The following is a 72,089-nucleotide window of genomic DNA, read 5'->3' as shown; positions in this document are numbered from 1 at the left end:
TTCCTGTCAACTATGTAGAGCAGGGGTTTATTCATGGCAAAATTGTGTTTATGTCACCCACCAATTGAACAGACGATTTTACAAAAATTAGGTTCCTGTCACCTATGCAGAGCAGGGGTTTGTATATGGCAAAATTGGTAAAATGTTATCTGACAATGTAATAGACGATTTTTTTAAATTTAGGTCACTGTCACCTATGCAGGGCAGGGGTTTATTCACGGCAAAATTTTTAAAATGTCACCCAAGAATGTAACAGAAAAATTAGTGAAATTTATGAACCTGTCTACTAGATAGCGCAGGGGTATATCACAGCCAAACATTTTATACAATTACTTAACGGTCACAATTTTTTTTAATTTGTCAACCAACAATGTAACTGCAGTATTGACTGGTTGTATTTGACTGTGACAAATGCAGCAAAGGCCCCAGATGAAGGGTCTTGCACAAAATGGGTGTTTTTTTTTAAACCAGAATATAATTGCAGTATTTAAAGCTTGTATTTGACTGTCACAAATGCATCAAAGACCCAAAATGTATTATCTTGCACAAAATGGGTGTTTTTTAATACCAGAATATAACAGCAGTATCTAACGCTTGTATTGGTTTGTCAGAAATGCAGCAAAGGCCGCAAATGTATTATATTGCCCAAAATGGGTATTTTTTTAATACCAGAATATAACAGCAGTATCTAACGCTTGTATTTGACTATCACAAATGCAGCAAAGGCCCAAAATGTATTATCTTGCACAAAATAGATGCTTTTTTAAAACCTGAATATAACAGCAGTATCTAACGCTTGTATTTGACTGTGACAAATGCAGCAAAAGCCCCAGATGTAGGGTCTTGCAAAAAATTGGTGTTTTTTTTTAAACCCAGAATATAACTGCAGTATTTAAAGCTTGTATTTGACTGTCACAAATTCAGCAAAGGACCCAAAATGTAATATCTTGCAAAAAAAATGGGTGTTTTTTTAAGCCCTTAATATAACTGCAGTATTTAAAGCTTGTATTTGACTGTGACAAATGCAAATATGCTGTGCTGGTGCACTGAACTTGCACAAAATGGCCGCCGACGCCCACCTAAATAACAGACGGATAAAAGTTATTTTTATGTGCCACTGGGCTCAGGGCAGGGTAAAAAGATTGTGCACTGCACCCACAAAACAAAATCGCTGTAGATCGCACAGTTAACAAGCACTTCCAATAACAGATTCTTTCCTATTCTCTCCCTCACAGCAGCAGCATCCTAGCATCCTAGCATCCTATCCCTACACTAGTAAGAGCAGAGTGACGTGCAGCGCTATGTGACTCCAGCTTATATAGAGGCTGGGTCACATGCTGCACTGGCCAATCACAGCCATGCCATTAGTAGGCATGGCTGTTATGGCTTCTAAGGGCACAAGAGTTAAACGCTTGTTGATTGGCTGCTCTGCAGCCTTTCAAAAAGCGTTATTAAATCGCCGAATGCCGAACTCGAACCCAAAATTTTACTGAAAAGTTCGGGTTTGGGTCTGGGGTCCAAAAATCCTAAAGTTCGGTACGAACCCAAACTTTACAGTTCGGGTTCGCTCAACCCTAATTATGAGGCATATATACAGTGGAGGAAATAATTATTTGACCCCTCACTGATTTTGTAAGTTTGTCCAATGACAAAGAAATGAAAAGTCTCAGAACAGTATCATTTCAATGGTAGGTTTATTGTAACAGTGGCAGATAGCACATCAAAAGGAAAATCGAAAAAATAACTTTAAATAAAAGATAGCAACTGATTTGCATTTCATTGAGTGAAATAAGTATTTGAACCCTCTAACAAAAAAAGACTTAATACTTGGTGGAAAAACCCTTGTTTGCAAGCACAGAGGTCAAACGTTTCTTGTAATTGATGACCAAGTTTGCGCACATTTTAGGAGGAATGTTGGTCCACTCCTCTTTGCAGATCATCTCTAAATCCCTAAGGTTTCGAGGCTGTCTCTGTGCAACTCTGAGCTTGAGCTCCCTCCATAGGTTTTCGATTGGATTAAGGTCCGGAGACTGACTAGGCCACTCCATGACCTTAATGTGCTTCTTCTTGAGCCACTCCTTTGTTGCCTTTGCTGTATGTTTTGGGTCATTGTCGTGCTGGAACACCCATCCACGACCCATTTTCAGTTTCCTGGCAGAGGGAAGGAGGTTGTCGCTCAGGATTTCACGATACATGGCTCCGTCCATTTTCCCGTTTATGCGAATAAGTTGTCCTGTGCCCTTAGCAGAAAAACACCCCCAAAGCAAAATGTTTCCACCCCCATGCTTGACGGTGGGGACGGTGTTTTGGGGGTCATAGGCAGCATTTTTCTTCCTCCAAACACAGCGAGTTGAGTTAATGCCAAAGAGCTCTATTTTGGTCTCATCAGACCACAGCACCTTCTCCCAGTCACTCTCTGAATCATTCAGGTGTTCATTGGCAAACTTCAGACGGGCCTGCACATGTGCCTTCCTGAGCAGGGGGACCTTGCGAGCCCTGCAGGATTTTAATCCATTGCGGTGTAATGTGTTTCCAATGGTTTTCTTGGTGACTGTGGTCCCTGCTAATTTGAGGTCATTAACTAACTCCTCCCGTGTAGTTCTAGGATGCTTTTTCACCTTTCTCAGAACCATTGACACCCCACGAGGTGAGATCTTGCGTGGAGCCCCAGAGCGAGGTCGATTGATGGTCATTTTGTGCTCCTTCCATTTTCGAACAATCGCACCAACAGTTGTCACCTTCTCTCCCAGCTTCTTGCTAATGGTTTTGTAGCCCATTCCAGCCTTGTGCAGGTCTACAATTTTGTCTCTGACATCCTTGGACAGCTCTTTGGTCTTTCCCATGTTGGAGAGTTTGGAGTCTGCTTGATTGATTGATTCTGTGGACAGGTGTCTTTTATACAGGTGACTAGTTAAGACAGGTGTCCTTAATGAGGGTGACTAATTGAGTAGAAGTGTCTAACCACTCTGTGGGAGCCAGAACTCTTAATGGTTGGTAGGGGTTCAAATACTTATTTCACTCAATGAAATGCAAATCAGTTGCTATCTTTTATTTAAAGTTATTTTTTCGATTTTCCTTTTGATGTGCTATCTGCCACTGTTACAATAAACCTACCATTGAAATGATACTGTTCTGAGACTTTTCATTTCTTTGTCATTGGACAAACTTACAAAATCAGTGAGGGGTCAAATAATTATTTCCGCCACTGTATGAAAAGTCACAAGTTTGATACATAGATTTTTAAATGGTTCTAGAAAAATTGCAAGTATGAGTGGAATGAAACTAGCATAGTATTGCGTTGTTTACAGCATAATGCATGGACTAAAACTGCAAAGGTATCTTGACATAATACAATGTGTTTAACCACTTCAGCCCCGCTAGGTGAAACCCCCTTCATGACCAGAGCACTTTTTACACTTCGGCACTACACTCCTTTCACCGTTTATCGCTCGGTCATGCAACTTACCACCCAAATGAATTTTACCTCCTTTTCTTCTCACTAATGGAGCTTTCACTTGGTGGTATTTTATTGCTGCTGACATTTTAACTTTTTTTGTTATTAATCAAAATGTAACGATTTTTTTGCAAAAAAAATGACATTTTTCACTTTCAGCTGTAAAATTTTGCAAAAAAAACGACATCCATATATAAATTTTTCGCCAAATTTATTGTTCTACATGTCTTTGATTAAAAAAAAATGTTTGGGCAAAAAAAAAATGGTTTGGGTAAAAGTTATAGCATTTACAAACTATGGTACAAAAATGTGAATTTCCGCTTTTTGAAGCAGCTCTGACTTTCTGAGCACCTGTCATGATTCCTGAGGTTCTACAATGCCCAAACAGTAGAAAACCCCCACAAATGACCCCATTTCGGAAAGTAGACACCCTAAGGTATTCGCTGATGGGCATAGTGAGTTCATAGAACTTTTTATTTTTTGTCACAAGTTAGCGGAAAATGATGATGATTTTATTTTTTTTATTTTTTCTTACAAAGTCTCATATTCCACTAACTTGCGACAAAAAATAAAAAATTCTAGGAACTCGCCATGCCCCTCACGGAATACCTTGGGGTGTCTTCTTTCCAAAATGGGGTCACTTGTGGGGTAGTTATACTGCCCTGGCAATTTAGGGGCCCAAATGTGTGAGAAGAACTTTGCAATCAAAATGTGTAAAAAATGACCGGTGAAATCCAAAAGGTGCACTTTGGAATATGTGCCCCTTTGCCCACCTTGGCAGCAAAAAAGTGTCACACATCTGGTATCGCCGTACTCAGGAGAAGTTGGGGAATGTGTTTTGGGGTGTCATTTTACATATACCCATGCTGGGTGAGAGAAATATCTTGGTCAAATGCCAACTTTGTATAAAAAAATGGGAAAAGTTGTCTTTTGCCAAGATATTTCTCTCATCCAGCATGGGTATATGTAAAATGACACACCAAGACACATTCCCCAACTTCTCCTGAGTACGGCGATACCAGATGTGTCACACTTTTTTGCTGCCAAGGTGGGCAAAGGGGCACATATTCCAAAGTGCACCTTTCAGATTTTGCAGGCCATTTTTTACACATTTTGATTGCAAGGTACTTCTCACACATTTGGGCCCCTAAATTGCCAGGGCAGTATAACTACGCCACAAGTGACCCCATTTTGGAAAGAAGACACCCCAAGGTATTCCGTGAGGGGCATGGCGAGTTCCTAGAATTTTTTATTTTTTGTCACAAGTTAGCGGAAAATGATGATTTTTTTTTTCTCTTTTTTCCTTACAAAGTCTCATATTCCACTAACTTGCGACAAAAAATAAAAAATTCTAGGAACTCGCCATGCCCCTCACGGAATACCTTGGGGTGTCTTCTTTCCAAAATGGGGTCACTTGTGGCGTAGTTATACTGCCCTGGCAATTTAGGGGCCCATATGTGTGAGAAGTACTTTGCAATCAAAATCTGTAAAAAATGACCGGTGAAATCCGAAAGGTGCACTTTGGAATATGTGCCCCTTTGCCCACGTTGGCATCAAAAAAGTGTCACACATCTGGTATCGTCGTACTCAGGAGAAGTTGGGGAATGTGTTTTGGGGTGTCATTTTACATATACCCATGCTGGGTGAGAGAAATATCTTGGCAAAAGACAACTTTTCCCATTTTTTTATACAAAGTTGGCATTTGACCAAGATATTTTTCTCACCCAGCATGGGTATATGTAAAATGACACCCCAAAACACATTGCCCAACTTCTCCTGAGTACAGCGATACCAGATGTGTCACACTTTTTTGCTGCCAAGGTGGGCAAAGGGGCACATATTCCAAAGTGCACCTTTCGGATTTTGCAGGGCATTTTTTACACATTTTGATTGCAAAGTTCTTCTCACACATTTGGGCCCCTAAATTGCCAGGGCAGTATAACTACCCCACAAGTGACCCCATTTTGGAAAGAAGACACCCCAAGGTATTCCGTGAGGGGCATGGCGAGTTCCTAGAATTTTTTATTTTTTGTCGCAAGTTAGTGGAATATGAGACTTTGTAAGGAAAAAAGAAAAAAAAAGAAAAATCATCATTTTCCGCTAACTTGTGACAAAAAATAAAAAATTCTAGGAACTCGCCGTGCCCCTCACGGAATACCTTGGGGTGTCTTCTTTCCAAAATGGGGTCACTTGTGGCGTAGTTATACTGCCCTGGCAATTTAGGGGCCCAAATGTGTAAGAAGTACCTTGCAATCAAAATGTGTAAAAAATGGCCTGCGAAATCCGAAAGGTGCCCCTTTGCCCACCTTGGCTGCAAAAAAGTGTCACACATGTGGTATCGCCGTACTCAGGAGAAGTTGGGTAATGTGTTTTGGGGGGTCATTTTACATATACCCATGCTGGGTGAGAGAAATATCTTGGCAAAAGACAACTTTTCCCATTTTTTTATACAAAGTTGGCATTTGACCAAGATATTTTTCTCACCCAGCATGGGTATATGTAAGATGACACCCCAAAACACATTCCCCAGCTTCTCCTGAGTACGGCGATACCACATGTGTGACACTTTTTTGCAGCCTAGATGCGCAAAGGGGCCCAAATTCCTTTTAGGAGGGCATTTTTAGACATTTGGATCCCAGACTTCTTCTCACACTTTCGGGCCCCTAAAAAGCCAGGGCAGTATAAATACCCCACATGTGACCCCACTTTGGAAAGAAGACACCCCAAGGTATTCAATGAGGGGCATGGCGAGTTCCTAGAATTTTTATTTTTTTTGCATAAGTTAGCGGATATTGATATTTTTTTTTTTTTTTTCTCACAAAGTCTCACTTTCCGCTAACTTAGGACAAAAATTTCAATCTTTCATGGACTCAATATGCCCCTCACGGAATACCTTGGGGTGTCTTCTTTCCGAAATGGGGTCACATGTGGGGTATTTATACTGCCCTGGCTTTTTAGGGGCCCTAAAGCGTGAGAAGAAGTCTGGAATATAAATGTCTAAAAATGTTTACGCATTTGGATTCCGTGAGGGGTATGGTGCGTCCATGTGAGATTTTATTTTTTGACACAAGTTAGTGGAATATGAGACTTAGTAAGAAAAAACAAAAACAAACAAAAAATTTCCGCTAACTTGTGCCAAAAAAAATGTCTAAATGGAGCCTTACCAGGGGGGGGGGGGGTGATCAATGACAGGGGGGTTATCAATGACAGGGGGGTGATCACCCATATAGACTCCCTGATCACCCCCCTGTCATTGATCACCCCCCCTGTAAGGCTCCATTCAGACATCCGCATGATTTTTTACGGATCCATGGATCGGATCCACAAAACGCATGCGGACGTCTGAATGGAGCCTTACAGGGGGGTTATCAATGACAAGGGGTGATCAGGGTAATCAGGGTGATCACCCCCCTGTCACTGATCACCCCCCCTGTAAGGCTCCATTCAGACATCCGCATGATTTTTTACGGATCCATGGATACATGGATCGGATCCACAAAACGCATGCGGACGTCTGAATGGAGCCTTACAGGGGGGTTATCAATGACAGGGGGTGATCAGGGTAATCAGGGTGATCACCCCCCTGTCACTGATCACCCCCCCTGTAAGGCTCCATTCAGACATCCGCATGATTTTTTACGGATCCATGGATACATGGATCGGATCCACAGAACGCATGCGGACGTCTGAATGGAGCCTTACAGGGGGGTTATCAATGACAGGGGGTGATCAGGGTAATCACCCCCCTGTCACTGATCACCCCCCCTGTAAGGCTCCATTCAGACAGCCGCATGATTTTTTACGGATCCATGGATACATGGATCGGATCCACAAAACGCATGCGGACGTCTGAATGGAGCCTTACAGGGGGGTTATCAATGACAGGGGGTGATCAGGGTAATCAGGGTGATCACCCCCCTGTCACTGATCACCCCCCCCTGTAAGGCTCCATTCAGACATCCGCATGATTTTTTACGGATACATGGATCGGATCCACAAAACGCATGCGGACGTCTGAATGGAGCCTTACAGGGGGGTTATCAATGACAGGGGGGTGATCAGGGAGTGTATATGGGTGATCACCCGCCTGTCATTGATCACCCCCTGTAAGGCTCCATTCAGACGTCCGCATGTGTTTTGCGGATCCGATCCATGTATCCATGGATCCGTAAAAATCATGCGGACGTCTGAATGGAGCCTTACAGGGGAGTGATCAATGACAGGGGGTGATCAGGGAGTGTATATGGGTGATCACCCGCCTGTCATTGATCACCCCCCTGTAAGGCTCCATTCAGACGTCCGTATGCTTTTTGCGGATCCGATCCATGTATCCGTGGATCCGTAAAAATCATACGGACGTCTGAACGGAGCCTGACAGGGGGGTGATCAATGACAGGGCGGTGATCAATGACAGGGGGGTGATCAGGGAGTTTATATGGGGTGATCATGGGTGATCAGGGGTTTATAAGGGGTTAATAAGTGACGGGGGGGGGGGTGTAGTGTAGTGTGGTGTTTGGTGCTACTGTACTTACCTACCTGAGTCCTCTGGTGGTCGATCCTAACAAAAGGGACCACCAGAGGACCAGGTAGGAGGTATATTAGACGCTGTTATGAAAACAGCGTCTAATATACCTGTTAGGGGTTAAAAAATTCGGATCTCCAGCCTGCCAGCGAGCGATCGCCGCTGGCAGGCTGGAGATCCACTCGCTTACCTTCCGTTCCTGTGAGCGCGCGCGCCTGTGAGCGCGCGCGCCTGTGCGCGCGCGTTCACAGGAAATCTCGGCTCTCGCGGGAGGACGCGTATATGCGTCCACCCAGAAGAGCAGGACCGCCGGCAGGACGCAATCCTGCGTACGGCGGTCCTAAGGTGGTTAAACAGGTACTATATATAAAAGCAGTTATTGCAGCACAACGTATTCAGTAAAACTGCACGGTTTCTTGATGCAATACAATGCGTTAACTGAAGCTGCATATTAATGCAGTTATTGCAGTACAATATGTTCATTATAACTGCACAGTATCTTGATGCAATTAAACCGCTATATTAACCCTTTGAGGACTGGACAATGTTTTTAGTCCATACCTTCCTGGAGCCATATTTATTTTTTTTTTTCCATCGTGAAACAAAGTTCGACTCTAGGTTCCCTTGGAAGGGAACTTTTTATCCATATTTGCTACACTATTACTAAAACGTAATCTTTCTTAATATCACTTAATAGTTGGGGCATTTATATTAAAAACCTGAGCACCAACACTCAACCTGATAATTATACTTTATGTGGATTGTTACTGAAGATTAGACTTCAGAGGGAGAAAGATGCTGTATAAATGTTGTGCTTATTACTGGGTAGTTTGCTTTATCCTCATGTAACAACTGTTAACTGTTTTGAGTGTCTATCCATTGTAAATACTCTAGACAGCCACTTCAAGGGGTGATCAGTTGCCTTAGTATACAGTGTTCATTTTAGGACATGGTCAGATATCATAGTCAAACAGCAAAATAATGTCAGTTTGAGGCAAAATACTCACCTTGATACCTGACTCTGACACCTAAATTTGATATTTTACTTTGACTTTGATGTCTGACTTCCTTCACAGGTTAAGGTCAAAGTCAAAATGAGTTATAGATATACTGTGTATTCGTATGCTTAATCACACAGCCAAAGAAAGTCTATAGCTGAGCCGATAGCTCTATGGTATATGCAATTGCAATAATAGGCATTTTACGTTTCTGAAATACTGATGAGAAAATGGTCATTTTACTTATTTGCAAGAAAAAGCACAGCAGTAGCTCAGCCCATAGCTCAAGGGTAAGGTTTCTGCCTAGCAAACAGCAGATTTTTGGGTTCAAGTCATTTATCAAACTGGTGTAAAGTAGAATGGGCTTAGTTGCCTATAGCAACCAATCAGACTCCACCTTTCATTTTGGTCAGCTCCTTTGAAAAATGAAAGGTGGAATCTGATTGTTTATCTGGAAATCGACAGGCACTCTCACATTCGGAAACTTATGGATGCAAATGTATTTATTAAATACTAAAACAATATAATGCAATGACTTAAAAAACCTAAAAAGTAAGATGAGATAAAATATACCCAAATAAATAAATGATAATTCTCTGATGGCATTTTGGGGTAGCAAATAGTGTAGTATAGCGAATGATAAGTTCCAATTACTCTCTCCGCTCTGATATATAGTAATAATGAATAAATTAAACAACGTTGTATTAAACACTCATATTAGTGAACATGATATCAAGTCTGTCCGGATCAGATAGATACAGTGGAAATAAAAAGTCTACACACCCTTGTTAAAATGTCAGGTTTCTGTGCTGTAAAAAAATGAGACAAAGATAAATAATTTCAGAACTTTTTCCACCTTTAATGTGACCTATAAACTGTACCAAACTGAAATAATGTGACCTACAAACTGAAATATTTTAGGTGGAGGGAAGAAAACCCCCAAAAATGAAATTATGTGATTGCATAAGTGTGCACACCCTCTTACAACTGGGGATGTAGCTGTGTTCCGAATTAAGCAATCACATTCAAAATCATGTTAAATAGGAGTCAGCATACACCTGCCATCATTTAAAGTGCCTCTGATTAACCCCAAATAAAGTTCAGCTGCTCTAGTTGTTCTTTCCTGAAATTTTCTTAGTCGCATCCCACAGCAAAAGCCATGGTCCACAGAGAGCTTCCAAAGCATGAGAGGGATATCATTGTTAAAATATATCAGAGGTCTAGACAGTTAGAGTGGTACACATCAGTATTCAAGCCGCAAGTTGTCAGATTTGGTACACACAGGCACCAATATCTGATACATCAAGGTGGACATATAACAAATATTAAACAACAAAAAACTATATGCACAACGACAAACACAACATAAATAATGACATGGATGTATGTATATATCAGTGTTACATATTGCACACTCATACATCCACAGCATATAGGTGCACGGCGGCACCGCTTGAAAAGAAGAAGACACACCACCAGGTGTCCTACCGTACAGGTTTGATGTACTCCAGGCACCTGTGTTCTTTATGTCTTAATCAGGCAGGGTGGTCCTTTTCGGCAGTTGGAGGGTATGTAGAGGGAATAAAAACGATGATTTTTCCTTTTTTCCTATCCCTAATTGGCCCTCACAGCCCTACAATGAGCCTCCAAAACTAGCCACGGGGTGTCCCACTAGTTGGGCCCCCGTCCGGAACCTAGCCCTGGAATTGTGGTCCCTAAAAAGGCCCTACAAGGATCCCTACATGCACGTTTCTGGGGTAGGGGAATAAACCCCTCCCCTCATCAGGGGATATAATTTCTAAGGGCCGGAAAATACAAAAAGAGGGTCACCAGAAATGGTGGCTCTCCTATAGAGTAAGGCGCACAGGTGGGTGTGCAACCGGCAACGGGAATGAAGGAGAGGGGACCGGTAAAATAAAGTTTCCTCCCTTCTGTCACTAAGGTGGAGCGCACGGATAGGTGCACAGCCGCAGTGTAAAGTGGAGCGCACAGATAGGTGCACAGCCGCAATGAAGATAGAGAAGGGGGACAGATGAAAGCGCCCCTTGTCCTCTTGTGGTGCACAGGTTGGTGCCGCAGGCATATGTCTTACCTGGTCTGGAGGTGTACGCGTCCGCTCTTTTGAAGGTTCGCGCCGGGATATCGGCACGTCGCACGCCATGATGACGTCAGCCCTTCCCTTAGTGCGGCGGCGGGCGGTGATGATGTTTTGCCCTTACTTTGCGTCTCATGCCCACACGCCGAATGGACGCTGGGCATGCGCAATAGTACGCGTACATTACATTTTCAATATCATCGCATTAGTGCCTGAAATGATATATCCAGGCCATAATGCACAAAGATAATTATTGAATTCCAGTATGCAGCCTCCATAGGTCAATATTTATATTTATTGTACCAGCAAACCATCGTACTGATGACTTCACTCCCATAATGGGGCTGCATTCAAAAAGGTGCTGTTGTTTTATTTGTATGTCGTTAATCAGATACTGCTACTAGCGACATGCAGAAGAATAAGAAAGATAGAGTATACATCGGGCGCCGGACAAATTAGTATATGTTGTGCAGGCGCACAATATGAACCTACAAATATAGGAATATGGACAAAGCATGGAAATATGTGTTTCCTTGTCCGTATATACGGGCGTATTGATATACAGGTCCTTCTCAAAAAATTAGCATATTGTGATAAAGTTCATTATTTTCTGTAATGTACTGATAAACATTAGACTTTCATATATTTTAGATTCATTACACACCAACTGAAGTAGTTTAAGCCTTTTATTGTTTTAATATTGATGATTTTGGCATACAGCTCATGAAAACCCAAATTTCCTATCTCAAAAAATTAGCATATCATGAAAAGGTTCTCTAAACAAGCTATTAACCTAATCATTTGAATCAACTAATTAACTCTAAACACCTACAAAAGATTCCTGAGGCTTTTAAAAACTCCCAGCCTGGTTCATTACTCAAAATCGCAATCATGGGTAAGACTGCCAACCTGACTGCTGTCCAGAAGGCCATCATTGACACCCTCAAGCAAGAGGGTAAGACACAAAGAAATTTCTGAACGAATAGGCTGTTCCCAGAGTGCTGTATCAAGGCACCTCAGTGGGAAGTCTGTGGGAAGGAAAAAGTGTGGCAGAAAATGCTGCACAACGAGAAGAGGTGACCGGACCCTGAGGAAGATTGTGGAGAAGGACCGATTCCAGACCTTGGGGGACCTGCGGAAGCAGTGGACTGAGTCTGGAGTAGAAACATCCAGAGCCACCGTGTACAGGCGTGTGCAGGAAATGGGCTACAGGTGCCGCATTCCCCAGGTCAAGCCACTTTTGAACCAGAAACAGCGGCAGAAGCGCCTGACCTGGGCTACAGAGAAGCAGCACTGGACTGTTGCATGTCATTCGGAAATCAAGGTGCCAGAGTCTGGAGGAAGACTGGGGAGAGGGAAATGCCAAAATGCCTGAAGTCCAGTGTCAAGTACCCACAGTCAGTGATGGTCTGGGGTGCCATGTCAGCTGCTGGTGTTGGTCCACCGTGTTTTATCAAGGGCAGGGTCAATGCAGCTAGCTATCAGGAGATTTTGGAGCACTTCATGCTTCCATCTGCTGAAAAGCTTTATGGAGATGAAGATTTCATTTTTCAGCACGACCTGGCACCTGCTCACAGTGCCAAAACCACTGGTAAATGGTTTACTGACCATGGTATTACTGTGCTCAATTGGCCTGCCAACTCTCCTGACCTGAACCCCATAGAGAATCTGTGGGATATTGGGAAGAGAAAGTTGAGAGACGCAAGACCCAACACTCTGGATGAGCTTAAGGCCGCTATCGAAGCATCCTGGGCCTCCATAACACCTCAGCAGTGCCACAGGCTGATTGTCTCCATGCCACGCCGCATTGAAGCAGTCATTTCTGCAAAAGGATTCCTGACCAAGTATTGAGTGCATAACTGAACATAATTATTTGAAGGTTGACTTTTTTTGTATTAAAAACACTTTTCTTTTATTGGTGGGATGAAATATGCTAATTTTTTGAGATAGGAAATTTGGGTTTTCATGAGCTGCATGCCAAAATCATCAATATTAAAACAATAAAAGGCTTGAACTACTTCAGTTGGTGTGTAATGAATCTAAAATATATGAAAGTCTAATGTTTATCAGTACATTACAGAAAATAATGAACTTTATCACAATATGCTAATTTTTTGAGAAGGACCTGTATAAGCTCCGCATAGGAGTGGATCTGTGGGCAGACCTTCATCTTTTTATCCGCAAGTTGCGGTGGCATAAATTCCACCTCAATGCGGATAAACGAAGCTGTCGGGATTTGGGCATCCCCCCGGACATGCTTCAAGACGTGAGATTACTTTTTGGCCTATCCGAGACCCCCTGTGAAAACAGGGGGGAAGGCCCCTTCACCTCCCTGAGGAATAGCAGCAAAAGGATGCCACCGGCGGCCGAAGTGTGTTGCCTGGACGTCTTTCTGCAGCTAGTCTGCAGGGACCTTTCTAAGATTCGACCATTCCCCACAGATCGCAATTATTCTAAAGAGGAATGGAATGTCATACAGTCCCTCAAGCGAGACTCCAGTGTTACCCTAAAACCCTCAGATAAGGGTGGGAACACCGTGATCCTCAACACTCCCGACTATATCAGTATGTGTCAACAACTTCTTAATGACAAAAATAACTACACTGTGCTTACGCAAAACCCCACAGTGATGTTCTTGGGGGAGCTAAAGAGAATCCTGCTAGCGGCAAAGGAAGAAAAAATTATCTCAGATGAGGAATTTGAATTTATGTGCCCACGGAACCCAACTATGGCTACATTTTATAGCCTTCCAAAGATCCACAAGGGGACTAGCCCTATCAAAGGCCGCCCTATTGTGTCAGGAATTAATAGTTTGTGTCAGAATATTGGTGTTTATATAGATCAAATCCTAATGCCGTTTGTTGTGTGTCTCCCGTCCTATACTCGTGACAGTATGGATCTTCTGCGGAGGATCGACGGTGTGACTATCAAGGATGAGAGTATTCTGGGTAGCATAGACGTTGAGGCCCTGTATTCCTCGATCCCGCACGAGGAAGGACTTAAGGCTGTTGAGTACTACCTGAACACAAGAGGTATACAGTACAGGGCCCACAGTCGTTTTGTGCTCAGAATACTGGAATTCCTGTTGACACACAACTTTTTCCTCTTCAACGGCAGGATCTACCACCAGCTCAGGGGCACGGCGATGGGATGTTCCTGTGCGCCGTCCTACGCCAATCTGCTCCTGGGCTGGTGGGAAGAGACCACAGTTTTCGGGGACGCGATGTCGTCATGTACCGGGCCCATACTTATGTGGGCACGGTACATAGACGACATCTTCGTCATTTGGAATGACACGAAAGATTCCTTTTTTGAATTTGTCCTCGGACTTAACACCAACACGGTGGGGTTACGATTTACCTCTGAGGCTAACTGCGACAGTTTGGCATTCCTGGACATTAAGATATCCAGGGGGGGCTCTAATGAACTCGACACCACTATATATAGGAAGCCGACGTCGACGAACTCTGTCCTGCACTGGAACAGTGGCCATCCCTTTTCCCAAAAAAGAGGGATTCCAAAGAGTCAGTATTTGCGCCTCAGACGCAACTGTTCAAGCAGGTCAGAGTTCGTCGACCAGGCTAAGGCCTTACAGAACCGGTTCTTAGACAGGGGATATCCCAATAAGGTCCTTAAACAAGCCTATCAAACTGCATTAACAGCAAGTCGCCCCGACCTCCTAGTACCTAAAATCAGAAAGGAGGAGACGGAAAAGAAGATCCGCCTTATTGCGACTTACGATGACGCGTCAGGACAAATCAGGGATGTCCTCCGAAAACACTGGCCTGTCCTATTGATGGACCCTGAGATCAACAAAGTAATTTTTAATTACCCACAAATCACCTTTAGGAGAGGGAGCAGCCTAAAAGATATGCTGGTGCACAGCCACTACACCCCGGCGACCCAAGCAGCGACGTGGCTGGATCGCAAGATCAATGGCTGCTATAGGTGTAGTGGCTGTGTAGCTTGCAAGATTCTACAGAGCAGTAAGACCTTCCATAGCTCGAATTTAGATAAGTCCTTCATTATCAAGGATTTTATCAATTGCCGCACACGCGGTGTCATATACAAGATCACATGCGTGTTCGGACTCGAATACATCGGCAAAACCAAGAGGGAGTTGCGTAGACGCCTAGGAGAACACCTGGGCGATATCACGAACGAACGCGACACCCCAGTGGCCCGACATGTCAATGAACACCATGGTGGAGATTTGAACTGCATCCAAGCCATTGGAATCGATAAAATCCCACCACCAATACGTGGCGGTGATTGGGACCGTCTCCTACTTCAAAGAGAAGCACGTTGGACTTTCCAACTGGACACGGTATCCCCCAAAGGATTGAATGAGTCCCTCCACTTTGGCTGCTTCCTTTAAAGAATACCCCTTCAATCTGTTGTTTTTTATACAGATTTAATTATAAATATATATCTAAAACTGCCTCACCCTGCCCCATTAAATTCCGGCTGCATGGGAGACATGGGATGTAATACCCATTAATTGCTTGGTGTCATTGTATGCCGACTACTGTTAAAAAATGAAATCAACAAGACCGCAATAAATACCACTAAATAATTCATGTTGTATACCCACATCAGGGTTTTTGAGTGAATCTGTTGGACACGTGTTCCGCTGCCCACAGATCCACTCCTATGCGGAGCTTATATATCAATACGCCCGTATATACGGACAAGGAAACACATATTTCCATGCTTTGTCCATATTCCTATATTTGTAGGTTCATATTGTGCGCCTGCACAACATATACTAATTTGTCCGGCGCCCGATGTATACTCTATCTTTCTTATTCTTCTGCATGTCGCTAGTAGCAGTATCTGATTAACGACATACAAATAAAACAACAGCACCTTTTTGAATGCAGCCCCATTATGGGAGTGAAGTCATCAGTACGATGGTTTGCTGGTACAATAAATATAAATATTGACCTATGGAGGCTGCATACTGGAATTCAATAATTATCTTTGTGCATTATGGCCTGGATATATCATTTCAGGCACTAATGCGATGATATTGAAAATGTAATGTACGCGTACTATTGCGCATGCCCAGCGTCTATTCGGCGTGTGGGCATGAGACGCAAAGTAAGGGCAAAACGTCATCACCGCCCGCCGCCGCACTAAGGGAAGGGCTGACGTCATCATGGCGTGCGACGTGCCGATATCCCGGCGCGAACCTTCAAAAGAGCGGACGCGTACACCTCCAGACCAGGTAAGACATATGCCTGCGGCACCAACCTGTGCACCACAAGAGGACAAGGGGCGCTTTCATCTGTCCCCCTTCTCTATCTTCATTGCGGCTGTGCACCTATCTGTGCGCTCCACTTTACACTGCGGCTGTGCACCTATCCGTGCGCTCCACCTTAGTGACAGAAGGGAGGAAACTTTATTTTACCGGTCCCCTCTCCTTCATTCCCGTTGCCGGTTGCACACCCACCTGTGCGCCTTACTCTATAGGAGAGCCACCATCTCTGGTGACCCTCTTTTTGTATTTTCCGGCCCTTAGAAATTATATCCCCTGATGAGGGGAGGGGTTTATTCCCCTACCCCAGAAACGTGCATGTAGGGATCCTTGTAGGGCCTTTTTAGGGACCACAATTCCAGGGCTAGGTTCCGGACGGGGGCCCAACTAGTGGGACACCCCGTGGCTAGTTTTGGAGGCTCATTGTAGGGCTGTGAGGGCCAATTAGGGATAGGAAAAAAGGAAAAATCATCGTTTTTATTCCCTCTACATACCCTCCAACTGCCGAAAAGGACCACCCTGCCTGATTAAGACATAAAGAACACAGGTGCCTGGAGTACATCAAACCTGTACGGTAGGACACCTGGTGGTGTGTCTTCTTCTTTTCAAGCGGTGCCGCCGTGCACCTATATGCTGTGGATGTATGAGTGTGCAATATGTAACACTGATATATACATACATCCATGTCATTATTTATGTTGTGTTTGTCGTTGTGCATATAGTTTTTTGTTGTTTAATATTTGTTATATGTCCACCTTGATGTATCAGATATTGGTGCCTGTGTGTACCAAATCCGACAACTTGCGGCTTGAATACTGATGTGTACCACTCTAACTGTCTAGACCTTTAATATCACGTGTGGAATACATCAGTCATTTCACATTTTTGCCTTTGTGGACATTTTAGTATTGCCCTCAGTACAAATCCCGTTATCGTGGGATACTGCGAGCAATCTATGATTACCTACCCCTTTATTTTCACCTTGAGGAACAAAATCTCATTTATCTTATAGGAGCTATAATAAAAGCTAAGTTTTCATTTATCCAGATCACTAAAATACGATTTCAAAGATTTATGTGAGTGATTATATACAAATAATCCATATTTAAGTTTACTTTGATTAAAATATATCAGTCAGGAGAAGGGCACAAAAGAATTTCCAAGGCATTAGATATACCATGGAACACAGTGAAGACAGTCATCATCAAGTGGAGAAAATATGGCACAACAGTGACATTACCAAGAACTGGACGTCCCTCCAAAATCGATGAAAAGACGAGAAGAAATCTGGTCTGGGAGGCTACCAAGAGGCCTACAGCAACATTAAAGGAGATGCAGGAATATCTGGCAAGTACTGGCTGTGTGGTACATGTGACAACAATCTTCCGTATTCTTCATATATCTGGGCTATGGGGTAGAGTGGTAAGACGAAAGCCTTTTCTTACGAACAAAAAACATCCAAGCCAGGCTCCATTTTGCAAAAACACATATGAAGTCTCCCAAAAGCATGTGGGAAAAGGTGTTATGGTCTGATGAAACCAAGGTTGAACTTTTTGTCCATAATTCCAAAAGATATGTTTGGCGCAAAAACAACACTGCATATCACAAAAGAACACCTTACCCACAGTGAAGCATGTGCAGCGTCCTACTACGTGTGTGTTGGCACTGATTAAAGTACTTTTTCATCTTAACAATTACATTGTACAGAATGGTATAACTTTGCATTTATGTATCTGCAAAATCCCTAACAGGCCTATTAGGTGTAATTTATACATCCCACCACTAGATGGTGATAAAGTTCAGGTCCTATATATACTCAGGTCAGGCCTAGTTAGTGAGTTGTTGTTGAGGAGTGGCGGCAGAGGAGTTGAAACCAAAATGTAGTCAAAGAGAGCAGATCTGCGGTAGTCAGATCAAATTAGTGGTAGGAAAGATAGAGTGAAGACTTTGCAACACAGATTAGTGAGTGGAGCCAACTTCGCTAGGAGGTGTTTACTCAGATGTTAGGCGCAGAAGAGCGTTTTCCTTCTGTAGCTGGACTATAGACTTGCATCCCTGACGGTAGGAGAAGAGTTTGACTCCCTGGAAAAGAAACAAACATTCCTAGGAATTCATCGGTGATAAGAGCCATTATTAAGGGCCACAGACACCTTTGCATGGTGGAGGTTTTATAGCTTCAGGCAGCCACACCAACCTTCTAAGAGACAGTCGAGTTTTCCTGTCTAAAAATATTTAGCTTGTAGAAAAAGTCAAGGAATAGGATCCAAGGCATCTAAAGGAACCAGGTACACCTAACCCACTGCTCCAAAACCCACCAAAAACCTGACAAGCCTTAAACAGTGGATTTGCAGAATTACCTCTGTATCATCTAAAGACTGCATTATTGCACTACTGCAACTGAAAGACATCCAAAGTAAAAGTTGTGAGTTGCATCTTACCACTGTCTACCTCATTATTACTACCTATGGTTGTACCACCATTATTGGTACTGGCGTCACAACAAAAAAACATCAAAGGACTCAGCCGCAACAAGCACCCTAAGCACCCTTAACATCAAGGGCACCTCAACCACCATTTTGGCTGATGCTTCCTACCACAGAGCGTGCCCCAGAGGATTTCGTGCTGTCCACCTCAACACTGTGCTGCCAGCCCAGGGAGGCTATCTGCTAACCGTGAGTAAACTGATGAACTGTGTGTTATACCATTTGACCCCTCATCGGTCCACCGTGAACCTCACGTGTTCCCCCTGTGACTGTCTGGCTGCACATGGTGGTGGCAGCATCATGCTTTGGGACAGTTTTTCTTCAGCTGGAACTGGGGCCTTAGTTAAGCTAGAGGGAACTATGAACAGTTCCAAATGCCAGTCAATATTGGGACAAAACCTTCAGGCTTCTGCTAGAAAGCTGAACATGAAGATGAACTTCATCTTTCAGCATGACAATGACCCAAAGCATACATCCAAATCAACAAAGGAATGGCTTTACCAGAAGAAGATTAAAGTTTTGGAATGGTCCATCCAGAGCCCAGACCTGAATCTGATTGAAAATCTGTGGGGTGATCTGAAGAGGGCTGTGCACAGGAGATGCCCTCGCAATTTGACAGATTTGGAGTGTTTTTGCAAAGAAGAGTGGGCAAATCTTGCCAAGTCAAAATGTGCCATGCTGATAGACTCATACCCAAAAAGACTGAGTCCTGTAATAAAATCAAAAGGTGCTTCATCAAAGTAGTAGTTTAAGGGTGTGCACACTAATGCAACCATATTATTTTATTTTTATATTTTTTCTTCCCTCTACCTAAAAGATTTCAGTTTGTTTTTCAATTGAGTTGTACAGTTTATAGGTCACATTAAAGATGGAAAAAGTTCTGAAATGATTTATCTTTGTCTCATTTTTTTACATCACAAAAACCTGACATTTTAACAGGGGTGTGTAGACTTTTTATATCCACTGTATATGAATCAGTCCTTATAAAAGCTAGTATGAGTTGTATAGATAAATCTCACTATATTCAGTTAGATCATATATTATCTTGTTGTTGGTAGCAAAAGTCCTCATGGAGCGCTCCATTTTATTTCCATTTTGATGATGTAATACTTTTGCTGTCATCTAAAAAAAAATCTGGTATCGGCTCCGTCTACCACGTAGGACACTGCCCACTCCTTCAGGCCAGCACTGACCTCATCAATTTCAGAGACCACGTGGGACGCTGTATTCCCAATCTGCAAACAGAGCAACTGATTGAACGTCGTTTCCAGAGTGCTCACAAAGAGGCGAAAAGACAGAGGTAAGAGAGACTTGTGCCGGTGACCACGTGGGATGCCATGCCGAGGAACAGCTCCGAACTGTGAGTAATACACTGTGAACATTAGAACCATTCAGCTGAAAAACAAGATATGTACAGTACAGACCAAAAGTTTAGACACACCTTCTCATTCAAAGAGTTTTCTTTATTTTCATGACTATGAAAATTGTAGATTCACACTGAAGGCATCAAAACTATGAATTAACACATGTGGAATTATATACGTAACAAAAAAGTGTGTAACTGAAAATATGTCATATTCTAGGTTCTTCAAAGTAGCCACCTTTTGCTTTGATTACTGCTTTGCACGCTCTTGGCATTCTCTTGATGAGCTTCAAGAGGTAGTCACCTGAAATGGTTTTCACTTCACAGGTGTGTCCTGTGAGGTTTAATAAGTGGGATTTCTTGCCTTATAAATGGGGTTGGGACCATCAGTTGCGTTGTGGAGAAGTCAGGTGGATACACAGCTTATAGTCCTACTGAATAGACTGTTAGAATTTGTATTATGAGAAGAAAAAAGCAGCTAAGTAAAGAAAACTAGTGGCCATCATTACTTTAACAAATGAAGGTCATTCAGTCCGAAAAATTGGGAAAACTTTGAAAGTGTCCCCAAGTGCAGTCACAAAAACCATCAAGCGCTACAAAGAAACTGTCTCACATGCGGACCGCCCCAGGAAAGGAAGACCAAGAGTCACCTCTGCTGCAGAGGATAAGTTCATCCGAGTCACCAGCCTCAGAAATCGCAGGTTAACAGCAGCTCAGATTAGAGACCAAGTTAATGCCACACAGAGTTCTAGCAGCAGACACATCTCTAGAACAACTGTTAAGAGGAGACTGTGTGAATCAGGCCTTCATGGTAGAATATCTGCTAGGAAACAACTGCTAAGGATAGGCAACAAGCAGAAGAGACTTGTTTGGGCTAAAGAACACAAGGAATGGACATTAGACCAGTGGAAATCTGTGCTTTGGTCTGATGAGTCCAAATTTGAGATTTTTGGTTCCAACCACCGTGTCTTTGTGCAAAAGTGAACGGATGGACTCTACATGCCTGGTTCCCACCATGAAGCATGGAGGAGGAGGTGTGATGGTGTGGGGGTGCTTTGTTGGTGACACTGTTGGGGATTTATTCAAAATTGAAGGCATACTCGTTTCTCTCTCGTCCGTGTCTTGTTTTTTCCTCCCTTGTAATTGTTGAAATTTTTTCTTTTTCTTTTTGGTACTACTCCTCTTTTGCGGTTATTACTGTTATTGGGATTTGCTCCCTATTGTATTGAAAAACTATTGTTGCCTTATGTATTCTACATTCACTAATAAGGATCTTGTATTCACTCTGTAACCTTGTCAATACTTTTTCTGGAAAACAAACATTTTGAATGAGAAAAATTGAAGGCGTACTGAACCAGCATGGCTACCACAGCATCTTGCAGCGGCATGCTATTCCATCCGGTTTGCGTTTAGTTGGACCATCATTTATTTTTCAACAGGACAATGACCCCAAACACTCCTCCAGGCTGTGTAAGGGCTATTTGACCATGAAGGAGAGTGATGGGGTGCTGCGCCAGATGACCTGGCCTTCACAGTCACCGGACCTGAACCCAATCGAGATGGTTTGGGGTGAGCTAGACCGCAGAGTGAAGGCAAAAGGACCAACAAGTGCTAAGCATCTCTGGGAACTCCTTCAAGACTGTTGGAAGACCATTTCAGGTGACTACCTCTTGAAGCTCATCAAGAGATTGCCAAGAGTGTGCAAAGCAGTAATCAAAGCAAAAGGTGGCTACTTTGAAGAACCTAGTATATGACATATTTTAAGTTGTTTCACACTTTTTTGTTTTGTATATAATTCCACATGTGTTAATTCATAGTTTTGATGCCTTCATTGTGAATCTACAATTTTCATAGCCATGAAAATAAAGAAAACTCTTTGAATGAGAAGGTGTGTCCAAACTTTTGGTCTGTACTGTATGTCTGCTGATTATATATGATATTGGACTACACCAACAACAAGATAATATATGAACTGAATAGAGTGAGATTTATCTATACAACTCATACCATCTTTTATAAGGACTGATTCATATATCTATCTTATCTCATTTTTTAGTTTTTTTTTAAGTCATTGTATTATATTGTTTTAGTATTAAATAAATACATTTGCATCCATACATTTCTGAATCTGAGAGTGCCTGTTGATTTCCATATAAACTATTTATTACAGACAGGGTGTCAATCTGGACAGTGTACCCTATCCCTTATGGTTAACAGGGGAGCCACCTTATTTTATACTTTTCCAGGAATCTGATTGGTTGCTATGGGCAACTAAGCCAGTTCTACTTTACACCAGTTTGATAGATGACCCCTATGCATTTTTAAACCCTAGCTAGGAGACAAATTCAAATGATGTTTGACTTTGATATCTGACTTTACTCATTGGTCAGCATCAGAGTCAAAATGAGCTTAGGTACACTGTGTATTTGTATGAACATCTAGCTACAAATCTAAAACTCATTTTGACTCTGAGACTGACCAGTAAGGAAAGCATCTGCAAATTATCTATCTACCTATCTATCTACCTATCTATCATATAGTATCACTTCTCTAGTCTACTCCGTGTGCTGTCCGCATCCATTGCTCCGTTCCGTGGCCCCACTAAAAAAATATAACATGTCCTGTTCTTGTTTATATTGAATTAGATAATTTTGTACTCCGCACACCTTCGATCCAGTGTGGGTGCCTGTGAGAGTGGTTTAGACAATATAGGTTAAATCCACGGCACTTCAAAAGTTTTTTTGCAAAATAAAGTTTCACATTTTAATTTTCAGTATACAGAATATCGTTCATGTACATCCAGTGCAATTCATAGTGCAATTCATTTATAAATAGTAAGTATGTGCCATATCAGAAAATTCCCGGACGTTTCGGTCTGTACGACCTTCTTCAGCGGGCTCTGTAGGCAGGGTCAGGAGGCTGGCGCTGGATGACATCCAGCGCCAGCCTCCTGACCCTGCCTACAGAGCCCGCTGAAGAAGGTCGTACAGACCGAAACGTCCGGGAATTTTCTGATATGGCACATACTTACTATTTATAAATGAATTGCACTATGAATTGCACTTGTTTATATTGAAGGCTGTCCATGCCGTTCCGCAAATTGCGGCACACGCATGGACGCTATCGTGTTTTGCGGACCTCAAAACACACCACAGTCGTGTGCATGCGGCCTTATAGTGTGAACGCAGTGACCTAACGCAGATGTGCGGTCCGGAGGCGGCAGCCCTGCGCAGAGTGACGCATATACGCGTCATCTCGCGAGGGCCGGGATTTCCTGTGAACGCGCGCACACAGGCGCGCGCGCTCACAGGAACGGAAGGTAAGCGAGTGGATCTCCAGCCTGCCAGCGGCGATCGCTGGAGATTTTTTTTAACCCCTAACAGGTATATTAGACGCTGTTTTGATAACAGCATCTAATATACCTGCTACCTGGTCCTCTGGTGGTCCCTTTTGTTAGGATCGACCACCAGAGGACACAGGTAGGTCAGTAAAGTCGCACCAAACACCACACTACACTACACCCCCCCCCCGTCACTTATTAACCCCTGATCACCTATGATCACCCCATATAAACTCCCTGATCACCCCCCTGTCATTGATCACCCCCCTGTCAGGCTCCGTTCAGACGTCCGTATGATTTTTACGGATCCACGGATACATGGATCGGATCCGCAAAACACATGCGGACGTCTGAATGGAGCCTTACAGGGGGGGTGATCAATGACAGGCGGGTGATCACCCATATTACACTCCCTGATCACCCCCTGTCATTGATCACCCCCCCGTCATTGATCACCCCCCCTGTAAGGCTCCATTCAGACGTCCGCATTTGTTTTGCGGATCCGATCCATGTATCCATGGATCCGTAAAAATCATACGGACGTCTGAATGGAGCCTTACGGGGGGTGATCAATGACAGGGGGGTGATCCCCCATATACACTCCCTGATCACCCCCTGTCATTGATCACCCCCCTGTAAGGCTCCATTCAGACGTCTGTATGATTTTTACGGATCCATGGATACATGGATCGGATCCGCAAAACACATGCGGACGTCTGAATGGAGCCTTACAGGGGGGTGATCAATGACAGGCGGGTGATCACCCATATACACTCCCTGATCACCCCCTGTCATTGATCACCCCCCTGTAAGGCTCCATTCAAACGTCCGCATGTGTTTTGCTGATCCGATCCATGTATCCATGGATCCGTAAAAATCATACAGCCGTCTGAATGGAGCCTTACAAGGGGGTGATCACCCATATACACTCCCTGTAACAAATAACCTGACCCGAGAGAGAGTCAAAAAGAACCACCTCATAGATGCACATCCAACAATAAGAGAATATTAAAAATATATATAAAGTTTATTAGACACAACAACAGACACGCATTAAAAAATTGTATACAATATAGAACAAAGTGCGGTATGCAATAAGATCAATGTAACCGACACACACAGGTCCACTGGGTTACCACAAATAAATATATGCGTTATCAACCAGCATAAATAGCAATACAATGAATCCCATGAAGCAAATGTAACGTAAGGTAAGACCACTAGAAATGAGGATAAAGACAGACCAAAATAAGGTCAAATATCAAGAGCCAAACCTACATAGCCTGCTGGTACAGTGGACCTGGAAACATGAGAAGCGCCCAACGCGTATCTCCGGAGCAATCCGGCTTCCTCAGGGGTAAAGAGCTGTGTGTTAAAGTGTCACATTATATAGGATATTAATCAAAGCATAATTTTGTTCACCTGTGCAGTCAGGATGCTATGGGCGGTGTGGAGGCGAGTCCAGTAGTCAAAACCGGAAACCGGAAGTGTGGACGTCACATGATCGGCGGGTGGAACGCATATGCGTTGCACCAGCCAAATCACAGCCTTCTGGCATGATAGAGGGAGGGGGGCAAAGCTCTGATGAAAGGATGTATAGTAATACAATTCTATAGGGCCACGATGGCAGTCCCAGACCATCTGGTGAGCAGTGAGGACGATATTGGATAACCGGAAGTGGGAGGCACGTGACCGGAAGTCAGGTGCCGCAATGGAACGCATGGTGGAACGCATAGTGCGCTCCACAGGGAATAGTGAAGCAGACGATGCGCCCAGCATTCGGCCAAAGGGGCTGGAGGCACAGCAGCAAATTTGAGGGGGTGGGGGATTGATAACCCCCCTGTAAGGCTCCATTCAGACGTCCGCATGTGTTTTGCGGATCCGATCCATGTATCCATGGATCCGTAAAAATCATACGGACGTCTGAATGGAGCCTTACAGGGGGGTGATCAATGACAGGGGGGTGATCACCCATATACACTCCCTGATCACCCCCTGTCATTGATCACCCCCTGTAAGGCTCCATTCAGACGTCCGCATGTGTTTTGCGGATCCGATCCACGGATTCGTAAAAATCATACGGACGTCTGAATGGAGCCTTACCAGGGGGGTGATCAATGACAGGGGGGTGATCAGGGAGTCTATATGGGTGATCACCCCCCAGTCATTGATCACCCCCCTGTCATTGATCACCCCCCCCCTGTAAGGCTCCATTCAGACATTTTTTTGGCCCAAGTTAGCGGAAATATATATTTTTGTTTGTTTGTTTTTTCTTACAAAGTCTCATATTCCACTAACTTGTGTCAAAAAATAAAATCTCACATGAACTCACCATACCCCTCACGGAATCCAAATGCGTAAACATTTTTAGACATTTATATTCCAGACTTCTTCTCACGCTTTAGGGCCCCTAAAAAGCCAGGGCAGTATAAATACCCCACATGTGACCCCATTTCGGAAAGAAGACACCCCAAGGTATTCCGTGAGGGGCATATTCAGTCCATGAAAGATTGAAATTTTTGTCCTAAGTTAGCGGAAAGTGAGACTTTGTGAGAAAAAAACAAAAAAAATCAATTTCCGCTAACTTATGCAAAAAAAAATAATTCTAGGAACTCGCCATGCCCCTCATTGAATACCTTGGGGTGTCTTCTTTCCAAAGTGGGGTCACATGTGGGGTATTTATACTGCCCTGGCTTTTTAGGGGCCCGAAAGTGTGAGAAGAAGTCTGGGATCCAAATGTTTAAAAATGCCCTCCTAAAAGGAATTTGGGCACCTTTGCGCATCTAGGCTGCAAAAAAGTGTCACACATCTGGTATCGCCGTACTCAGGAGAAGTTGGGCAATGTGTTTTGGGGTGTCATTTTACATATACCCATGCTGGGTGAGAAAAATATCTTGGTCAAATGCCAACTTTGTATAAAAAAATGGGAAAAGTTATCTTTTGCCAAGATATTTCTCTCACCCAGCATGGTTATATGTAAAATGACACCACAAAACACATTCCCCAACTTCTCCTGAGTACGGCGATACCAGATGTGTGACACTTTTTTGCAGCCAAGGTGGGCAAAGGGGCACATATTCCAAAGTGCACCTTTCGGATTTCGCAGGCCATTTTTTACACATTTTGATTGCAAAGTACTTCTCACACATTTGGGCCCCTAAATTGCCAGGGCAGTATAACTACCCCACAAGTGACCCCATTTTGGAAAGAAGACACCCCAAGGTATTCCGTGAGGGGCATGGCGAGTTCCTAGAATTTTTTTATTTTTTGTCGCAAGTTAGTGGAATATGAGACTTTGTAAGAAAAAAAAAAATTAAAATAAAATCATTTTCCGCTAACTTGTGACAAAAAATAAAAAGTTCTATGAACTCACTATGCCCATCAGCGAATACCTTAGGGTGTCTACTTTCCGAAATGGGGTCATTTGTGGGGTTTTTCTACTGTCTGGGCATTGTAGAACCTCAGGAAACATGACAGGTGCTCAGAAAGTCAGAGCTGCTTCGAAAAGCAGAAATTCACATTTTTGTACCATAGTTTGTAAACGCTATAACTTTTACCCAAACATTTTTTTTAAAATGTCAGCAGCAATGAAATACCACCAAATGAAAGCTCTATTAGTGAGAAGAAAAGGAGGTAAAATTCATTTGGGTGGTAAGTTGCATGACCGAGCGATAAACGGTGAAAGGAGTGTAGTGCCGAAGTGTAAAAAGTGGCCTGGTCATAAAGGGGGTTTTAGCTAGCGGGGCTGAAGTGGTTAAGGTGTTTATTAGGAGGTTTCTTTTTTGTGGAAATCCTTTGCAGAGAAGAGGAAGAGCTGATTGAAGGAGGAAGTGTTTTTTTTTGTGGTCACTCAGATGATAAGTATGAAATATGGAAAGCTCAGAAGAAATATCAGAAGACACAGCAATAAGTTCAGGCTAGAGATTGTTATGCAAATCAGGAAAAAATAGAAAATTACTGGCTGCAATTATTAAGAACCAGGAAAGCCATACAAATATGAAGTTGCATGATACTTGAAAGTCAGAATGACATTAGGAAAGATTATTTTTTTTCTATCTCTGATTTATATAAATCAACTTGTAAGGTGTCCCTAGAAGATATAAAAACTTACCTTGGCACTATTTTTTTCCCACAGTTGTCTGAAGAACAGATTAATTCAGACAAATCTGAATATTGCAACATTTTTGCGCTGCTGAAGTCAGGCCAACTGGCAGCCAGGGCAAGCAGGAAATGTTTTAAATAGTAAGCTAATTAATAATTGCTGGATTCACACAAAAGAGAGGTACAAGGGGATCACTTGGATTTTTCCCCTTATGGGATAATTTTCATCTAAAAGAGTTGCTGTGTATGTTAAAGGATGCATTTTGAAGATTTGATATTTCTAATATTTCACTAGTGTTTAGCTAGGGCAGTTTAATTTCATATGACACTTTTCAGAATTTTAGCGGCATGAAGGGTCTTAGTTTAGATATCATCAATTGTAGTCTTACCTTTTTTAGAACTCAAGGCTATTTTACATTGAGTCCAATGATTGCATTGACTACCTGGTTCAGCCACAAGGTTGAATAGTTAGGATTTTACACATTATTAAGTTGTTATGTAATGGTTTTTTCAAGTGGAATGTTGTTCCTGAGTCAGTATGGGTGGAAACTGGATGTTCCAGAGCTCAGTCAAGAGGACTGGGAATAGATATATAGAAACTGGTGTGAACGTTTTCAAAGTTGCCACCCGCCTGGACAAATTAAGTCCCTTCCACTCTCTCAATTTATGAGAGTGAAATTGATTATTTCAAACACTGAGACATCTAATCATAGACTTAAGGAGATGGCCAAGAAATTTCATAATCTGGGTTTCCCCAAATATATCTTTCAGGAACATCTTAAGAACACCAGGAAACTCTCTGGAGAGATTCTAGAGACCCCTGCCTCTACGAAACCCCCAAAAAGCAAGAACCAAATTCCGTAGGTTACGACATACACAAATGAAAGGATAGAAATAAAAGAAAGATTAATAAACATTGACACATTCTACAAGGGAGTTTCCCCCAAAATCTTTACAGAGAAAGCACTGATGTCGTATAAGAGACCTAGAAACATCAGGAATATATTGATTAGGTCACATTTGGGTTCTAAGAAAATATCCACCCAAACAACTATTACAGGTAGCTTGAACTTAGCAAACCCCCGCTGATTGAACATTTCCTGCAGCAAAAACATACTGTATGCCAGGTACGGTTTCAAGTTATAGATTGGATCCCACCTCCTAGGAGGGAAGGGAAGCAGGAGTCCTCCAGGAGAGAGAGATACAATGGATTTGATGTCTCAACACCTTACATCCTGGGAGCCTGAATAAGGAGTATTGTTTTATGTAATTAGGTCTAGACGTAAAATTGTTGCAATTTTGGACTTTTGCATACATAATCATGACATTCTTTTTTAATAACTCTTCTTGTCCCTTTTTCTACAGGGCTGCATACACATGTAGTACTGGGATAGACACCTGAAAAGCACAGACATGATCCATGGAGCATTTCTATCTGTGATGGTGACTATATGAATCCCCATTATTGCTCAGGGTCTCTCCAGATACCTCTCTACTGCATATACTGTACCTCTATTGCATTTTATATTTAAGCCTTACTCATTGGATAACCATTCCCTCCACCTGGCTCATTAAGGACAATTACACATGTATTTAATATGACCATTTCCTGCTGTCCCATATCTGTTCTCTCACTTATCTTGTTTCACAAGGTATCACCCCATGTCTCTGTCTTTTTTTTTTAGTTCTTGTTCAATCAAGCTGAGGTAGGTAGGGAGAAGCTAGAAAGGATCTGTCTCTGTGACTCTTCTTCCCCTTTCAGGCTTGTTTTTATGTTTTCTCTAAAACACTGCAGTGTTGCAGTGGAAAGCAAAGTTGTACTGGTCCAGGTAGCATGAAACTCCTGACAGGTTCCCTTTTCAATTATGCTTTAGCACAATTCTTACCAGACTGTACTATTTAAAGCTCTAAGGTAATTAGGCCACTGAGAGAAAAAATGGCAACATTAAAATAATAACCTTGCTGTATTGTAGGTTCTTGTATGATGAGATTTAATAGAACTAATTTGAAAAAAATGTGGAGCAAGTATTATTAGCATGCGTAATATACCTAAGAATAGTTAATAGTTTTTTTTCATAAGACTATATATATATATATATATATATATATATATATATATATATATATACATAGTTGTGTTCAAAATAATAGCAGTGTGTTTAAAAAGTGAATAAAGCTCAAAATCCTTCTAATAGCTTTTATTTCCATTGGGAACACTACACATTCTATTCCAAATCAGAACATGAAGAAAAACATATCAAATTTGTGTTGTTCCTCTAAAAAAATTTAAGAAAAGTGAGTATTAGACTGTTCAAAAAAAATAGCAGTGTTTATATTCTTTACAAATACTCAAACTGAAAAATGTTTGAAGATTTTGCTTTCCTTTGAATCACTTAACGAATATTTAGTTGTATAACCAGTGTTTCTGAGAACTGCTGTACATCTGTGTTGCATGGAGTCAACCAACTGTGAACAGGTATTCCAGCCCAGGATGATAGGTCTACATTCCACAGTTATTCTCTATTTCTTGGTTTTGCCTCAGAAACTGCATTTTTGGATTTTCTATTGGATTAAGATCTGGGGATTGGGCTGACCACTCCATAACGTCAATCTTGTTGGTCTGGAACCAAGATGTTGCACGTTTACTGGTGTTTTGGGGGTCGTTGTCTTGTTGGAACACCCATTTCAAGGGCATTTCCTCTTCAGCATAAGGCAGCATGACGTCTTCAAGTATACTGATGTATTCAAACTGATCCATGATCCCTGGTATGCGATAAATAGGCCCAACAACTTAGTATGAGAAACATCCCCATATCATGATGCTTGCGCCACCATGCTTCACTGTCTTTACAGTGTACTGTGGCTTGAATTCAGTGTTTGGGGGTCATCTGACAAACTGTCTCTGGCCACTAGACCCAAAAAGAACAATCTTACTTTCATCAGTCGACAAAATGTCTCTTTAGGCCATGTCTATGTGCTCTTTGGCAAATTGTAACCTCTTCAGCACGTCTTTTTTTCAACAGTGGCACTTTGCAGGGGCTTCTTGCAGATAGCTTGGCTTCACACAGGCGTCTTCTAATTGTAACAGTACTCACAGGTATTTTTAGACCTTCTTTGATCTTCCTTGAGCTGATTGTTGGCTGAGTCCTTGCCATTTTGGCTATTCTTCTATCCATTTGAATGGTCGTTTTTCGCTTTCTTCCACATCTTTCAGGGTTTGGTTGCAATTTTAAAGCATCTGTGATCATTTTAGCTGAGCAGCCTATCATGTTCTGCACTTCTTTATATGTTTTCCCCTCTCCAATCAACTTTTTAACCAAGGTACGCTTTTCTTCTGAACAATGTCTGGAATGACCCATTTTCCTCAGAATTCCAGAGAGAAATGCACTGTAACCAGCATGTACAACAATTGCTGCCTTCCCTCCTTAAATAAAGGCAATAATTGCCACCTATTTTTTCAAATAATGAATGACCTCACTTATTGAACTCTACACTGCTATTATTTTGAACATGCCCCTTTCAATAAGTGATTGATTTACAGAGAATTAGCAGCATGCATGTTATAACTGTTGGGTCTGTTGGGTTTCTGTTACTCTACAACACCTGCTAGTAAATTATTTATTTGGCATGTAGAAATATCATTTCTACCAAAAACTGTGATTGATACTATTATTTTGAACACAACTGTGTATATATATATATATATATATATATATATATATATATATAGTGACACAGTGAGGGGTTTTCCTCCCAACATGTGCGGCTGGGCTGGTTTCCAGCCAAGTGAGGTCAAATACCAGGCCGGAGTTTAAAGGGGTTGTCCAAGTTGACGCGTATACTGTTAAGAATAAGAACTTTCAAAACGCGTCAACAGCCTACACCAATGAGAATTGAGCCTTGTAATATCTGTGCACTTTTGATAAATAAAGCCGGAGAACTTGATACTTCAAGAAAAAGTGAGTGCTGGAGTCTAAATTTCTTTATTATTTTTATGTACCTGCAAAGGAGTTTTGGAAAAAACTAAGACACCGAGCACGCGGATATATATACCATTTACAAAAATAATGAGCCGGTATCTCTACCTACACGTTGTCCAAGTTATATTTATTGATGACCTATCCTCAGGATAGGTCATCAATATCAGATCGGAGGGGTCCGACACCCGGCACCCCCACCGATCAGCTGTTAGAAGAGGAGACTCGCACGGTGTCAGCACTGCCTCCTCTTCACTGTTTACCTTCTAGCCGTTGCATCTGCAGTGGTGAGCAGGTGTAATTACACCCAAGCCTTCCTATTGAAATGAATGGGAAGGCTTGGGTGTAATTACACCTGCTCACCACTGCAGATGCAACGGCTAGAAGGTAAACAGTGAAGAGAAAGCAGCTCTGACACCACACACGCCTTCTCTTCAAACAGCTGATCCGAGGGGGTGCCGGGTGTCGGACCCCCTCCGATCTGATATTGATGACCTATCCTGAGGATAGGTCATCAATAAATATAACTTGGACATCCCCTTTAAGTGCCGGTCCAGGTTTTGGCAGCACCTGGCTGTCCTTAAATAGTCAGCTGGGCTCAGCAGAGATGTCTCTGTTTTGGGGATCTGAGGCTTTGTGCCGTGCTAGACGGCTGAGAGAGGCATGCTGGGGAAACAGGCCCCATAAAGCCTTAGTCATTCTAGACAATGCCACTCGGTACCCGGAGTTATATTCGGATATATTTGTGATCGGTTATATTTATGTCCAAGGTGATGAGGGAACTCTGTAAGTTGCTGCACATAAAACAACTACAGACGTCGGTTTACCATCCGCAAACGGACGGTCTTATACAACGGTTTAACCAAACATAAAAAAAAATGGAAAAAGGTAGTGTCTAAAGATGGGAAGGACTGGGACCTTCTTCTGCCCTATCTCATGTTTGCAGTACAAGAGGTACCCCAGGCCTCTATTGGGTTCTCGCCCTTCAAACTGCTATATGGAAGAAACCCTCATGGTCTCTTGGACGTGGCCTAAGAGGCATGGGAACAACAACCCACTCCACATAATAGTGTCATTGAGTACATTACCCAGATGAAATATCAGATAGAGACAGTGTTGCCTTAATTAAAATCATACCGGGTACCCGAGGCTCGGCGACAAGCTATATGGCAGCTGTAACCAACACCTCCAATCTCATCTCATTGATTGGACTCCAGTTGGCTGACACCTCACTCCAATTAGCTCTTGGAGATATCATTAGTCTAGGGGTTCACATACTTTTTCCACCTACACTGTGAATGTTTACATGGCGTGTTCAATAAAAACATGGTAACATTTAATTCTTTGTGTGTTATTAGTTTAAAGCAAATAACATGGGGATAGGCGCTAAAACAAAATAATAATGTCTTTATTAATTGTCTGATTAAGAAATAAGGGGTATCAACCGTCAGTATAATGTGCAAAACTGACTATAACAATTGTGAAAACACTGATATATACCAAATAGCACCACCATCTGGATTGCCAGTGTAGTCTCACAAGCTACTAGCATAAGGGGCTCATTCCACCACAGGGTTCAAGATGTGTATCCCAGGGTGAAAGGTATCAAGGGGATGTATTGGTATAGGATTTTCACCAAACACCACTTCAAAACAGTGAGAGCCAGCGCGCAGACTCTCACTGCACTAATAATCACAGGTGCTGGACTATGGCAGAGCAATAGCAATCACTCCAGGTGGATTAAAGGAGCAATAGTTGCCCTGACATGTCCCTTATTGGCAACAGCTCAACGCGTTTCCATGCATTGGGGATGCATTTCATCAGGAGCTATGTGCACCAGGTTAATACTAGAGCCCAGAGCCTCAGTGTTGTTTTACTAACCGAGGTAATGGACAAACAAACAGTGATAGAGATCCCTGCCTAGCGCCGTTTTCCTCTAGTGTGAGGTACGGAGCTTTACAAACAGTCACTATCCTGCCTGAGCTAGCAACCTCTAGGCTGAGGTGCTGCGTGCTAGTGTGCATGTAATTCGGCACTGTGATGGCCGCAAAGCGGCCCACAGAACGCCGAGCTTTACAGGGTGAAGCCCCGCCCTGTTAGACACGCCTCCGTCAATCAGCCAATCCAGCCAGGAGGCACGGCACAAGGCAAACCAAAGGCTGAAGGGAGGAGGAACACGGTGAGTCACAGGGAAAGCGCAGCAAGCGCCACATAAACAAAGCAAGGAATTTACAAAGCGGCTTTATATACATTTATCGCAGCATGGACATCTTTATTGTAAATATACAGTAAAGGAGAGTCACTCCAAGAGAAGTGTGTAAAAACGGACAGACACATAGATTCATGTGTGTAGCCACTTGTGTCAATGATCACACACATGAATCCACTTCTCATAGTGCATTGTACAGTAATACAAAGAAATCAGCCTGGTCACTAGATGAACGGGACGTATGAGATCGCATCATTGAGGCCGGATGGTTTGATGGTATTCAGAGAAAAAATCCATCTCGCCTCTTTTTGCAACAATATGCGATCATAATCACCGCCCCTTGGTGACGGCTTCACAGAGTCGATCACTTGAAATTTGACCGATGATGTATCCCCCCTGTGCAGGTCAAGAACATGACGAGCAATTGGCGTATCTTTGAGATTGGTAATATCCAAAATATGCTCCCCAATCCGTCTTCTTAGCTCTCTGATGGTTTTGCCCACATATTTGATGCTGCATACACATGTCATTAAATACACAACACCAACTGACTTGCAATTGTGGAAAGACTTAATGAAGAACGTTTTATCCGCAGTGCTGTTAGTGAAGCTTTTGGATTTTTTAATGAACCCACAAAATTTACAGGATCCACAAGGAAACGTACCTGTAAGTGGGTTTCGCAGCCATGACTGCGGATGGGGGCTGATGTACAGACTATGTGTCAACATTAGGGATGAGCGAACTCGAACTGTATAGTTCGGGTTCGTACCGAATTTTGGGGTGTCCGTGACACGGACCCGAACCCGGACATTTTCGTAAAAGTCCGGGTTCGGGTTCGGTGTTCGTCGCTTTCTTCGCGCTTTTGTGACGCTTTCTTGGCGCTTTTTGAAAGGCTGCAAAGCAGCCAATCAACAAGCGTCATACTACTTGCCCCAAGAGGCCATCACAGCCATGCCTACTATTGGCATGGCTGTGATTGGCCAGAGCACCATGTGACCCAGCCTCTATTTAAGCTGGAGTCACATAGCGCCGCCCGTCACTCTGCTCTGATTAGCGTAGGGAGAGGTTGCGGCTGCGACAGTAGGGCGAGATTAGGCAGATTAACTCCTCCAAAGGACTTGATTAACTGATCGATCTGCAGCTGTGGATCATTGAGCTGCTGATCCTCAATTGCTCACTGTTTTTAGGCTGCACAGACCGTTTGTCAGTCTCATTTTTCTGGGGTGATCGGCGGCCATTTTGTGTCTTGTGGTGCGCCAGCACAAGCTGCGACCAAGTGCATTTAACCCTCAATGGTGTGGTTGTTTTTTGGCTAAAGCCTACATCAGGGTGAAGCTGTCACACCAAGTGCATTTAACCAGCAATAGTCTGTTCATTTTTTGGCCATATACAAAATCAGGGGCAAGCTGCGCCTGTCACCAAGTGCATTTAACCCTCAATGGTGTGGTTGTTTTTTGGCTAAAGCCTACATCAGGGTGAAGCTGTCACACCAAGTGCATTTAACCAGCAATAGTCTGTTCATTTTTTGGCCATATACAAAATCAGGGGCAAGCTGCGCCTGTCACCAAGTGCATTTAACCCTCAATGGTGTGGTTGTTTTTTGGCTAAAGCCTACATCAGGGTGAAGCTGTCACACCAAGTGCATTTAACCAGCAATAGTCTGTTCATTTTTTGGCCATATACAAAATCAGGGGCAAGCTGCGCCTGTCACCAAGTGCATTTAACCCTCAATGGTGTGGTTGTTTTTTGGCTAAAGCCTACATCAGGGTGAAGCTGTCACACCAAGTGCATTTAACCAGCAATAGTCTGTTCATTTTTTGGCCATATCCCAGTCTAATTCTGTCACTAAATCCATACCGGTCACCCAGCGCCTAAATACTAGGCCTCAAATTTATATCCAGCTAAATCTGTCCCTAGTGCTGTAGCTGGGCGAGTTATTTAGTGTCCGTTCAAGCACATTTCTTGTTCTGGGTTGAAATACAATTCTCAATTTAGCAATTTCATAATTTAGTGGTTCCTGCTATATCAGAGCTCTTTGAAATCTATCCCAAAAAGGGTATATAATATTGAAGGTGCACATAGGGTCATTCAGAGTAACTTCACACACACCCGCTACTGTGTATTTCCAAGTCTAATTCTGTCACTAAATCCATACCGGTGACCCAGCGCCTAAATACTAGGCCTCAAATTTAATTCCCTCTAAATCTCTCGTTACCCACCGCTGTACTGTTGTTGCTGGGCAAGATATTTAGTGTCCGTCAAAGCACATTTTTTGTTCTGGGTTGAAGTACAATTCCCAATTTAGCAATTTCATAATTTAGTGGTTTCTGCTATATCAGAGCTATTTGAAATCTATCCCAAAAAGGGTATATAATATTGAAGGTGCACATAGGGTCATTCAGAATAACTTCACACACACCCGCTACTGTGTATTTCCAAGTCTAATTCTGTCACTAAACCCATACCTGTCACCCAGCGCCTAAATACTAGGCCTCAAATTTAAATCCCTCTAAATCTCTCGTTACCGTTGTCCTGTTGTAGCTGGGAAAGTTATTTAGTGTCCGTCAAAGCACATTTTTTGTTCTGGGTTGAAGTACAATTCCCAATTTAGCAATTTCATAATTTAGTGGTTTCTGCTATATCAGAGCTATTTGAAATCTATCCCAAAAAGGGTATATAATATTGAAGGTGCACATAGGGTCATTCAGAATAACTTCACACACACCCGCTACTGTGTATTTCCAAGTCTAATTCTGTCACTAAACCCATACCTGTCACCCAGCGCCTAAATACTAGGCCTCAAATTTAAATCCCTCTAAATCTCTCGTTACCGTTGTCCTGTTGTAGCTGGGAAAGTTATTTAGTGCCCGTCAAAGCACATTTTTTGTTCTGGGTTGAAGTACAATTCCCAATTTAGCAATTTCATAATTTAGTGGTTCCTGCTATATCAGAGCTATTTGAAATCTATCCCAAAAAGGGTATATAATATTGAAGGTGCACATAGGGTCATTCAGAATAACTTCACACACACCCGCTACTGTGTATTTCCAAGTCTAATTCTGTCACTAAATCCATACCGGTGACCCAGCGCCTAAATACTAGGCCTCAAATTTAATTCCCTCTAAATCTCTCGTTACCCACCGGTGTACTGTTGTTGCTGGGCAAGATATTTAGTGTCCGTCAAAGCACATTTTTTGTTCTGGGTTGAAGTACAATTCCCAATTTAGCAATTTCATAATTTAGTGGTTTCTGCTATATCAGAGCTATTTGAAATCTATCCCTAAAAGGGTATATAATATTGAAGGTGCACATAGGGTCATTCAGAATAACTTCACACACACCCGCTACTGTGTATTTCCAAGTCTAATTCTGTCACTAAACCCATACCTGTCACCCAGCGCCTAAATACTAGGCCTCAAATTTAAATCCCTCTAAATCTCTCGTTACCCACCACTGTACTGTTGTTGCTGGGCAAGATATTTAGTGTCCGTCAAAGCACATTTTTTGTTCTGGGTTGAAGTACAATTCCCAATTTAGCAATTTCATAATTTAGTGGTTTCTGCTATATCAGAGCTATTTGAAATCTATCCCTAAAAGGGTATATAATATTGAAGGTGCACATAGGGTCATTCAGAATAACTTCACACACACGCTTCTGTGCATTTCCAAGTCTAATTCTGTCACTAAATCCATACCGGTGACCCAGCGCCTAAATACTAGGCCTCAAATTTAAATCCCTCTAAATCTCTCGTTACCCACCGCTGTACTGTTGTTGCTGGGCAAGATATTTAGTGTCCGTCAAAGCACATTTTTTGTTCTGGGTTGAAGTACAATTCCCAATTTAGCAATTTCATAATTTAGTGGTTTCTGCTATATCAGAGCTATTTGAAATCTATCCCTAAAAGGGTATATAATATTGAAGGTGCACATAGGGTCATTCAGAATAACTTCACACACACGCTTCTGTGCATTTCCAAGTCTAATTCTGTCACTAAATCCATACCGGTGACCCAGCGCCTAAATACTAGGCCTCAAATTTAATTCCCTCTAAATCTCTCGTTACCCACCGCTGTACTGTTGTTGCTGGGCAAGATATTTAGTGTCCGTCAAAGCACATTTTTTGTTCTGGGTTGAAGTACAATTCCCAATTTAGCAATTTCATAATTTAGTGGTTTCTGCTATATCAGAGCTATTTGAAATCTATCCCTAAAAGGGTATATAATATTGAAGGTGCACATAGGGTCATTCAGAATAACTTCACACACACCCGCTACTGTGTATTTCCAAGTCTAATTCTGTCACTAAATCCATACCGGTGACCCAGCGCCTAAATACTAGGCCTCAAATTTAATTCCCTCTAAATCTCTCGTTACCCACCGGTGTACTGTTGTTGCTGGGCAAGATATTTAGTGTCCGTCAAAGCACATTTTTTGTTCTGGGTTGAAGTACAATTCCCAATTTAGCAATTTCATAATTTAGTGGTTTCTGCTATATCAGAGCTATTTGAAATCTATCCCTAAAAGGGTATATAATATTGAAGGTGCACATAGGGTCATTCAGAATAACTTCACACACACGCTTCTGTGCATTTCCAAGTCTAATTCTGTCACTAAATCCATACCGGTGACCCAGCGCCTAAATACTAGGCCTCAAATTTAATTCCCTCTAAATCTCTCGTTACCCACCGCTGTACTGTTGTTGCTGGGCAAGATATTTAGTGTCCGTCAAAGCACATTTTTTGTTCTGGGTTGAAGTACAATTCCCAATTTAGCAATTTCATAATTTAGTGGTTTCTGCTATATCAGAGCTATTTGAAATCTATCCCTAAAAGGGTATATAATATTGAAGGTGCACATAGGGTCATTCAGAATAACTTCACACACACCCGCTACTGTGTATTTCCAAGTCTAATTCTGTCACTAAATCCATACCGGTGACCCAGCGCCTAAATACTAGGCCTCAAATTTAATCCCTCTAAATCTCTCGTTACCCACCGCTGTACTGTTGTTGCTGGGCAAGATATTTAGTGTCCGTCAAAGCACATTTTTTGTTCTGGGTTGAAGTACAATTCCCAATTTAGCAATTTCATAATTTAGTGGTTTCTGCTATATCAGAGCTATTTGAAATCTATCCCTAAAAGGGTATATAATATTGAAGGTGCACATAGGGTCATTCAGAATAACTTCACACACACGCTTCTGTGCATTTCCAAGTCTAATTCTGTCACTAAATCCATACCGGTGACCCAGCGCCTAAATACTAGGCCTCAAATTTAAATCCCTCTAAATCTCTCGTTACCCACCGCTGTACTGTTGTTGCTGGGCAAGATATTTAGTGTCCGTCAAAGCACATTTTTTGTTCTGGGTTGAAGTACAATTCCCAATTTAGCAATTTCATAATTTAGTGGTTTCTGCTATATCAGAGCTATTTGAAATCTATCCCTAAAAGGGTATATAATATTGAAGGTGCACATAGGGTCATTCAGAATAACTTCACACACACGCTTCTGTGCATTTCCAAGTCTAATTCTGTCACTAAATCCATACCGGTGACCCAGCGCCTAAATACTAGGCCTCAAATTTAAATCCCTCTAAATCTCTCGTTACCCACCGCTGTACTGTTGTTGCTGGGCAAGATATTTAGTGTCCGTCAAAGCACATTTTTTGTTCTGGGTTGAAGTACAATTCCCAATTTAGCAATTTCATAATTTAGTGGTTTCCTGCTATATCAGAGCTATTTGAAATCTATCCCTAAAAGGGTATATAATATTGAAGGTGCACATTAGGGTCATTCAGAATAACTTCACACACACCCGCTACTGTGTATTTCCAAGTCTAATTCTGTCACTAAACCCATACCTGTCACCCAGCGCCTAAATACTAGGCCTCAAATTTAAATCCCTCTAAATCTCTCGTTACCCACCGCTGTACTGTTGTTGCTGGGCAAGATATTTAGTGTCCGTCAAAGCACATTTTTTGTTCTGGGTTGAAGTACAATTCCCAATTTAGCAATTTCATAATTTAGTGGTTTCTGCTATATCAGAGCTATTTGAAATCTATCCCTAAAAGGGTATATAATATTGAAGGTGCACATAGGGTCATTCAGAATAACTTCACACACACGCTTCTGTGCATTTCCAAGTCTAATTCTGTCACTAAATCCATACCGGTCACCCAGCGCCTAAATACTAGGCCTCAAATTTATATCCCGCTGAATTTGAATACAATACATTGGGCCAAATAATATATTTGTTGTTGTGGTGAACCATAACAATGAGAAAAACATCTAGTAAGGGACGCGGACGTGGACATGGTCGTGGTGGTGTTAGTGGACCCTCTGGTGCTGGGAGAGGACGTGGCCGTTCTGCCACATCCACACGTCCTAGTGTACCAACTACCTCAGGTCCCAGTAGCCGCCAGAATTTACAGCGATATATGGTGGGGCCCAATGCCGTTCTAAGGATGGTAAGGCCTGAGCAGGTACAGGCATTAGTCAATTGGGTGGCCGACAGTGGATCCAGCACGTTCACATTATCTCCCACCCAGTCTTCTGCAGAAAGCGCACAGATGGCGCCTGAAAACCAACCCCATCAGTCTGTCACATCACCCCCATGCATACCAGGGAAACTGTCTCAGCCTCAAGTTATGCAGCAGTCTCTTATGCTGTTTGAAGACTCCGCTGGCAGGGTTTCCCAAGGGCATCCACCTAGCCCTTCCCCAGCGGTGAAAGACATAGAATGCACTGACGCACAACCACTTATGTTTCCTGATGATGAGGACATGGGAATACCACCTCAGCATGTCTCTGATGATGACGAAACACAGGTGCCAACTGCTGCGTCTTTCTGCAGTGTGCAGACTGAACAGGAGGTCAGGGATCAAGACTGGGTGGAAGACGATGCAGGGGACGATGAGGTCCTAGACCCCACATGGAATGAAGGTCGTGCCACTGACTTTCACAGTTCGGAGGAAGAGGCAGTGGTGAGACCGAGCCAACAGCGTAGCAAAAGAGGGAGCAGTGGGCAAAAGCAGAACACCCGCCGCCAAGAGACTCCGCCTGCTACTGACCGCCGCCATCTGGGACCGAGCACCCCAAAGGCAGCTTCAAGGAGTTCCCTGGCATGGCACTTCTTCAAACAATGTGCTGACGACAAGACCCGAGTGGTTTGCACGCTGTGCCATCAGAGCCTGAAGCGAGGCATTAACGTTCTGAACCTGAGCACAACCTGCATGACCAGGCACCTGCATGCAAAGCATGAACTGCAGTGGAGTAAACACCTTAAAACCAAGGAAGTCACTCAGGCTCCCCCTGCTACCTCTTCTGCTGCTGCCGCCTCGGCCTATTCTGCTGCTGCCGCCTCGGCCTCTTCCTCCGCCTCTGGAGGAACGTTGGCACCTGCCGCCCAGCAAACAGGGGATGTACCACCAACACCACCACCACCACCTCCGTCACCAAGCGTCTCAACCATGTCACACGCCAGCGTTCAGCTCTCCATCTCACAAACATTTGATAGAAAGCGTAAATTCCCACCTAGCCACCCTCGATCCCTGGCCCTGAATGCCAGCATTTCTAAACTACTGGCCTATGAAATGCTGTCATTTAGGCTGGTGGACACAGACAGCTTCAAACAGCTCATGTCGCTTGCTGTCCCACAGTATGTTGTTCCCAGCCGGCACTACTTCTCCAAGAGAGCCGTGCCTTCCCTGCACAACCAAGTATCCGATAAAATCAAGTGTGCACTGCGCAACGCCATCTGTAGCAAGGTCCACCTAACCACAGATACGTGGACCAGTAAGCACGGCCAGGGACGCTATATCTCCCTAACTGCACACTGGGTAAATGTAGTGGCAGCTGGGCCCCAGGCGGAGAGCTGTTTGGCGCACGTCCTGCCGCCGCCAAGGATCGCAGGGCAACATTCTTTGCCTCCTGTTGCCACCTCCTCCTTCTCGGCTTCCTCCTCCTCTTCTTCCACCTGCTCATCCAGTCAGCCACACACCTTCACCACCAACTTCAGCACAGCCCGGGGTAAACGTCAGCAGGCCATTCTGAAACTCATATGTTTGGGGGACAGGCCCCACACCGCACAGGAGTTGTGGCGGGGTATTGAACAACAGACCGACGAGTGGTTGCTGCCGGTGAGCCTCAAGCCCGGCCTGGTGGTGTGTGATAATGGGCGAAATCTCGTTGCAGCTCTGGGACTAGCCAATTTGACGCACATCCCTTGCTTGGCGCATGTGCTGAATTTGGTGGTGCAGAAGTTCATTCACAACTACCCCGACATGTCAGAGCTGCTGCATAAAGTGCGGGCCGTCTGTTCGCGCTTCCGGCGTTCACATCCTGCCGCTGCTCGCCTGTCTGCGCTACAGCGTAACTTCGGCCTTCCCGCTCACCGCCTCATATGCGACGTGCCCACCAGGTGGAACTCCACCTTGCACATGCTGGACAGACTGTGCGAGCAGCAGCAGGCCATAGTGGAGTTTCAGCTGCAGCACGCACGGGTCAGTCGCACTACAGAACAGCACCACTTCACCACCAATGACTGGGCCTCCATGCGAGACCTGTGTGCCCTGTTGCGCTGTTTCGAGTACTCCACCAACATGGCCAGTGGCGATGACACCGTTATCAGCGTTACAATACCACTTCTATGTCTCCTTGAGAAAACACTTAGGGCGATGATGGAACAGGAGGTGGCCCAGGAGGAGGAGGAGGAGGATGAGGAAGAGGGGTCATTTTTAGCACTTTCAGGCCAGTCTCTTCGAAGTGACTCAGAGGGAGGTTTTTTGCAACAGCAGAGGCCAGGTACAAATGTGGCCAGCCAGGGCCCACTACTGGAGGACGAGGAGGACGAGGATGAGGAGGAGGTGGAGGAGGATGAGGATGAAGCATGGTCACAGCGGGGTGGCACCCAACGCAGCTCGGGTCCATCACTGGTGCGTGGCTGGGGGGAAAGGCAGGACGATGACGATACGCCTCCCACAGAGGACAGCTTGTCCTTACCCCTGGGCAGCCTGGCACACATGAGCGACTACATGCTGCAGTGCCTGCGCAACGACAGCAGAGTTGCCCACATTTTAACCTGTGCGGACTACTGGGTTGCCACCCTGCTGGATCCACGCTACAAAGACAATGTGCCCACCTTACTTCCTGCACTGGAGCGTGATAGGAAGATGCGCGAGTACAAGCGCACGTTGGTAGACGCGCTACTGAGAGCATTCCCAAATGTCACAGGGGAACAAGTGGAAGCCCAAGGCCAAGGCAGAGGAGGAGCAAGAGGTCGCCAAGGCAGCTGTGTCACGGCCAGCTCCTCTGAGGGCAGGGTTAGCATGGCAGAGATGTGGAAAACTTTTGTCAACACGCCACAGCTAACTGCACCACCACCTGATACGCAACGTGTTAGCAGGAGGCAACATTTCACTAACATGGTGGAACAGTACGTGTGCACACCCCTCCACGTACTGACTGATGGTTCGGCCCCATTCAACTTCTGGGTCTCTAAATTGTCCACGTGGCCAGAGCTAGCCTTTTATGCCTTGGAGGTGCTGGCCTGCCCGGCAGCCAGCGTTTTGTCTGAACGTGTATTCAGCACGGCAGGGGGCGTCATTACAGACAAACGCAGCCGCCTGTCTACAGCCAATGTTGACAAGCTGACGTTCATAAAAATGAACCAGGCATGGATCCCACAGGACCTGTCCGTCCCTTGTCCAGATTAGACATTAACTACCTCCCCATAACCATATATTATTGGACTCCAGGGCACTTCCTCATTCAATCCTATTTTTATTTTCATTTTACCATTATATTGCGATGCTACCCAAAGTTGAATGAACCTCTCCTCTGCCTGTGTGCTAGGCCTAAATATATGCCAATGGACTGTTGCAGTGGTGGCTGACATGAAGCCTGATTCTCTGCTATGACATGCAGACTAATTCTCTGCTGACATGAAGCCAGATTGTCTGTTACGGGACCTCTCTCCTCTGCCTGGGTGCTGGGCCTAAATTTATGACCATGGACTGTTGCAGTGGTGGCTGACGTGAAGCCTGATTCTCTGCTATGACATGCAGACTGATTCTCTGCTGACATGAAGCCAGATCGTCTGTTACGGGACCTCTCTGCTCTGCCTGTGTGCTAGGCCTAAATATATGCCAATGGACTGTTGCAGTGGTGGGTGACGTGAAGCCTCATTCTCTGCTATGACATGCAGACTGATTCTCTGCTGACATGAAGCCAGATTGTCTGTTACGGGACCTCTCTGCTCTGCCTGTGTGCTAGGCCTAAATATATGCCAATGGACTGTTGCAGTGGTGGGTGACGTGAAGCCTCATTCTCTGCTATGACATGCAGACTGATTCTCTGCTGACATGAAGCCAGATCCTCTGTTACGGGAGCTCTCTCCTCTGCCTGGGTGCTGGGCCTAAATTTATGACAATTGACTGTTGCAGTGGTGGGTGACGTGAAGCCTGATTCTCTGCTATGATATGAAGACTGATTCTCTGCTGACATGAAGCCAGATTGTCTGTTACGGGACCTTTCTCCTCTGCCTGGGTTCTGGGCCTAAATTTATGAAAATTGACTCTTACAGTGGTGGGTGACGTGAAGCCTGATTCTAGGCTATGATATGAAGACTGATTCTCTGCTGACATGAAGCCAGATTGTCTGTTACGGGACCTTTCTCCTCTGCCTGGGTTCTGGGCCTAAATTTATGAAAATTGACTCTTACAGTGGTGGGTGACGTGAAGCCTGATTCTCTGCTATGATATGAAGACTGATTCTCTGCTGACATGAAGCCAGATTGTCTGTTACGGGACCTCTCTCCTCTGCCTGGGTGCTGGGCCTAAATTTATGACAATGGACTGTTGCAGTGGTGGCTGACGTGAAGCCTGATTCTCTGCTATGACATGCAGACTGATTCTCTGCTGTCATGAAGCCAGATTGTCTGTTACGGGACCTCTCTGCTCTGCCTGTGTGCTAGGCCTAAATATATGCCAATGGACTGTTGCAGTGGTGGCTGACGTGAAGCCTCATTCTCTGCTATGACATGCAGACTAATTCTCTGCTGACATGAAGCCAGATTGTCTGTTACGGGACCTCTCTCCTCTGCCTGGGTGCTGGGCCTAAATTTATGACAATGGACTGTTGCAGTGGTGGCTGACGTGAAGCCTGATTCTCTGCTATGACATGCAGACTAATTCTCTGCTGACATGAAGCCAGATTGTCTGTTACGGGACCTCTCTCCTCTGCCTGGGTGCTGGGCCTAAATATATGCCAATGGACTGTTGCAGTGGTGGCTGACGTGAAGCCTCATTCTCTGCTATGACATGCAGACTAATTCTCTGCTGTCATGAAGCCAGATTGTCTGTTACGGGACCTCTCTGCTCTGCCTGTGTGCTAGGCCTAAATATATGCCAATGGACTGTTGCAGTGGTGGGTGACGTGAAGCCTCATTCTCTGCTATGACATGCAGACTGATTCTCTGCTGACATGAAGCCAGATTGTCTGTTACGGGACCTCTCTGCTCTGCCTGTGTGCTAGGCCTAAATATATGCCAATGGACTGTTGCAGTGGTGGGTGACGTGAAGCCTCATTCTCTGCTATGACATGCAGACTGATTCTCTGCTGACATGAAGCCAGATTCTCTGTTACGGGACCTCTCTCCTCTGCCTGTGTGTGTGCTGGGCCTAAATATATGCCAATGGACTGTTGCAGTGGTGGCTGACGTGAAGCCTCATTCTCTGCTATGACATGCAGACTAATTCTCTGCTGACATGAAGCCAGATCCTCTGTTACGGGAGCTCTCTCCTCTGCCTGGGTGCTGGGCCTAAATTTATGACAATTGACTGTTGCAGTGGTGGGTGACGTGAAGCCTGATTCTCTGCTATGATATGAAGACTGATTCTCTGCTGACATGAAGCCAGATTGTCTGTTACGGGACCTTTCTCCTCTGCCTGGGTTCTGGGCCTAAATTTATGAAAATTGACTCTTACAGTGGTGGGTGACGTGAAGCCTGATTCTAGGCTATGATATGAAGACTGATTCTCTGCTGACATGAAGCCAGATTGTCTGTTACGGGACCTTTCTCCTCTGCCTGGGTTCTGGGCCTAAATTTATGAAAATTGACTCTTACAGTGGTGGGTGACGTGAAGCCTGATTCTCTGCTATGATATGAAGACTGATTCTCTGCTGACATGAAGCCAGATTGTCTGTTACGGGACCTCCCTCCTCTGCCTGGGTGCTGGGCCTAAATATATGCCAATGGACTGTTGCAGTGGTGGCTGACGTGAAGCCTCATTCTCTGCTATGACATGCAGACTGATTCTCTGCTGACATGAAGCCAGATTCTCTGTTACGGGACCTCTCTCCTCTGCCTGGGTGCCGGGGCCTAAATATCTGAGAATGGACTGTTCCAGTGGTGGGTGACGGGAAGCCAGATTCTCTGCTATGGAACCTCTCTCCAATTGATTTTGGTTAATTTTTATTTATTTAATTTTTATTTTAATTCATTTCCCTATCCACATTTGTTTGCAGGGGATTTACCTACATGTTGCTGCCTTTTGCAGCCCTCTAGCTCTTTCCTGGGCTGTTTTACAGCCTTTTTAGTGCCGAAAAGTTCGGGTCCCCATTGACTTCAATGGGGTTCGGGTTCGGGACGAAGTTCGGATCGGGTTCGGATCCCGAACCCGAACATTTCCGGGATGTTCGGCCGAACTTCTCGAACCCGAACATCCAGGTGTTCGCTCAACTCTAGTCAACATATCACGTAAATTATTGTTGCGGCTATAAGTGACTGAAGGGTTGGCTGAAATCATCCCACCAATATCCGGATCGGATTTCAAAATGTCCCAGTGCTCGTTAAGGACATGGCGCACCTCATCATGGGCGCCGTCAAAAGTCCCAATAATCCTCACGATGTTCTCACTATTGTCCCTCTTTTTCGGAGACAACAACAGATCCCTGTTGGTACTCATTGAGTGCTGGTAAGCCTGCTTTAGACACTGCTGAGGATAACCACGACACTGAAACCTCTGCTGGAGATCTTTAGCAGCCACCCTAAAATCACTGAGATGAGAACAATTCCTCCTAACCCTCAAGTATTGGCCCTTAGGGATTCCTCTCCTAAGGGCCACAGGGTGCGCACTGTCCCATTTCAAAAGGTTATTGGTAGCTGTGGGCTTTCTAAAGACGTTGGTACTAATATGCCCGTCAGCAGACAATGAAATGGACAGATCCAGGAAGGAAATGTTCTTCAAATCCATTTCTGAGGTGAAAAAAAGTCCCACGGTGTTATTGTTGAGGACCGCAACAAATTCACGGAACAAATCACTATCGCCCCCCCCCACAGGATCAGCACATCGTCGATGTACCTGATCCAGAGGGGGACAACGTCTGTGAATCGCTCCATATCTTCACAAAACACTACCTCCCTCTCCCACCAGCCCAGGTAGAGGTTCGCAAAAGTCGGGGCACAGGGACTGCCCATTGCGACCCCCCTGAGCTGGTGGAAGATAGAGCCATCAAACAAAAATACATTGTGTGTTATTAGTTTAAGCAGACTGTGATTGTCTAGTGTTGTGACTTACATGAAGATCAGATCACATTTTATGGCCAATTTGTGCAGAAATCCATATAATTCCAAACGGTTCACATACTTTTTCATGCAACTGTATGTCTTTTTTCAACCATATTAACCGCTTGCCGCCACGCTAACGCCGAAAGGCGTCATCGCGGCGGCTCTCCCAGGTCACACTAACGCCAATAGGCGTCATCTCGCGAGACGCGAGATTTCCTGTGAACGCGCGCACACAGGCGCGCGCGCTCACAGGAACGGAAGGTAAGCGAGTGGATCTCCAGCATGCCAGCGGCGATCGTTCGCTGGCAGGCTGGAGATCCGAATTTTTTAACCCCTAACAGGTATATTAGACGCTGTTTTCATAACAGCGTCTAATATACCTCCTACCTGGTCCTCTGGTGGTCCCTTTTGTTAGGATCGACCACCAGAGGACTCAGGTAGGTCAGTACAGTCGCACCAAACACCACACTACACTACACCCCCCCCGTCACTTATTAACCCCTTATAAACCCCTGATCACCCCATATAAACTCCCTGATCACCGCCCTGTCATTGATCACCCCCCTGTCAGGCTCCGTTCAGACGTCCGTATGATTTTTACGGATCCACGGATACATGGATCGGATCCGCAAAAAGCATACGGACGTCTGAATGGAGCCTTACAGGGGGGTGATCAATGACAGGCGGGTGATCACCCTTATACACTCCCTGATCACCCCCTGTCATTGATCACCCCCCTGTAAGGCTCCATTCAGACGTCCGCATGATTTTTACGGATCCATGGATAGGATCCGCAAAACACATGCGGACGTCTGAATGGAGCCTTACAGGGGGTGATCAATGACAGGCGGGTGATCACCCACATATACACTCCCTGATCACCCCCCTGTCATTGATAACCCCCCTGTAAGGCTCCATTCAGACGTCCGCATGCGTTTTGTGGATCCGATCCATGTATCCATGTATCCGTAAAAAATCATGCGGATGTCTGAATGGAGCCTTACAGGGGGGGTGATCAGTGACAGGGGGGTGATCACCCTGATCACCCCCTGTCATTGATAACCCCCCTGTAAGGCTCCATTCAGACGTCAGCATGCGTTTTGTGGATCCGATCCATGTATCCATGGATCCGTAAAAAATCATGCGGATGTCTGAATGGAGCCTTACAGGGGGGGTGATCAGTGACAGGGGGGTGATTACCCTGATCACCCCCTGTCATTGATAACCCCCCTGTAAGGCTCCATTCAGACGTCCGCATGCGTTTTGTGGATCCGATACATGTATCCATGGATCCGTAAAAAATCATGCAGATGTCTGAATGGAGCCTTACAGGGGGGGTGATCAGTGACAGGGGGGTGATCACCCTGATTACCCTGATCACCCCCTGTCATTGATAACCCCCCTGTAAGGCTCCATTCAGACGTCCGCATGCGTTTTGTGGATCCGATCCATGTATCCATGGATCCGTAAAAAATCATGCGGATGTCTGAATGGAGCCTTACAGGGGGGGTGATCAAAGAAAGGGGGGTGATCAGGGAGTCTATATGGGTGATCACCCCCCTGTCATTGATCACCCCCCTGTCATTGATCACCCCCCTTCCTGGTAAGGCTCCATTCAGACATTTTTTTGGGCACAAGTTAGCGGAAATTTTTTGTTTGTTTTTGTTTTTTCTTACTAAGTCTCATATTCCACTAACTTGTGTCAAAAAATAAAATCTCACATGGACGCACCATACCCCTCACGGAATCCAAATGCGTAAACATTTTTAGACATTTATATTCCAGACTTCTTCTCACGCTTTAGGGCCCCTAAAAAGCCAGGGCAGTATAAATACCCCACATGTGACCCCATTTCGGAAAGAAGACACCCCAAGGTATTCCGTGAGGGGCATATTGAGTCCATGAAAGATTGAAATTTTTGTCCTAAGTTAGCGGAAAGTGAGACTTTGTGAGAAAAAAACAAAAAAAAAAAATCAATATCCGCTAACTTATGCAAAAAAAATAAAAATTCTAGGAACTCGCCATGCCCCTCATTGAATACCTTGGGGTGTCTTCTTTCCAAAGTGGGGTCACATGTGGGGTATTTATACTGCCCTGGCTTTTTAGGGGCCCGAAAGTGTGAGAAGAAGTCTGGGATCCAAATGTCTAAAAATGCCCTCCTAAAAGGAATTTGGGCCCCTTTGCGCATCTAGGCTGCAAAAAAGTGTCACATATCTGGTATCGCCGTACTCAGGAGAAGTTGGGAAATGTGTTTTGGGGTGTCATTTTACATATACCCATGCTGGGTGAGAAAAATATCTTGGTCAAATGCCAACTTTGTATAAAAAAATGGGAAAAGTTGTCTTTTGCCAAGATATTTCTCTCACCCAGCATGGGTATATGTAAAATGACACCCCAAAACACATTGCCCAACTTCTCCTGAGTACGACGATACCAGATGTGTGACACTTTTTTGCAGCCAAGGTGGGCAAAGGGGCACATATTCCAAAGTGCACCTTTCGGATTTCACCGGCCATTTTTTACACATTTTGATTGCAAGGTACTTCTTACACATTTGGGCCCCTAAATTGCCAGGGCAGTATAACTACGCCACAAGTGACCCCATTTTGGAAAGAAGACACCCCAAGGTATTCCGTGAGGGGCACGGCGAGTTCCTAGAATTTTTTATTTTTTGTCACAAGTTAGCGGAAAATGATGATTTTTCTTTTTTTTTCTTTTTTCCTTAAAGTCTCATATTCCACTAACTTGCGACAAAAAATATAAAATTCTAGGAACCTGCCATGCCCCTCACGGAATACCTTGGGGTGTCTTCTTTCCAAAATGGGGTCACTTGTGGCGTAGTTATACTGCCCTGGCAATTTAGGGGCCCAAATGTGTGAGAAGAACTTTGCAATCAAAATGTGTAAAAAATGCCCTGCAAAATCCGAAAGGTGCACTTTGGAATATGTGCCCCTTTGCCCACCTTGGCAGCAAAAAAGTGTGACACATCTGGTATCGCCGTACTCAGGAGAAGTTGGGGAATGTGTTTTGGGGTGTCATTTTACATATACCCATGCTGGGTGAGAAAAATATCTTGGTCAAATGCCAACTTTGTATAAAAAAATGGGAAAAGTTGTCTTTTGCCAAGATATTTCTCTCACCCAGCATGGGTATATGTAAAATGACACCCCAAAACACATTCCCCAACTTCTCCTGAGTACGGCGATACCAGATGTGTGACACTTTTTTGATGCCAAGGTGGGCAAAGGGGCACATATTCCAAAGTGCACCTTTCGGATTTCACCGGTCATTTTTTTACAGATTTTGATTGCAAAGTACTTCTCACACATTTGGGCCCCTAAATTGCCAGGGCAGTATAAGTACGCCACAAGTGACCCCATTTTGGAAAGAAGACACCCCAAGGTATTCCGTGAGGGGCATGGCGAGTTCCTAGAATGTTTTATTTTTTGTCGCAAGTTAGTGGAATATGAGACTTTGTAAGGAAAAAAGAGAAAAAAAAAAAAATCATCATTTTCCACTAACTTGTGACAAAAAATAAAAAATTCTAGGAACTCGCCATGCCCCTCACGGAATACCTTGGGGTGTCTTCTTTCCAAAATGGGGTCACTTGTGGCGTAGTTATACTGCCCTGGCAATTTAGGGGCCCAAATGTGTGAGAAGTACCTTGCAATCAAAATGTGTAAAAAATGGCCTGCAAAATCTGAAAGGTGCACTTTGGAATATGTGCCCCTTTGCCCACCTTGGCAGCAAAAAAGTGTGACACATCTGGTATCGCCGTACTCAGGAGAAGTTGGGGAATGTGTTTTGGGGTGTCATTTTACATATACCCATGCTGGGTGAGAGAAATATCTTGGCAAAAGACAACTTTTCCCATTTTTTTATACAAAGTTGGCATTTGACCAAGATATTTCTCTCACCCAGCATGGGTATATGTAAAATGACACCCCAAAACACATTCCCCAACTTCTCCTGAGTACGGCGATACCAGATGTGTCACACTTTTTTGCTGCCAAGGTGGGCAAAGGGGCACATATTCCAAAGTGCACCTTTTGGATTTCACCGGTCATTTTTTACACATTTTGATTGCAAAGTTCTTCTCACACATTTGGGCCCCTAAATTGCCATGGCAGTATAACTACCCCACAAGTGACCCCATTTTGGAAAGAAGACACCCCAAGGTATTCCGTGAGGGGCATGGCAAGTTTTTAGAATTTTTTATTTTTTGTCGCAAGTTAGTGGAATATGAGACTTTGTAAGAAAAAATAAAAAAAATAAAATCATCATCATTTTCCGCTAACTTGTGACAAAAAATAAAAAGTTCTATGAACTCACTATGCCCATCAGCGAATACCTTAGGGTGTCTACTTTCCGAAATGGGGTCATTTGTGGGGGTTTTCTACTGTTTGGGCATTGTAGAACCTCAGGAATCATGACAGGTGCTCAGAAAGTCAGAGCTGTTTCAAAAAGCGGAAATTCACATTTTTGTACCATAGTTTGTAAATGCTATAACTTTTACCCAAACCATTTTTTTTTGCCCAAACATTTTTTTTTTTTCAAAGACATGTAGAACAATAAATTTGGCGAAAAATGTATATATGGATGTCGTTTTTTTTTTGCAAAATTTTACAGCTGAAAGTGAAAAATGTCATTTTTTTTGCAAAAAAATCGTTAAATTTCGATTAATAACAAAAAAAGTAAAAATGTCAGCGGCAATGAAATACCACCAAATGAAAGCTCTATTAGTGAGAAGAAAAGGAGGTAAAATTCATTTGGGTGGTAAGTTGCATGACCGAGCAATAAACCGCTAAAGTTGTGGAGTGCCGATTTATAAAAAAGGGCCTGGTCACTAGGGGGGTATAAACCTGTGGTCCTTAAGTGGTTAACTATAGAGGTTTGCTGTGTTTTCTTTTCCTTTAATTTTTTTTATTGTGGTTACCATCTTATGCACCCAAATTTACTGTGTCTGTCTAATGTTGAGATTGCTTAGCGTGGATCCAAATGCAGTCTTCTATTACTCTAATGTTCTAAAGCTAATGTATACATTTTCATGCCTAAACTGAACATTAGACTTTCTAGGTTGGAAGAAGTACTTTTTCTGAACCACTATTAGGCTTCATGCACACGTCCACAGTCTGGGTCCGCATCCGTGCCACATATTTTGTGGGTGGGATGCAGACCCTTTCACTTCAGTGGGGCCACCAAAGACGTGGACAGCACGCGTTACGCAGTCCTGCAGAAAAAAATAGAACATACCATAGACAAAGATAGGACTGCTCTATTAAAGTCTGGCCGTTCCATTCTGCAAAATGCGGCTGGCAACCATGTTTTGTAGATCCGCAATTTCTGGACCGCAAAACAGACACTGTTGTGTGCATGAGACCTTGGAATGTGCCATACACATTTTTTTGCACGTTTTTATGGCAGTTATTTTTAGCCCAAGCCAGAAGTGGCAAAGTAGTATAAATCCTTCCTTTATATTTCTCATTCCCTTCGAACCCACTTCTGACTTTAACAAAAATGGCATCAAAAACTGCTACAAAAAGCGTGTGACACAACCCCAAGGCCTTGTCCACATTTCTGTTTTTCACAGAAAGCACACGTACCCATTTATTTAAATATGTCTTCACATTTCAGTATTTTTTTTACTGACTGTGGGTCAGTAAAAAAATCACGGAGAGATGCACTTCTTTGATCCGTGATGCGAACAAAGCACGCCCATAGAAGTCTATGGGTCCGTGAAAATCATGGACACTTAATCCGTGGTGCATCTGTTTTTCACTTAAGATTGATAGGAGATTCTTTGGAAATTAATTTTTTTGCTGAGCAACGTCAGTGAATTACGGACCAACCATGGACATCTTCATGGATGAAACACGTACACTTTTTTTCACGGACGTGTCACTGACACAGAACTGTGGATGAGGCCTAAAACTGGAGTCAAATATGCAATTTCTAAGCCAGTATTGGATTTAAAAAAAAATGGGAAACATATAAACAAAAGCTTGAGTCCTCTCTTTTATATCCATAAATGTGCTTGACTACAAAAACTGCATAAAACCCTGCCACAAAAACTGTATGTGTGATTTGAGCCTATTTTTGACTATGGTATTAATTACTGCTTCTGGCACTCACTTATGGATATAATTTACTAAAGACTGTAAATATCTCCCATAAGCAATTTACCCTTGACAAATCTCTAAGTATGGTATATATACCCATTACATACCAAATACGAACACCACACAAGGCAGCGGGCATGGTGAACCTTTTCTCTGTTACCTGAGGGCATTGAAAACACCTGCCATGGAGGAGGCATTGTAAACCTATACTGCCCCCTGACGAGCCCCACCTAACCAAAAGAAGGCCTTCTCCAGACTGTCCTGTAAACTGCTAAAAAAAATTGTATTCAATCAAGTTTAGGTATACCCTGTCTCGGACCAAAAAGTCGCCATTATCACCTTCCAACTCACAATGACAAACTACAATTTTCCCCCAAAAAACTAACATACTGCATTTGGAGATTTGAAGGCCCCCAGTAGTGTAAATAATATAGAAATCACTAATACTCACCTAGTCCCCTTCTCGCGATGAATTGAGCACATGCCACTTTCTCCAGCAGGCACCAAGCAGCAACTTAATCACACCTGCTGGGATAAGTAGATGGGGACAGGCCGGGGATGATCCATGGCCTGATCGTTCTTCAACTCAGTCCAGCAGGCAATGTCACTGTATCACGCCTACTGGAGAGAGGACGAATGGGGCATGAGGCCGAGGCTGTAATGGATGACACACAGTAGTCATAATTGCTGTGTGTGTGTGTACTGGCAGTAAGGGTGCCATTTTCATAACCCTGAAAAGGAGGAGTTCACACGTGGGACAGTGGGTGATGATACAACACACAGAAAGAAAACCATAGAGTACCTGCACACATAGCAAAATACAAGTTTTTTTTCTACATAGATTCCCATGCAGTAAAATCATAGCACAATATGGTACCAGCAAAGTGTATGAGACTAAACAAATCTCAAGTAGACTTTGTGGATTTTTTCTGTGCAGAAATTTACCTGCGTTATGGATTTATAAATCCGCAGCATGTTAAATTACAGGGGGAAAATAAGTCTTTTATACACTGGCGATTTTGCAAGTTTTCCCACCTACAAAGAATGGAGAGGTCCGTAATTTTTATTGTAGGTACACTTCCACTGCGAGAGACAGAATCTAAAAAAAAATCTCCCCAAAAAAATCACAAGAAGGATAAAAAAGGAGGCTAAGATAATCCTGGGATATATATACACATACATACACACACACATTCAAGCATTTCTCACCAAAAAGGAAAATGCATACAAAATCCTAGAGTGCAGTTTGTTTTTAAAGAAGCTGTTTCATGCTCAGATGACCGCCCTATGCACAGATAACCGCTCCATGAACAGATGACCTCCCAATGCTCAGATAGCACCCTCATGCTCAGATGACCGCCCCATGCACAGATGATCGCCCCATGCTCAGATGACCACCCCATGGCACAGATGACCTCCCATGTTCAGATGATCGCTCCATGCACAGATGACCGCCCCATGTTCATATGACACCCTCATGCTCATATGATACACTCATGCTCAGATGACACCCCATGCCCAGCCCAGCACACCAAGTATTTGAACATCAAAAAGGTTGATTACTATTGATCCTTCTCCTCACACAATGCCCAGCACACAGAGTGTTTGACCATCAAAATGGTGGATTATTAATCCCTGTATCATACAGGGATTAATAATCACCATTTTGATGTTCAAAAACTTGGTGTGCTTGGCTAGGCACCTGTGACTGGGATAAGCACTGCAGCTTCGCCTTCCGTGTCGTAGGCGGAGCTGTAGTGAGTAACTGAGTCACTTGCCTGCTCTCGGCGCTCTGAGTCCTCTCCACTCTTCTGCCTCGTTCCAGCCTTCCACCGCGGGGGCAGGTCCTGGGCCAGCTGTAACTGATTATTAATTTGCTATAGGTTACTGGTGGCACAAAATGGGGAGTTTGGGATGGCAAATCGGCATGGGCCCTTCACTCACCCTGGGCCTGGGGCTGCCGACCCAAATGCCCCAATTATAATCCAACACTGATGTAGACACAGCGCTGCAGAGTGAACTGCAAATGAAGGCGATAGGCCGTGGGTTGGCCACCCCTGCAATATCCCCTGTAGTACTAGGCATGCAAACTTGAAGTGCAGCTGCAAGTGGCCGAGTTTTCCAAGGACATGCTTCACTTACCAGCCAGCAGTGTGGCATTAGAGAAGGTAGGTGCTCAGTGTGGTGGGGCATAGTTACCCCTAAGAGAACTTACTTTTCCTTCCAAAATGTTGAAAGACTAACCTTCATAGAGATGAATCGGGCACTGGTTCCTGATGCAACATAGATCATTCTGCCACTAATAATCATACTGTAATGTGCTGAAAACTCATTATTTATGGCCATGTGCTGCTGCCACCTGCCTGATGCCTCTACTGGCATTCCTACAAAGGTTTTTTTTAGGCCTACTGATATCTACATATTACATTATTACAGATATATGCATACCACTAGCCCTTGCTTTCACACTGTTGATGGGTTCTGCTACTATGATCTGCCACCATCTTGTGCTGTATGCCCCTGCTGCTGTACCCCCTCCCCACTCTGTAATGAGGCCACTCTACCCACTATGCCATGGGACCACTATTATTACTGCCGCCACCCTCCCCACTCTGTCATGGGGCCACTATTGTCACTGTTACTGCCACCCTTCCCACTGTCATGGGGCCACTATTATCACTGTTACCCTCCCTACTGTGTCATGGGGCCACTATTGTCACTGCTGCTGCCACTATTATGTGATCTTGACATTTCATCATTATATACGAAACCCATCCCCTCCTCCTATGTCTTATGTTATACTTCCTTATAGACTAGATAAAGGGTTCTTACATACCCCAAAATGCTTTGTCTTAAACCAAAAATAAAACGTAATCTACATTGATACCTATGTCTGGTTGCGTACTGCGCCTCTCACTATTAATGATCAGCGAGACAACTCCAGTCTAGCCAAGTTCCTGTATTATACCTCACCCAAACGGCGGTTTGGCCCCTGCCCCATGGGTTTCTGATAGTTCTGGCTGAAACAACGAGTACCGTATTTTTCTCTTTTATAAGACGCACCTGATAAGACGCACCTAGGTTTTTGAGGAGGAAAATAAGAAAAAAATATTTTGAACCAAAAGGTGCGCTTTTGGTAGGTTTTGAACTAATGATGGTCTGTGGATGACGCACTGTTATGGGGATATCTGTGGATGACACTTATGTCATCCACAGATCCCCATAAGTGTCATGCATCTGATGAGGGATCTGTAGATCAGTGTGGAGGGAGGAGGCGGGGACACTCATGACGGGGCCCGGTGCAGTGACTCTACTCTGATGCACCGGGCCCCGCAACTGTAAAACATTCAATCTGATCTATATCTACCGTAATTGTATATGCTCTGTACGGTACTTACTGTAGTACCGTAAGTATAGCATTAAGACGGCGCAGACCAGCATCTGCCTCGGTCATGCGCCGCCTCCCGCAGCTCCCTCCTCATGCGCCGCCTGCCCCAGCTCCCTCTGTCATGCGCCACCTGCCTGCTTATCTCACTTTATGAATGAACAGGCAGGCGGTGCATGACAGAGGGAGCTGGGGCAGGCGGCGCATGACTGAGGGAGATGCCGGTCTGCGCCGTCTTAATGCTATACTTACGGTACTACAGTAAGTACCGTACAGAGCATATGCAATTACGGTAGATATAGATCAGATTGAATGTTTAACAGTTGCGGGGCCCGGTGTATTAAAGTAGAGTCACTGCACCGGGCCCCGTCATGAGTGTCCCCGCCTCCTCCCTCCACACTGATACTTCGCTGGCCGCGCTGTGCAGCATAGCAGCCAGCGAAGTATTCGCTTTATAAGACGCACGGCCATTTTCCCCCCACTTTTGGGGGGGGAAAAATGCGTCTTATAAAGCAAAAAATATGGTACTTCTCCTTCCTTTCACTCTCTGTGGTGTTGTACCCAGGACAGCACAACACAAACAGGTGAACAGACTACATCCCTCTCCGAGGGTCACATCTTGACTTATTCACCCTATGAGCGCCTTTCTCTCTAGCCACATTGCTGATGGGGCCACTATTGTCGCTGCCATCCTCCCCAATCTGTCATAGGACCCCTACTTTAATATTGGTGCACTGTACAGTTATGTCTGTAGTTCAGCAGTCTCCTATGCTGTCCCTGCAGTTTAACTACCAAGCCTTCACACTGAGATTGGGCCACCAAGTGGGAAGAATATGATTAGGCAAATTGGCCTGGGTATACCCGATTTATCACGATTTACGGTCATTTGGAACAAATCAAATTTCTTGTTGAACTTCGGCAAACCTGCTGAATCAACTGTTTCAAAACTTAGCTCATCTCTACTCTCAGCCAAGGATGGATCCAGCATGAGGAAACATATAAGCCTGTAGACATCAGCAGTGAGGGTCTGTGCACAGGGTGTGTGGCTTGTCCTTCCAACAAGTACAGCGCACACATCAGAATTCAGTGATGACCATGTAAAGAGGCAGGACTGCTTCCTCCTGCAGGCCTAGGCTGGTGCACCGAACCTCATCATAGCAGGCAAAGAAGCTGAAATATGACAAAGGGGCCTCTGTAGAAAAAGTTTAATAATTGAAAATCCATTACTTTTGTTTAGATGGCAACAAAACCATGGGTGAATTCAAAAAAGGAAAGTCGTAGCGGTCCTTAATACTTTCTCTCCTTTTATGAGCCACTACTGATTTTTTGCTTCCAAAACAGCATGCAGAAACCTGCCTGTGTGGCCATATCCAAGATGAATAATGCTGGCTTTGCATTAAAGGACTTAAAATGAGCTGCATATAGTCCCATTTGGAGCAATTTCAATTTGTGTTGAATTTATTGGAACTCAAATCAACCCCCCCCCCCCCCCAAAAAAAAAATATTGCCAAATTAAAATCAAATTTCAAGAAATTTACACAGAGTTAATTAAAAAAAGACACTTTTTTAAACTTTTTTGTAACTTTTAACTTCATGTTCAAAGGAGTGGTGTAGTAAAATATGTAGTGTTAAATACATATCAATACAGCAAGAAAAGGGATAGGATACATGATGAAATACTCTTTAGTACATTTAATATTCATATTGAAAAGTGATAATATCACTTGAAATGGCATCTCAATTACAGGTTATATATACAGAAATATAGATATCCTCCTCCAGTCCTAAACAATACTTATATAAACTGTAAATGCTGTACATATTCTTAGTATTGCCCTTCTCTCTTTCTGGCATAATACCCCAAACAAGCACAAAATCCAATGCCCACAATTACTGCTCCAAGCAGCATTGCTATTGCATCCCCTTCATCCATTGCTTTCACACCAGGGAGCAGGAAAATTAGTGATATAAATACAGACAGAAGCTTCCAGGCTGGTCCAGAGATAGCCATTTAACCCGAATAACAAGAATGTTTCTATAAGGAATAGAAAATAGAAAAGGTTATTTAATATACTCTACAGTAATGACACGAATGACTATATTTTATCGACTAGGATAAAAAAGCCTTATAATAAATATCTTACTTATTCTTAAAGAGGACCTGTTACCACAAAATGCAGTGTTATCCGCAGGAAGCATGTTATAGAGCAGGAGGAGCTGTACGTCATAGTGACTACGAGAATGTATAAAGTGGGCTGCTATGTGTATGGGACAAGGGATTAAGCTATAAAAAAAATAAAAAAAAACAGAGCCATAAGCAGACTACTAATCCTACAAGAGAGCTCCAGGCACATGCTAGATGCAGAAGAGATGTTGATCCCTGCCATACATTGCCAAATACCTGCTGGGACCTAAAAGACTAATGCTGTATCTCATATGGATTAATGCTGCCTTCAGTAAAGACAAGTTGAATTATATCCCAAGTCTGGATCTCATTCATTGCTACCAAATCCCTCAATTACTCCTACTAGTAACACTCATTTATTGCAAGTGAGCCAGGATCCAGGAGTCCAGCTGTACCCAGGTAGGAGACACCGTTTACACTATTACTACTACTACACAGAGACATTACACCACTCTGGCATCCTAACCTGGTACGTGAGTTGCAACACCTTAAAGGGCCCTGAGACTGTACCCTGCGCACGCTGCATTTGGCGTCACGAACAAAAACTATTAACTATCATTTACACCTGACCCAGTCAGTGCATATTATTGCGCCAATGTGCATTAGTCCAATCCAGCTTACTGCACAGGCATCTTCAGCAATCAGTAGAATGCTAAAGACTGCAGACAGACGCTCCTTAATGGTCAATAGCTCTGCTAAGAAGACTCTTTAAAACAAAACAACATTTACACTTTAAATATGGAAACAGCAGAAATGTAAATGAATAAATTACACATTTTTGCAGAATCTATTCCCACAAAACTATATATCAATCTGCTCAGCTCCTCCTGCTCTAGGCATTTCTTGGTGACAGGTTCTCTTTAAGGATTTATTTCAAGGTAACTATGCTTTGCTACGATACAATTTTAATTGTATAACATCAGTCATATGTACGTGCTCCACTCTCCTATATACATTGGTCACACATGCAAATATAGTAACAGAATTAAGGTACTTTCACACTAGCGGCATGTAACTCAGACAGGCTGTTCCGGCGGGTGAACAGCCTGTCGGATCCGTGCTGCCACTAGCACCGGAACAGCCTGCTAGAATTAGTTGCCGCTAGTGTGAAGCTAGTCTTACCCTGGGTTCACACCTGAGCGTTCCTCAAACGCGCGTTTTACGCGCGTTTTTGTCGCGCGTTTTTATGCGCGTTTTTTGTAATAGTAAACGCGCGTTTGACGCGCGTTTGTGTCATTGACTGCAGTGTCCTATGGCCACAAACGCGCGTCAAAACGCCCCAAAGAAGCTCAAGTACTTGTTTGAGCATCGGGCGTTTTACAGCGCGTTCGTACGCGCTGTAAAACACCCAGGTGTGAACCCTTCCCATAGGGAAGCATTGGTTTTCATGTCTTAAGCGTTTTACAGCGCGTTTGAACGCGCTGTAAAACGCTCAGGTGTGAACCCAGGGTTAGTGTAGTGCATGAGTCCACTGCATAGATATGATATTAATGACTAGTCTACAGATACAGTAAAAAAACAAGCAAACAAACACTGAACCAAGCAGGCTCAGCAGGTTCAAGGCTGCCATCAGGTCATTACTACTGAGCGTTTTACAGCGCGTTCAAACGCGCTGTAAAACGCTCAACACATGAAAACCAATGCTTCCCTATGGCCCTGGTTCTCACTTGAGCGTTTTACAGCGCATTTTAACATGCTGAAAAACGCCCTACGCTCCAAAAAGTTCTTGAGCTTCTTTGGGGCGTTTTATTGCGCGTTTGCGGCCATAGGATTGCATAGGAACGCGCAAAAATGTTTGTGACCAGAAAAACACGCGTACGAACGCGCGTTTGGCACATAGCAACAGGCAATAAAAGGCCACACCCTAGTGAGAGGCAAATGTCTAGCCTGACCAAGATGCAACAATTGCCGCAATTGGTCGCCTTCTGGAGAATTCCATGACTGCAAACAATCCACTCTCCCAACACACATAAAATTTCCCACCTGCATTTCTCTCTCATTAGACACCTTTCATATAGACAGGGCTGTATTTTCATTGGACAACACTGCTGTCAATCACACAAACGCGCGTAATACGCGTATTGACTATGGACAAATACGCGTACTAAAACGCGTGTTAAACGCGCATATCAAATACGCTCAAGTGTGAACCCAGCCTAAGTGCAAATCTTTCCTGACACCAGTAAGGACTATAGATATAGGCTGGAGGTAATTTAGCAATGAGGTGGTACTGGCCAAGTAACGTTCTGGGTGATAGGTGTCCTGGCTGTAATCCCTCATCTTACAGCAGTGTCTTCAACCGCCCCAGGACCGCCGTACGCAGGATCGCGTCTGGCGGCAGCCCTGTTATTCCTCCTGGACGCGCCAGCGCGTCCTCTCGCGAGAGGCGAGATTTCTTGTGAACGCGCGCACACAGGCGCGCGCGGTCACAGAATCGGCCGGCAAGCGAGTCGATCTACAGCCTGCCAGCGGCGATCGTTCGCTGGCAGGCTGTAGATGCGATTTTTTTTAACCCCTAACAGGTATATTAGACGCTGTTTTGATAACAGCGTCTAATATGCCTGCTACCTGGTCCTCTGGTGGTCCCTTTTGCTTGGATCGACCACCAGAGGACACAGGCAGCTCAGTAAAGTAGCACCAAGCACCACACTACACCCCCCCTCTGTCAATTAACCCCATATTAACCCCTGATCACCCCATATAGACTCCCTGATCACCCCCCTGTCATTGATCACCCCCCTGTCAGGCTCCATTCAGATGTCTGTATGTGTTTTACGGATCCATGGATCTGATCCGCAAAACACATACGGACGTCTGGAGCCTCACAGGGGGGTGATCAGGGAGTTTATATGGGATGATCACCCCCCTGTAAACCTCCATTCAGACGTCAGTATGTGTTTTACGGATCCACGCATCCATGGATCGGATCCGCAAAACACATACGGACGTCTGAATGGAGCCTTACAGGGGGGTGATCAATGACGGGCGTGATCACCCCATATAGACTCCCTGATCACCCCCCTGTCATTGATCACCCCCCTGTAAGGCTCCATTCAGACATCGTATGTGTTTTACGGATCGGATGTTTGTACTCTACTTGTAGCCGGAACCCAGGCAGATCTGTGGGTCCCAGAACCATCCCCCTGTGATGTTCTGGTCTGGAGCTATGAACCCTTGAGGGTTTTGTGGGCCATTTAACCCCTTAAGGACTCAGCCCTATTTCACCTTCTGGACTTGGCCATTTTTTGCAAATCTGACCAGTGTCACTTTAAGTGCTGATAACTTTAAAACGCTTTGACTTTTCCAGGCCATTCTAATACTGTTTTTTCGTCACATATTGTACTTCATGACACTGGTAAAATGAAGTAAAAGTAATTCATTTTTATTTATAAAAATACAAAATTTACCAAGAATTTGTAAAAAAGTTCTCTACTTCTATAATACATAGTAATACCTCCAAAAATAGTTATTACTTTACATTCCCCATATGTCTACTTCATGTTTGGATCATTTTGGGAATAATATTTTATTTTTTGGGGATGTTACAAGGCTTAGAAGTTTAGAAGCAAATCTTGACATTTTTCAGAAATTTTCAAAAACCCAATTTTTAGGGACCAGTTCAGGTCTGAAGTCACTTTGCGAGGCTTACATAATAGAAACCACCCAAAAATGACCCCATTCTATAAACTACACCCCTCAAGGTATTTAAAACTGATTTTAAAAACATTGTTAACCCTTTAGGTGTTCCACAAGAGTTATTGGCAAATAGAGATGAAATTTCAGAATGTAAAATTTTTGGGCAAATTTTCCATTTTAATCCATTTTTTCCCATTAACAAAGCATGGGTTAACAGCCAAGCAAAACTCAATATTTATGGCCCCGATTCTGTAGTTTACAGAAACACCCCATATGTGGTCGTAAACAGCTGTACGGGCACACGGCAGGGCGCAGAAGGAAAGGAATGCCATATGGTTTTTGGAAGGCAGATTTTGCTGGACTGTTTTTTTTGACACCATGTCCCATTTGAAGCCCCCCTGATGCACCCCTAGAGTAGAAACTCTAAAAAAGTGGCCCCATTTTAGAAACTACAGGATAGGGTGGCAGTATTGTTGTTACTAGTTTAGGGTACATATAATTTTTGGTTGCTCTATATTACAAGGCAAGATAACAAGAAATAGCTGTTTTGGCACCGTTTTAATTTTTTGTTATTTACAACATTCATCTGACAGGATAGATCATGTGATATTTTTATAGAACAGGTTGTTGTCACAGGTGCGGCGATACCTAATATGTATACTTTTTTTATTTATGTAAGTTTTACACAATGATCTCATTTTTGAAGCAAAAAAAAATTAATCATGTTTTAGTGTTTCCATAGTCTGAGAGCCATAATTTTTTAAGTTTTTGGGCGATTACCTTGAGTAGGGTATGATTTTTGTGGGATGAGATGTTTTATTGGCACTATTTTGGGGTGCGTGTGACTTTTTGATCGCTTGCTATTACACTTTTTGTTCAGGTCAGGTTTATTTAGCACAGTTTTTATTTTTTATGGTGTTCATCTGAGGGGATAGAGCATGTGATATTTTTATAGAGCCAGTCTATACGAATGCGGCGATACCAAATATGTATACTTTTTTTTATTTATGCAAGTTTTACACAATAACAGCTTTTTTAAAACAAAAAAAATATGTTTTCTTTTTGATTGCTTGCTGTTGTACTTTTTGTGATGTAAGGTGACAACAAAATTGTTTATTTAGCACAGTTTTTATTTTTTATGGTGTTCATCTGAGGGGTTAGGTCATATGATATGTTTATAGAGCCAGTCGATACGGACGCGGCGATACCCAATATGCATACTTCTTTAAAAAAAAAATTTACTTTATTTGGGGAAAATGACGTTTTTTTGGTTATTTTTACTTAAAACTTAAATTTTTTTGAGCAGAAAACTTTATTTTTTAAACTTTTTTTTTGCATTGGCTGTATGAGTAATACTGTGTGCATAACTCATACAGCTTCCGGCCTGTGAGATCCAGGGGGCTGGATCTCACAGGCTCGTCACCGGAAGGCAGCACAGATGCCTCAGGAAGGCATTGCGCTGCCTTCCATGCCATTGGGTCCCCCACACAGCCCCATGGGGACCCGATGGCACCACCGCCGCACTAGGTAAAAGCTGCAAACCGCAGGTCTGAATTGACCTGCTGTTTGCGGCGATCGCTGACACGGGGGGGGGGGGGACCCCCCCGCGCATTTATTCGAGGTGCCTGCTCAATGATTTGAGCAGGCACCTTGTTCCGATCACCGCCCACCGGGGCGGCGGTGATCGGAACACATGACGTACCGGTACGTCATGGGTCCTTAAAGACTCGGGAACCATGCCGTACCGATACGTCATGGGTCCCTAAGGGGTAAATGCCACTCGAGAAGAGGGGGAGTGGACCCTTGCCAGAGGAGGGGCTGGCTACAGTTTAAAAGGCTTGTGCCAGCAAGCGGGCGTGTCTTTTCTCTGAAGGAGGGTCACATCGTGCCATGTGTTTAGAGGGACCTGCAACCAGCTGACATCACTGCCCTCCATGGGAATACAGCAAAAGGACTACTCATAGCCCAAAAGAACATTCATCTACCCGGTAACTGACGTGTGCTCTGTGTAATCCTGTTTGTACCATATTACCTGCATTTGTAACCTCAGACCACTGTATATATTCCTTGTGTATAGTGTGTGATCTAGTGTGCCCTTAAGGCGATTAAATATATAATTTAATCTTGTGCTGTCTTATATCTCGATCTCGAATCCCCACGTCGTGTTTCGGCCTAGTTATAAGCTACCACGGGTTGGTTTTGCACCCTATATAATTCTGTTAGCATACCGGGCTTATATCAAACGAGAAGCTGGTGGCAGATTACCTGGGCTGAGAAAGTGCTGTTTCACTGTGGCAGTGAAAAGGCTCTCTCAGCTTGTTGCTTCTCTGTGCCCGCGCGGACAGGAGCTGTCTGTGTAAACTGTACCAAGCTGACTTTACATGCTCCTCTGGGAGGGCGTAACATCACGCCTTGATAACTAGGGGCCATACCATGTCTCGTGAGCTCGACGTAGTTGACGTCAAACGGGCATGAGGGGTGGTATCCCTCACAGCGCCTCTTAATAAATTTGGAGTATTTTATTGCAGTGGGCATTTGACTGCCACTTGTATATGAAATGTATCCTGTGCCACAGAATGGCATTACCTGTAACAAAACAGTAGTCTGTGTCATGACAAGAATCATGTTTTACAGAAAGGCATTATCACATAACATAATGCAGACATTTATCAAGATATTTACGCCACCATTGTTGTGAAAAAAGTCACAGATTATAGCGCACGTCATGTGTGCCCCATAATTTGCGATGTTTCGGCACTTTAGTAGACTTCATCTACTTCATCCTTGTCCATAATGCGGACAAGAATAGGACACGTTCTATAATTTTGGGGATGGCACAGGCGGCATCTTTTGCAGCCCCATTGAGGTGAATAGGTCGACATCCGACCTGCAAAAAATGCGTATAGGATGCGGACCAATAATACATGAGCCGTCACGTTGGGATTTCGTGGGCCCCCCTTCCATCCACACAGAACATGTGTACCTCCAATTTTATTTGTGTTTCTAAACTTTATTATAGCAGTCCTAATACGTTATTTGTGAATCCAAACTGAGTGCATTTATTATTAAAATGTCCCTCACACACAGAAATTTGGCGCTGGCATTTTGTTACCTATCAAAAAATGCCAGCATAAGAAAAAAATAATAATGTATGCCACTCATGTTTTTTCCTGCAATTTCTGTAGTGTTTATCTGCTGTTTTTTGGGTATATATTGGCCCACATTTACTAATTTTTCTGTGCCAAAAATCCATCTAAAAAGTGGCGCAATTTGGAGCAGCATACATTTATTGGGTTCTGAGGTCTGTAATTACTCTAAGATTTGTGTCCACACTTTGGGTTCAATATCCATTTAAAGGGGTTATCCAAAACCTATAATGTCCTCCTATATGCCTAGGCCCCTCATACAATACCTCGCTTCCCAGCACCCGCGTCACTTTTGATGCCTGTATGGCCGCCGCTGCTTCTCCCTGTCCGGCGACGTGGGGGTTAGTGAAAGGCAGGCCACGATGTTAACGGATAATGCTAGGGAGGTTCGTTCCAGTCGTGGCCTGCTAGTGGCTGCATCGCAAACCCCCCCCCCTGAAATCGCCAGATGTTTTCATGCGTGCGACGAGGAGATGCAGTGGCGGCTGTGCAGCTATCAGAAGCGACACGGGTGCCGGGGAGCAAAGTAGGTACAATCTGTGTGAAGGGCCCCGGGCATATGGGGGAGCATTATAGGTCTTGGATAACCCCTTTAAATATTAGCATATAAATCATGAGATTATAGATATGTAAATTGCACCAAATAATTAATTTATGGGCTAATATACAGGTAGAAAGCATACAAACACTTTAGTAAATGTATTAATGCACATTTAAAGGTGTTATCCAACCCCTAAAATGCTTCCCCATACGCCCGGGCCCCTGACAGAGGCTAAACCTACCTGGCCCACCGGGGGGGCCGCGGCCGCATCTCCCTACCATGCATATTAAAACATCTGGTGTTAGGGGTAGGGGGTATCGCCAATAGCAGGCTGTGACGGGAACGAACCTCCTTAGCATCACCCGCGATGCAGCGGCGGCCATGCAGGCACCAGAAGCTATGCAGGTGGTGAGGAGCCAGGCAAGTACAATCTCTGTGGGGTGAGGGAGTATGGGGAGGCATTTTAGGGGTTGGACAATACCTTTAAGCATTAATTCCCCAGGTCGAAAAGAGGGACAGTTAAGGCTCAAAAAGGGACAGAGAGACTTGGGTCAAAAACAGGGACACTTGGGAGTCATGCATTCAGTACATCAGAATTTCCCTAGTGAAAAACAACGAATGGTGGTGTTTGTGTCTATATCCATGTGTATATACTGTATTTGTGTGGCCCTGACTCTCTCTCTCCGAGTGTTAGTGACCCCAGACCTATTCCTGTTTGTCTGGCAGGATCCCTGGATTAGCTCCTAGTTGTGAGCTAAGGATTGCAGCAGCGGATAGCACTAGAGCCTGAGGAGGCGAGTAACCACTGGACACCAGGTACTTGTTACTTTACATATACACTTAAATCCTTAGGCCTCTTTCACACGAGCATGTGACACATTAGAATCAATCAGAATATATGGACAGCGCACCAGTGAAAAATGGAAATATGAATGTGGCCTTACACTGCACTATTTTGGGCAGAATTTGTAAGCCAAATTCCAGATGTGGAGCCAAAATACAGAGTTAGAAATCTTTGTATTTTAGGCCTAGTTCATACTTCAGGGATTTGGTCAGTGATCTCTATCAGGGACTGTATGCCAAAATCAGTACTAGAGGCTACACATAGATATGGTGTAATGGAAAGATTTGCACCGTTTTAGTATTTTTGACCCGCACCTGGTTTTGGCTAATTATCACTAATGGAAAAACACTGACCAAACATTGAATAGTGAACTAAGGCCTGTATTACACAAACAGATTATCTGAGCAATGTGTGGCCAATCAGACCAATAGTTGGTGTGTATAATAAAAGATCTGTGTGTGTAGTTGACCATCTGACCCATCAATGGTCAGAAAATCTTTTGTTGTAATACAGGCCTTAGGCCTCTTGCCCACGAGTCTCCCGTGACCCTATTGTGGTCCGCATATTGCGGGTCCATAGTACACGGGACAGTGGCCGTGTGCATTCCGCATCATGGATGCAGACCCATTCACTTGAATGGGTCCGAAAATCCAGAGAAGCGGTGTGGAACGGAACGGAAGCACTACAAAGTGCTTTCGCGGGGTTCCGTTCCGTGCTTCTGTTCCGCAAAAAGATAGAACTTATCCTATCTTTTTGCAGAATGGACGGATCGCGAACCCCATTCAAGTGCACACCATTCAGGGCAGTTCGTGTGCAAGAGGCCTCAACCTTTCGTTTTTCCCCGTTTATTATCAACTTCTAGTTTAGGCTACCAGCTTATTCTCAGTGAGTCACAGACATGTGGTGTCCATGTTCTTCATGGGCAGCACACATATCCATTGATTTTAATGTGCTTATTCACACATCCTTCCATGGTCAGTGGAAAAACAATGGAAGCATGGTGTGGTCTAAACATGCCAGTTGAAGTCTATGGGGGACATCAATAATGGTCAAAAAATACAAAAAAAATACTAAAGTTACAAATCAAAAATGGTGATTTTTTTTCACCTCATATCAAAAGGCGCACACCACTTGTGACTTTTTAAAATGTCAACTTATCTGCCTATTTCTCTTGATTTGTGACATCTTAACACCAACAGCACTAAAATATGACTTTTTTAACCCAAAATGTGCCATTTCAGCCACCCCCCTGCCAGACTACACTTGAGACTTTTGAAACATAATTGTGACTTTTGAAGCATATCTGCAACATTTCCACTGTTAAATTACGACTTTGTCTCAGACTCAGGACGTTTGTTATTGTTGGATGTCAGTTTACTGACAATACCCTGTTGTTTAGCTCATATTAGAAAAAATAATTGCATCCTGTTTAAATACTTACCTATCACTTATTCCCACCAAGAGTTTGTTTCACTTTTCATGAATGCGACTTTTTGACAAAAAGTTGCATTTTTATTCCATAAATGCGACTTTTTACACAAAACACCACCACATAAGCCAGCTTAATTGTCTGCAACAATTTGAGCAATTTTTGCCCATAAGAGGATGATAAATGAGGCGTAATACACGTCAATGTGATAGGGGCTTTGACATTTAAAACTCATTTCTGGCGTGATACATTTTTATCTGGAGAAAACAGTTAATCTATTTGGTGCAAATCCAAACTCCATTTTTTTTTGGGTGCATTTTACGCCGTAATTCCGTTGCAACATGCTTAGTAAATCTCCCCATATGGGTTCATGATCCTTGTTCTGTAAGTGGTTTTCACTGACCGGTAGATACTTTGAACATCCCCTTTTCAAGCCAGCAGTGCAGGTGGAATACCAATGACAAATGGATGGCAATAAACAGACAAGTGCCAAAAACAGACCTTTTACGCATGTCTTCATTGATGAAACACTGACTATTTTTTGTCAAATGGGCACGGACATGTGAATAAGGCCTAACAAATGCTGATGCAAAATACCGAAATGCGAACATGAACAAAGGACTCTTGACTGCGTTAGAGCTGCAGTGTCCTCTCATAGTCTAGTCCCACCCTAGAAGGTTGGTTTGACATGGAGCAAATAAAGCAGCGGGCAGATGTTACATTCTGGCCAGTAGTAAACTGAAATTGCAGCATGTTCTGTCTTCTTTCCCATAGACTTTTCTATAAAGCTACTTTCACACTGACGTTTTGTTTATCGTTTGCGAGTTCCGTTCAGGGCTCTCACAAGCGGTCCAAAACGGATCAGTTTTGCCCTAATGCATTCTGAATAGAAAAGGATCCGCTCAGAATGCATCAGTTTGGCTCCGTTCCGTCTCCATTCCGCTCTGGAGGCGGACACCAAAACGCTGCTTGCAGCATTTTGGTGTCCGCCTGACGATGCGGAGGCAAACAGATCCGTCCGGACACACAATGTAAGTCAGTCAATGGAGACGGATCCGCTTTCACTGAAACAATGCAAAACGGATCCGCCCCCCATTGACTTTCAACGGTGTTCAAGAAGGATCCGTTTTGGCAGTGTTAAAGATAATACAAACAGATCCGTTCTGAACGGATGCAGACGGTTGTATTATCTGAACGGATGCGTGCGGTTGTTTTATCGGTACGGATCCGTCTGTGCAGATCCAAGACGGATCCGCACCAAACGCAAGTGTGAAAGTAGCCTTAGAAAGTAAAATGCCACACTACAAGCCAAAACAAAATGTCAGGAGAAACAGAGTGTGGCAGCATACTTACATGGTAAACATACTGTATATTGCTGTTTTTTGGGATAATAGGTGTAAATGTTGGCAAAAAAATTACTCCACTCAGGAGGATGCACCTAATTTATAATGCAGCATGCTCCTAGTCATAAATTAGGTGCAGCCCAGGGGGGATTCAAAGACCAGTGTTTTACATGTTTGTAAATGACCCCCACTCTATTCTGGAACTATGAGTAATTAGAGGCAAGGCATATGTAGAAAAACATTGCTAAATCTAATCTCTTAAAAAGTTATTGGGGGTCATTTACTAACTATGCTATGTTTTTGGCATAAAAAAAAGACCCTATGCGACTTTAACGCCTGTGTCACAAAATTTGGTCGCAAGGATGTTTTTCGGACAGGCAAATTTATTAACCTTGATGCTGGAGTAGTTTTCACCCCAGATGCATGGACTGCTGGAGGTGCGGCAAATTTACGGGAAGACCTGTGTCTCATCATTAGACCTCATGCACACGAACATACTTTTTTTCCGTGTCCGTTCCATTTTTTCTTGTTGAAAACGGGGAACGGACACAGAAAAAATATGAAAATGGCTCAATGTGCATTTCGTGTCTGTATGGCTGTTCTGCATAGAACATGACCTATTATTGTCCGCATTACAGACAAGGATAGGACTGTTTTATTAGGGGACGGCCATTCCGTTGCGCATGCAGAATGCACGCAGCCAGTGTCTGCAATTTGTGTGCATGAGCCCTTAGTTTGGCGCTTCCTCTGGCAGTAAAAGGGCTGTCCAAGACCAGAGTAAAAAGCTGGTACGACCCTCATTGTTAGAAGTAGGTAGTAATGCATGATAATCTATTAACCCTGTGTGCTACATAAGAATACGAGTAGTGAACGCACATTACTGTGTGTTCTCCATAATCATAGACAGGATAAAAGTGCTAACTATATAACACAAGTGACAAAGGCATAAAAGTGAGAAGACCCACCTGTGTCAGTGAAGTGAGCAGCAGCCCACTCCCATGTGCTTACAGGAAGACAGCAGCTACAATTGAGAAAAGCAGCTTTGTTAACAACAGTTTTATACGGCCAGTTACAAACACAAATCATGTCACGCCCAATGTCACAAAACGTAGAATTACCTGAAAAAACCTGCTAAATAAAACTTATTCAGCAGCAGCAGCAGCAGCACAGACAGGGCAGTTTCCTTCCTTATTACATTCAGGAAGAGATGGCAGAAGGAAGTGCTTTCTACTACAAATCCCATCATGCTTTAGGTCTAGTAGTTTCTGTGCTGTGGGAGGCCGCAGGAGAGAGCACGCCACAGTGTCTGATGATTCATGAACATGGCATGCCTGTAAACAGACCAAATCCTGTTCTGGCCATGCAAATGGAGACGTGCGTGTGGTTGTGAGAACAGCATGGTGCTCTCCTCTGTGCTGGACATGATAGAAGTGGATGTGTTTGTCTGTTGGGCAATGCTCTGCCCAGACACAGCTCTTGGATGTCAGTCAGGGTCAGCTAGTCAAATGAGCCAAGCTTATGTCTGCAGAAATAAGGATATGTTCACACTGTGCAGAGTTTCTTCAAGCTTTTCTGAAAAGAGGAGAAGTCGGATCTGACATTTAAATACTGGCACATTCTCGTTTCTACATTTTTGTTGTTTCCTCCCCACATTCCATTAGCCAGAACTTTTTTACATTTTCCCTTCATATAGCCATATGAGGGTTTATTTTTCGTGGGATAAATTGTATTTTTTTTAATGGCACTATTTAATTTACTATGTTTTGAATTTGAAAATGGTAATACAATTCTTTGTGGGGTTAAATAAAAAAAAATACAATTCTGATAAGGTTTTTTTGGGTTTTGATATTACGGTGTTTACTGGGCACTAAAAATGACATGATGTTCAAATTCTGCAGCGCTACTTTTTTGCCGTGCGGAGGCACGGCCAGAAACATCACGGAAGCACTCTGTAGTGCTTCAGTGGGGTTCCGATCCGTGCCTCCGTTCTGCATCTCCATGATTACGGACCCGTTGAAGTGAATGGGTCCGCGATCCGTGATGCGGAATGCACACGGCCGGGTCCCGTGTATTGCGGACCCGCTGTATGAGGGCC

The 72,089-nt window shown here is 43.8% G+C and overlaps 1 protein-coding gene across 1 annotated transcript; it reads right to left on the bottom strand.

The window, feature by feature from the left end:
* Positions 1 to 58,547: 58,547 nt before the first annotated feature.
* SMIM30 (small integral membrane protein 30) lies at positions 58,548 to 71,215 on the bottom strand. Its single transcript, XM_044277026.1, has 3 exons — positions 71,113 to 71,215; positions 70,960 to 71,015; positions 58,548 to 58,905 (listed from the first exon to the last, which is right to left on the bottom strand). Exon 3 carries the CDS (start codon positions 58,879 to 58,881, stop codon positions 58,696 to 58,698), a length of 186 nt encoding a protein of 61 aa, XP_044132961.1. The 5' UTR covers positions 58,882 to 58,905; positions 70,960 to 71,015; positions 71,113 to 71,215; the 3' UTR covers positions 58,548 to 58,695.
* Positions 71,216 to 72,089: the final 874 nt, after the last annotated feature.

Source organism: Bufo gargarizans, chromosome 2, assembly GCF_014858855.1.
Source record: "Bufo gargarizans isolate SCDJY-AF-19 chromosome 2, ASM1485885v1, whole genome shotgun sequence".
In the NCBI taxonomy this organism is placed as follows: Eukaryota; Metazoa; Chordata; class Amphibia; order Anura; family Bufonidae; genus Bufo; species Bufo gargarizans.
The sequence above is the reverse complement of the archived record's forward strand: the minus strand, read 5'-3'. Positions and strand labels throughout refer to the sequence as shown.

Coding starts and splice junctions, on each gene's coding strand:
- SMIM30 (XM_044277026.1), bottom strand. CDS start 58,881: ATGGCTATCTCTGGACCAGCCTGGAAGCTTCTGTCTGTATTTATATCA.